Source organism: Eschrichtius robustus, chromosome 2, assembly GCF_028021215.1.
Source record: "Eschrichtius robustus isolate mEscRob2 chromosome 2, mEscRob2.pri, whole genome shotgun sequence".
Classification (NCBI taxonomy): domain Eukaryota; kingdom Metazoa; phylum Chordata; class Mammalia; order Artiodactyla; family Eschrichtiidae; genus Eschrichtius; species Eschrichtius robustus.
In genome coordinates, this window is record NC_090825.1 from 37,174,983 (window position 1) to 37,247,071 (window position 72,089).

A 72,089-nucleotide genomic window follows, 5' to 3' on the forward strand; every position below is an offset into this window, starting at 1 on the left:
AAAGAGAGAACTTTAAAGATAAAAGTTATCTGAGGACATGGGCACTTTTATGCACTATGGTTTGGTTGTTTTGTTTGTTTTTAATATTACTCTTTGGAGTTTGGATGCTTATTAGCAACCAAAAGTACTCCTTGATTTTTCTTGCAATTTGATGGATTTTGGAAGTTAATTTTCTTTAACCTAATCAGGAAAGGGCTTTTGCAAGAGGTAGGTTTTAGGAGAGAAAAAACAATTCTTATAAATTGGAGGGTAGATTTATTCTTGCATAAAACACCACTGGCTTTCAAGAAGACGCGAAAATTATTGATACCCCTTCTCTAGTCCTTAGGGACATTGTCATGAAAATAAAGATGATAATGATGATAAGGAGGTAAAGGAAGAGGTGGAAGAGGGGGAGAAGGGGGAGGAGGGGGAGGATGGTGTCTGTGAAGCATCAAAACACATCTCCAGAGGAGTATGAAATGATCACATTTTATTTCTTGGAAGCATATTAACAGCAACAAACAAATAAACACAAAACAAGAGACAGCTGTTTTTGTTGGACATTTTGGTTGCTATCTTACCTGAAAATTAATATGAATATCATATGTAAGTACTTTGTAAACTTCAAAGTAATTTACAAGGGTAAGATGTTCTTATTTTCATCACTGTTATTGGTATCATTATGATTATACTTATTTGAGCAATGAATATTCATATCACCATTTGTCGTTATATTCCATGTTTATGCACGTGAGCTGAATATTACGATGAGAAACACCTTGCCCAAGGCCAAGATGGGGGTGAGTGATAACAGAATAAAGCTAGAACTTAGTTTGTGACTCAAATGTCTGGGCTTCAAGTTCATGACAAGTGGCTACCTTGTCACATGGCTCAGAAATGACTTTGATGTTGCCATTTTCCCGTTGGAAACACTCATAGTATAAAAGCTAATCTGAAATTGGAATCATTTTGGCAAACTAGGGTTCTGATTGCATAAGACTCGTGTTTCTATTGTGTATATGCCTTTGTGGGTATTTCACTCAGTTGAAAGAGAAAGATAAAACAAGAACTATTTTGCCTTAAAAGCTGCTTGGTAATCTGCAACATTTCTTGATGATTCACTTTCTATTTTCCAGTCTTCAACAGGTGAATTTCAGAACACTATGGAATGAACTTTCCCAGTGAGTATCCACCAGGATAGTAAATCTCACCCAGAGAATTCACTGAAGGGCATTGCCCCACAGCCTGGGCACCTGTGTTCTCATAAAGACTTCTTTTTTTTTTTAATTAATTAATTAATTAATTTAACATCTTTATTGAAGTATAATTGTTTTGCAATGGTGTGTTAGTCTCTGCTTTATAACAAAGTGAATCAGTTATACATATACATATGTTCCCATATCTCTTCCCTCTTGCATCTCCCTCCCTCCCATCCTCCCTATGCCACCCCTCTAGGTGGTCACAAAACACCAAGCTGATCTCCCTGTGCTATGCAGCTGCTTCCCACTAGCTATCGGTTTTACATTTAGTAGTGTATGTATGTCCATGCCAGTCTCTCACTTTGTCCCAGCTTACCCTTCCCCCTCCCCGTGTCCTCAAGTCCATTCTCTATCATAAAGACTTCTGAGTGCAGCACATTCACAGCTGGCGTGCGTTTACACAGACCATATACAAGTAATGATTTTCTGATAAATTATATTGTGTAGCGTCCTGCACTGCCTAATAGGTCACTTATGGTTATGTAAATTAAATTTAAATTTTATAAAATAAAATTTCAATTTCCCAGTCACAGTAGTCACATTTCAAGGGCTCGATAGTCATTTACAGATATAGAACACTTCCATCATCATAGAAGGTACCAATGGATGAGGCTGGTATAAACACTTGCTATGCAAGATATGGTCCAAGAACGTGAGGAGCCGCATGAACAGTGGCAGCAACATGTGGGAGCACCTTAGAAAGGCAGAATCTCAGTTTCCCTGTGCCTACTGAGGAAGAATCGACATTTCGATAAGACTGTTAGGTGAACCAAGCATATTAAATTTGAGGAGAACTGTAGGTGGTCAAATAAGATAATCTAGTGGGTTTCAGAAGAGAAATATCCATTTTAGTCTAAAATAAATCAATTAACTTTATAATTTTGGTAGTTCTGTGGCATATGTAAAAAAAAAATTTTTTTAATTTTCCTTATATACCGAAATTTTGTCTATTTTTTCCCCACTCAAAATTTTGTTATTCAGAAAGGAATCACCCTAATACCCATGAAAGAGAGTTGATATAAAAACATAATTAAACTAAAATAATATCTATTTAAACATGCATTTAGTCCAGCTAGTTGACAATTAATTCAATTTTTATCATTTATGGCCTGCATTCCATATAAGGTGATAATAGAAAGACATAAAATTCCAGTAATTTTGCAACTTTATTGGGGGTTTTTTTGCATATGTGTGAGGTCTTCATTGTTAAAATTGCTATTTTCCCTTTTCTTATTTTATTTTGGCTTCATCTTTTATTCTTCAAGATTGTAATAAGTCTTGTTTGCAGAGTATTTATAACTCACTTTCTCATGAAAAGATTTCCCTGACTACAAACAGGTTTATCATAATACAAAAAGAAATATCATGAGCATCTCTGCTCCTGCTAAACATTGGTCAATTTATTTTTTTATTTAGGTTCCAAAGCTCCCTTCTTTAACCTCATATTGGTAATTATTTATTTGCTCACATGTACAGTGACACATTTACCCAAAACACACACACACACACACACACACACACACATCTAAATTCAACTACTTTTGCAATGTTTTAATGTGGCTCATTGGATATTCAATAATACTTAGGCCATAAAAAAAAATATGCCTCAACTTTATAGTTCAAGCTGGACAGTGCAAATAGAATCCAACAAAACTCCGTATTTTGTTCATATGACAGGTGAAAAATAAACAACCAGGAAAGTGTTCACTGTTTTTCTTTCTCCATCTCCTACACACATACAAATAGTTATTTGCAACTGAATTTCTCTCCTTTCCCACATTCTGAGGAAGGAGAGTTGATCTGCGTGAGTCTCTGGTGTTTAGGAAGACAGTTGGCTAAAGAGGTAGAAGGCATTGGACTGAAGCTGGGAGTGCAACTGTCCAGAGCTTCTGAATTGAAATTGCATATTAAGAGCCTGAAATGTGGAAAGGAACTTTTGCTGTTTCAATTGCAAGAGGTTTCTGACCAACTGCTGCTGGGTATGAAGAATTAGGCAGTGAATAAAGGGACTCTTGAAAGTATTAGTGTGGGGTTTCAGTTGGGTGTGGAGGACTCTATAGGATAAATTTTTTTCAACTTATTTATGGTACTGAACGGTGCTTCTTACATTTGACTCCATAAGGAGACTGATTCATATGAGACTCTTGAATAGTAGCATTATATACATGTATCTAAAATGTGAAATGATTGCATGATCTGCTATATCTTACCTTGGTATTAATTAGGCTATGCTTAATTAAAATCCAAGATTTTAAGTTGATTTTATGAAAATTAACTATTAAGTTTTCAACGTCCTTGATGTAACAAAATTAATCACATCACCTAACCAGTCAAGACTAACTGTAGTTGCCTTTAATCTGTAAGGATCATGAATAACTTTTTTCATTCTATTTTCTGTAGCTTCAAAGTTATTTTATATTAAAGTATATATTATATTTGTAATAGGACAATACATTATCTCTAGGGAATTGGATTTCTATTTTCCTCTTAATGGTGTTCTCTAATTCCCAGATTTATTTTACAATTAATATATATTTCTTTATAATCCAAAAAAGTAATTAAAATGGCATACCAATTTACCATTGATACTATTTCTAGTATTTTACTGTTTTATCATTTCTATGCTCAAATGCCATGTTCTGGAAATTTCCCATGGAAATGGTTACCTTGGATCGATCCTTAGGGAAGTTTCCTTTTCAATTAGAGGATATGTCAGTTAGAGGAGATTCAAAGATTCAGTTAGCGGAGATGTCTCCATGTCTCCTTTAATATTTATGCGGGGCCGTGTATTCTAGCTCTCACTTCCCTGCCTAGGGCTTGTTTAGACCCATTGAACAAAGCAACTGAGCATGTGAAGCAAAAAAAACCCTTCTGATTGTTAAATTGACTGAGACTTCTGGAACTTATGAGGGTCACACTTTTCATTTAAGTCAGTCTGTATTTTACTGGGTGCCTTTCCCATTTATAGTAGCATTACTCAGCAATAGAAGACAAAGCTGTTTGATAAATCAGACCACCTGAGTGTGCTTAAGAACTGTTTTCCAAGAAATACAAAACTGCATATAATTGGGGCCCCAGTTGGTCATACTCAGTGTGAGTCATCATCTTCTTCCCCCTCCTTCTCATACACAACACACAGAGACCAATCAAAAACCTACTCAGTTACCCTGCCCCTACATGGGACAAAATCTTGGATGGCTGTGTTTGGGAGCCATTAAGAACAGAGGGGCTTGTGGGCTAAAAGCAAAGGCAGAATGAAGCCCTCGTGATGCTTTGGCTCTCTCCAGAAACTTGAAATATTCTTGATGCTCAAGGCATTTAGTTACTACCATAATGCCTAGTTTATTCTATACAACAATAGCCTTATTATTAGATGCCTTTGAATTAATTAAGATTCCACACCACGTAAATGAGAAGGAGTAAACAAAAGCAGGCAAACTCTTCAACACACCATGTTTTTCTTAAATACCAAGCCTCAACAGAAGAAAATGCGTAGGCTTACAAAGGGACTCACTAAGTGATTTTATACAAAGATATTCACTCCTCCCCAAATTGCAAAACACTGCTGGGAAGTCCTCTCTGAACTGCTTTTTTAACCCCACAGAAGCATTCACTTTTAAGACTGTTTGCTTTAAGTGTGATTGTACAGATTTCTGGGGGAAAAATTCACACACAATTTTCCCTGCAAATGATGTGGGGCAGAACACACTGATCTTTATAAATAACTTTGTGTTTATAGTTATGCTTCTTAATTGTGTTGCATGTCATAAAAAAGAACTGAATGAAAAACTGATTCATGTTCAAGCTGGAGGTACAATGACTTAAATGAATCTAAGCTTTTCAAGGCTGTTTGGTTCTAAAAGCTGTTGTGAAAGTGGCCAGAAGCATGTCATTTTGGTTCAACCAAAAATAACAGATGGAGTTTGTGTTTTTAGCATTCTTGTTGAGTATAGAAATAATCAGAAGTGTTTTACTCTCTAAGTTTAAACAGTTGCTAAGTTCTGTAAAATCTAATAATAACAGTTATAAATAATAAGTCTGACTTGGCAACATCTGTCACAGAATTCTCTTCTTCATTTCTAGTGCTGCTACCAAATCCAGGCCCTTACAAATTATGTAATCTAAGAAAGTTGGTGAGCCTCCCTAAGATTCAGTTTCTTCATCTGAAATGGGGAAATGTACTACTATATGCCAGGTAGAGCTCTATGCACTTTGCAAATACAAATCCAGGAATCCTCATAATAACCCCGCGCAGTAGATACTATTAGTACACCAGCATTTTGCAGAAGAGAAAACTGAGTCACAGAAAGTTAAGTTACTTGCCCAATGCCACACAGTTCATGATATGGTGAAACCAGAATTAAAATCTGATTAGTCTATCTCTGGAGTCTGCTTTAACCACTGCAACGTTTGCTGGGAACTTAAATGAGACATTATGTAAAACATTCAGCAGTATGCACTCAGTATTTAATATCTATCTTTACTATTGTTTACAGCTATTGCCAGCCAATGAAAGAACATTTCTTCTGCTCTTGTCCTGCCCAATCAAGGTAAATGGAATTCAACACTTAGTTTGGGGATCCTTACCGTCTTGTTATTGGTACCTTCTGAAGAGGGAGTAAATCTTTGGTGCTAAAGACTCTTAAAAAATGCCATAGAAACATTTGAGATTTGAGGTACTGTTTAGATACAGGGTATGGCTAGAATTCTGAATTCCTGAAAACCGAAGGGTAATTCTATGGATTTTCATGTACTAATGATAATACAGTTGTTCAATAATAATATTAGCCAAAGAAATTTGAGGGGAGGAAATGATCTCATTGAAGTTACTTCTTAGCCCATCCACATGGTTTTCAGAATCAGTCACCTTAAGAATGTGCCTGTGCATGTGTGTGTGTGTGTGTGTGTGTGTGTGTGTGTGTGAAGACACACCCATTTATATTTTATGGGTATAACAGATCAGACTTGTGGTTACCAGAGTCAGAGGGTGGGAGGACAGGGATTTGGAGGAAGGTGGTCAAAAGGTACAAACTTTCAGCTGTAAGATAAATAAGTACCAGGGGTGTAATGTACCACATGGTGACTATAGCTACCACTGCTGTATGATATATAGGAATGTTTTGAAGAAAGTAAATCTTAAGAGTTCTCATCAAAAGGAGAAAATTTTTCTCTTTTTTTATTTCTCTTATTTTTATTGTATCTATACGTTGATGTTGATCTCTATATGTTGAGGTTGATGTTAGCTGAGACTATTGTGGTAATTGTCTCACAATATCTATAAATCAAACTATCTTTCGGTATGCCTTAAACTTATACGGTGGTGTAAGTCAGTTATCTCTCAATAAAACTTGGGGAAAAAAATAACATATTTTTAAAAAATAAAAGCAAATAATGTCAAATGCCTGTCCACCCTCCTCACCCTTAGCATTCTCCCATCCATGGTCCCCAAGTAGAAAAGTCTAAGAAACTCCCTTGGGATGCATGTAGATGATGAAGAGTGTCATTTTAATAATCCACTTTGGGGCCATGACTCACTTTCACTGGCCCCCATTTGGTGCTTTTCACACAGGAAAGTCATTAGGATTGAACTCCATCTCAAAGCACTAAGTAAATAGGGAAGTTATACACAGTATCTGTCCCAAACCATGGTACGGTATTCATTGTCTTTTAGTGTTTCTTCCATCTTGTTTCAATACCTAAGAGTGGAAGAAGCACCCTATTGACCCCTGTCCATTCAAACTGTTACATGGGAAGTATGAATATACCTCTCATAGGCTCCTTTTCTCTGAAGACATTGAGATAAATGGAAGTAATTAATATTAGCTCAATTGCTTTATTTTACAGGGGAACAAAAATTTAATAGTTAAGGATTAAAATTATGTTGCAGCCAGATCTCACAACACAAGTTTATTTCTTGGCTGTAGTGCACTTTGAGTGAAAAGTCACTTCCCACACAAATCTGCATAGTATGACTTGCCCTTTTCTCATCAGGGTAACATGATCATAACAATACTTTATCACACGCAAAAATGAAGCCTGAATAGCTGGACAAGTAGCTTTGTCACTGTGGAGAATTCCACTGGAATCCATAGTGACTACAAAGTTTAATCACATGCTGCACATTTAAGCCTTCCTGTTTTCCATGAACAATTAAAACGTGGCAAGACAGAATAATACAACTAAAAAATAACTTGCCAAGGAATATCATGATTTCTATAGTTTACATGTTTCAGTTATATGATTCAGTTTGTGATGTAAAATCTCAGTCTTCCTGAAGAACAATTACAGACAGATGAAAGATATTTTTTATTTGGCATTTCATAATCTCAAACAGGATAATTAGAGGGACTGACTGAAGACAGACAAATGTAATCACAGGCAAGAGAAGGGAAAGAAGGAAAAAAGAAAGCAAAAATATGATAATAAATATAGAAGTAGTTCAGAGCAAAGGTGCTGCAGGAGGTTAGAAAAAGTAACAGGACATCCAGCAACTTTCTAACAGTAGAGAAGGATACAACTGAAGATGGATGGGCTCTGAGGTCTGTACAGAGGGGGTGGAAAGCAGCAAATAATTTAGTCATTAGTAATCCTAAAAGGTTAATGGCATTATTCTGTGTAGTTTTTAAGTCTTGTGTTCTGAATTTAACTTTACTGGGTTGGATCTGCCTCTACCACTTACTACCAGGCCATCTTTGTGTAAATCAAGCCATTATGTGCCCCTTTCCTCGTAATCTCAAATGAAGATAGTGATAGTACTGACTTCATTCCCTTATTGGAAGAAGTACCACCCTTAGACCTGGCAAAGAACCCCCTGCTCTGTGTCCTGCATGATAGAGGGTCCTAAATCTAACAAATGAGAATAAAGTGAATGTATTAGAGTACGCATAAGCATATGGGCACTGGCTCAGTGCCCTTCAGCGCTCCTGTGACAGCTTTCAGGCCACAGGGAAACACTTCTCAAAATTTCTTGCTCTGTGTCCTCCTAAGAAAAGAGGACCATGTCCAACTCCAGGATTTGAGGGTTTTCCATTGCCCATTTCCCAGCTGAACACAGCTTCAAAGTATTGGGAAGATTGTGTTGGAAGCTGTCGTCAACAGGAGAGCAAAGGTTTCTCACACGAAAAGGATCACTTTCCAATAATGCTGAGCTTCCATCTTGTTTCTTTTCCTGGATCATTTCCCGTTTCCAGAAATATTCACAAATTTGTGAATTAGCAAGGTATTTGCAACAGTTGCATTTGGCGGTTGAGGGAAATTGTGAAATATTAAACAACTCAACATTTTTGAAAGAGTGGGTATGTAGACCTTTAGTTTGGCAACTGGATGGACACAACACTAGAATTGCTAATAACTACTTCAATTAAATTGAGTAATGATTTCAGTTTTATTTAAATAATTCTAACTTGAAATTTTGATATTTAATATTATATTTTTCACTCTGTCTTTATTCTTATTAGATGTGTTTGAATATTGATTCTCCATCCTTTATTGCATATATTTTGATGCATATATATTTACATTTTGTACACTTTTAAAATAACTGTATTTTTTAATTCTTTGAGTTAGGATTTGTAGAGCACAAATTATGAAAAAATTTGATTATAACAACTTAAAGATTTTGCTGAATTGAAAGCAAGAAAACATATTTTATGAAATATATATAATAATTGATAGACTATGTATTTCTTTATTTCTCACCCAAATATTCTTAGTCCCTCAGTAGAACATCTTCCATCATATTTGACAGTTTTGTCATTTTATAGGCATATTTGTTAAGGTAGGAAGTTAAAACATGTTTTGTAATAGTTTTATTACTTAATGTATAACTTAGTTTAGAAGATCAAATTAGATGGTATATAAGCTTAAAATAATTTAATTAATTTTAGCCATGGCATTTTTCTAGTTACTGAGAAAGAATAGTAAACAAAACAGACAAAACTCCTGCTCTCAGAGGGCAGAGGTCCATAAACATTTTCTGTAAAAGGCCAGACAGTAAATGTTTTAGGCTTTGTGGGCTACATATGATCACTGTCATATATTCTTTTTTGTTTATTTTTTCAAACCTTTAAAAATTATTCCTCATTGCAGGTCATGCAAAAGCAGGCCATCTCAAAACAGGCCTTGGGCCAGACTTGGCCCTTAGACCTTAGTTTGCAGACCCCTGTTCTAGTGCCTTTAGCCGCAGTGCATCTGGAGGGCATCTCGTGAAAGGTCAAATCAAGTCCTATACACTTCAGTATCTTCTATGTTCACCACTGAATTCAAACTGGCTTCTTCTAAAAGTCAGTGTGTGTCTGCAAGTGAAGCAACTTGGGGATATGGAGGGGACGTGATGCGATCGGGGTGAAGCATTGTCAAGGCCAAGGAAAGTGGACACTGTCAAGTACCACAGGAACATATTAACTGTTCCATACAATTCACTGTCAGGGACTCAGCTGAGCTGGAGAGAAAGCTGAGCTGTCAGGTATCGAAGTAGCCAACTTCACATACTGAAATAAAGTAACAAGCCAAAGGAAGGGACAGTGAAGCCTTTAATCAACTGCTGCAATAGCATAAGCAAGAGGCTAAATCAGGGAAAGCACTGACTCCTTCCTGTACCAACAAAAGGTTCCTGTAGTGTTACGGACCTGGCTCCAGAGTGAGGAAAAGTGACTTCAAGTTTCCCAATAAGGTGACTTCCAAATAGAGACACCTGGGCTAGGAATGGGGCTATGCACGAGAGCATGGCTGGCCAGGGGGCCTGAGTCCTTGACTGCAGCTCCCTTCAGAGACCACCATGCACTGGCTGTTGTACATCAGGTCCTGCAGAGGGCGGTTTCACCCCATGAGGCCACCAGGTAGAATCTTTTTGTCACTGCCTATGATTGGGCCTGAAAAATCACACAAAAGTTTTTGGCCAGAAGCCAGATTCCTCAGTCATTCTGCAATAGGTCATCCTTTACTCTGATGAAATGAACTTACTATTTATTTGACAAATAGTTATTGAGCAGCTGCTCTGTGCCAGATTCTGGGCTCAGCAACTGTGCACCTCTCTGGCTCAAAGAAAAATCTGAAAGGTAGATTCTGTGTATACAGGTAGTTGAATCATTTTTGAAGTATCCAAGTTAAATCTGGCTTCAGATGGCTCAAAATAATCATATTATTGCTAAACATTTACTGCTTTAAAAAATGATTTATTTTAAAATACTTTGTGGATATAGCCTCTCATGGTTTTTAAATGCTAGTAAATATTTTAGCAAATCTTGAAGTTTCCTGAAAATCATATTATCCTTAGTTTAAGAAATTAGTTCTTAAACATACTGATGGTTTAGATTCTCCCACAGTAGACTGGTTTGTTATTAAAATAATATTAATCTAGAACATTTGTGTGTAAAGACTAAGGAGAACTGCACCAAGAAAACTTCTTACTGGTTTTGATCTATTTGTACTTCTGTTAAAATTATTTTGTTTTTAAACAAAAACTTAATTGAGTATAATAATATTGTGCATATGATTCTAACAGTCTTTAAAAGTGTCAATAAATACATAGACACGTGTATATGCACACTTGTGTGTGCATCTGTGTGTAATGATCATTTTATCCTCCAATAATGATTCCTCATTGTTTTAAACCCATAAAACACAGTGCCTTTTGGCATAAAATTTCACAAGGAAGTTGTTCTACTCAATCCAAGACATATAGGGTTTCATTCTTCTCATCTTAACAAAGATACACCTTATAATATGGTTTAAACTTTGAATTATGTTCTATATCAAATATCAAAAGGAACTTGAAGTCAACTGTCACTTGATTTCTGTATGCTCAGGTATCATTCTTTTCTTCTGATGATGAATATGTTTTAGTTTAAAGAAATCACAAAGGAGATGAAAACTTCAACCAACACATCAAAAATATATTTTGCAGAAAGCCAAGTTGCAAAACTTTAGAGAGGGCACAAGCTGTGTTTCCAGTATTTCAGCTTATGAAAAGGGGGAAATAATTAAAAAGTGAAAGTAACTGGTGTGACATTTTGCAATCCTACAGAAAGTTATTCCATAGAGCTTGGAATCTATTAATTCTTTCCCATAATGTCTATGTCTATAACTCATGATTAAAATCATTTTAATATCATTAATTGAATTTACAGAGAACTAAATGGTTAAAAGTGGTGTTTTGCTCTCTCTCAAAAAAAAAAAAAGAGAGAGAGAGGGAGGGAGAGAAAAAGAAGCATTTATTCCTTAAAGGGATACATTTCAATTATGAGAAAGTCTTTTATCTGGAATACTTCATTAAGCAACACTGCTAAAAATAAAGATATTTTCTAATGATTAGTTATTCTTAGTATTGCCTAATAAACTGTCAGTCACAAGGCATTTATTAGTCACATGCATACATGTCAATATATATGTATAAACACACACATACATGTGTATGTACTACATGTATATATACCTCCAAAGTGCTTTGAAGAGGAAAATATTAAGTACGAGGTGGGTCTTGGATTCAAATAGACACGGGTTCAAAGGCTACTTATGTCACTTTTTAGCTGTGTCATTTTGGGCATGTAACTTTACATAACTAAACCTAAATTTTCACAACTATAAAATAAGACTGAAAAAAAAAAAAAAGACTGATAATAATACCTTTTTAAGATAATTCTTCTAAAGATGAAATGAGATAACGTATGTTAACGCTTATCTTAGTTTCTGGTACAAGCGCACACATACAGTAAACCTGATTATTATGCTGTTTATAGTTATTAATATGTAAACAGAAGCATTAACATTTATTTTCCAGCAACCATCAGTTATGACCATTGATTGCGATACAATTGGCTTTAAATAACAGAGACAGGATGGGAGAACTGATGCTGTGAAAGGTACCTAAGTATCACAGTCTATGTTGAGAAGGCTGTGTGCTCTAGCAATGTACAGAAATTTGGATATCAAACAACAGGGAATATAAAACCCACTACAGCTTGAAAACTTTACACATGGGAAGGCTTCTTTAGGTGTTACCCAGGTTGCCTGGTGGGCCCTAAATAAGAGCCTCAGAAAATTTGTTGCATCTCATCAGAACTGTGTATCTTAAGAAGGACTTGTATTCACTCTTCCTCCCAATTTGAAGATCTCAACAGAAATGCCATGCCATCCCATAAACTTTACTATATTTATAACTTTCCTGACAGTACAACCAATTTGAAATTTAGTGCAAAGGTCGAGTTACTAAATCTTGGAAATTACCATGGGTTTTGTTTAGTTTCTGCAAGTGAAATTCAAAGTAATTAAAAATAGACTAAAAGAATAAGCAGCAGAAACAGTTACTAGATGTTTGGTGATTTTAAACTTGGGTGAATGGAATTCAAAGCAGTCCTTTAACCTAAAATTCCAAAGTTAGATGGTGTCAGGAACTGTGAAGGACCCAGGATCTGGGTAAGTTAAGAAGTTAGCCTGTTACTGTTTCATAGATGCTGCTGGAGGACTCACGGCTTTTGGGTCAGAAACAAAGGGCTTTATTACTTTTGGCATAGCAAGCAGCATGAGCACCGGGTACCATATTAATGTCAGTTCTTCGAGCGGCCAAGTCCCCCAGGGGCTACACAATAAGCCTGGATGGATGCTGTACTTACACACAATGGGTCTGTGTCATAGTTGAGGAACACTGATCTTGGGAATTCCACTGCTTTTTATTGACAGCCATAAGCAAGTCTGCATGTTTTCCAGGAGGTGGAAGGGTCACAACATCTCAAGGGTACCAGTGGCATAAGTCATCTTGAGAAATGGCACAGAAAAAAGAACAGTCAGGGCTTTGTAGCCTCGGCACACCCAGGAAGTCATGTAGGAGCACAGGAAGAGCGAGAAGATGATATCTTTATGGAGTGTGGATATATATATGTATGTATCTTATATAAATAATACCTATCTATATTTGGTTGTCATGGCCTGAATAGCAATTATGTATTACTATATTTAACATACTGTGACATTTCAATTAAATTAGGTAAAAACTGCATGTAGTGGAAATACTGTAAGGTAGTCTCCGTGATTCTCACTTCTTGGTGTTCATGTCTCTGTATTATCCACTCCTACTGAGTGTGGATGGGACCTGTGACTTGCTTCTAACCAATAGAATGTGGCAAAGGTAATGGGATGGGTCAGTTAAATAAGATTGTCTTATTGTCAGCAGATTCACTCTAGAGACTCTTTGTTGGCTTGATGAAGTAAGCAGATGTGTTGGGAAGCCCAGGTAGCCAGAGATTTGGGGCAACCTCTAGGACCTGATGGTAGGCTCTGCCCAATAGCCAGCTGGAAGCCAGATTTTCAGTCCTATAACTGTAAAGAAATGAATTCATCTGACGACCTAAGTGAACTTCGAAGTGAACTCATCCCCAGTCCCCAAATGAGAATGTAGAGCAGCTAAAACCTTTATTGAAGTCTCTGAGACCCTAGGCTGAGGACAGAGGTAAGCCACACTCAGACTCTTAATCCACAGAAACTGTGAGATGGTAAGAGCATGTTGTTTTAGCCACTAAATGTTTATTCTTTTGTTACACAGCAAAGATAATGAAAAAACTCCAGTGATTCAACACGTATCAGTGATATCTTTTAAGAACAGCAATTCCAATTACTATTTTAATCAATGCAAAATCATCAAAATAACACTTCTGAAGTCAAATACATCCTAGAATTTCATTTTTGTATGTACTTTTCTTTTAAAATTTAGCATATTTACAGAGTTCTGCAACCATCACTACAATCAATTTTAGGACATTTGCATCACTCCATAAGGAAATGCAGTACCCATTGGCAGTCGCTCTCCATTTCCCCCCAACTTGCCCCATCCCAACCCTAGGCAACCACTAATCTACCCTCTCTCTTGATCCGCCTATTCTGGACATGTCATATCAGTGAAATCACACAGCATGTGGTCTTTGGGGACTGGCTTTTTCACTTAGCATATGTTTTCAAGGTTCATTCATGCTGTAGCCTGTATCAGTACTTCATTTCATTTTGTTAACAAATAATATCTCACAGTATGGATATGTCACATTTTATTTATCCATTCATTCATCAGTTGATGGACATTTGGGTTGTTTCCACTTTTGAGCTGTTGCGAACATACGTGTACATGTTTTTGTGTGTACATATATTTTCATTTCTCTAGGAGTGTGATTGATGGGTTATATGGTAACTCGGTGTTTAATCTTTCAAGGAAATGCCAGACTATTTTCTAAAATGGCTGCACCATTTTCCATCCCCACCAGCAGGTGTACAAATGTTCCAATTTCTCCACAACCGCATTAACACTTGTTACTCTCTGTCTTAATTATAGGCATCTGAGTGTGTGTGAAGCGGTATCACGCTGTGGGTTTGATTCTTATATCCCACGTGGCTCGTGATGTTGAGAATCTTGCCATGTGATTTTCTTTACATTCTGACCATTTGCTCTTATTCAGAAATAGCTACATATTTTTGAGGAGTAGAGACTCAATACAGCTGATATATATTGTATGATGTCATTTGAGCGTATGTTTGTGTCTGTGTGATAGTATAAGGTCCTAATAATCCATGCAAGATTATCTCCACTGATGTAGGGATTTGTATTTTGGAAAGAAAGAGGCACAGAAGAGTTAAGGGACAATAAAACAAAAGAGGCCAATTCAAAATCATAGAGAAAACTGAGGGTTAAGTTGGTTAAGTTCAGGAAAGCAAGAATCCAAAAGTTAGAGAGCACATGGTAAAAATCCGAGGTGAAGCAAGATGAGTGCTCTTTGTGAAATGAGATGAAATATCTTTTGCAACCCCTTATGGACCATTAGAGTCTTAGAACATTGGAGGTTTGGGCCAGTTTATGGGTACAGTGTCAATGAGAACTGTTAAGTGTTTAACGTCTCCATTCTTACCTTGCATTAGGTACTTTAGGGCTACAGAACATCTCTCCACCCCTAAAAAATAAAGAAAACAGAAGAAAAATAGAACCACAAGGAGGCTTACTGATTATATTGTCTGGACCTGGTACTATCGATGTGAGCTGACAATAGACAGAAACATAAGCTGATATGAAACAATAAGTCAGAAACATAAAGCTGAAAACCCACATGTAAACTGGAGGATGGAAAAGATGTGGGAATGGCGATGGCTAATAATAGGGCCTAGACTGTTGTCAGTATAAAGTTTGGGAGAAGAGATATCATTACTTTCCTGGGTTAAGAGAAAAATCCAAATTTAAGTGGTATCAGTGTGAAGTCCAGGCATGAAACAAAAGAAAACAAATAAAATGAGTAACAAGATGTAGAAGGCAGCAAGTCCAAATTATTTATAACATTTAAAAGTTAAAGATCCTGGGACTTCCCTGGTGGTGCAGTGGTTAAGAATCCTCCTGCCAATGCAGGGGACACGGGTTCAAGCCCTGGTCCAGGAAGATCCCACATGCCACAGAGCAACTAAGCCTGTGTGCCGTAACTACTGAGCCTGAGCTCTAGAGCCCGTGAGCCATAACTACTGAGCCCGCATGCCACAACTACTGAAGCCCATGCACCTAGAGCCCGTGCTCCGCAACAAGAGAAGCCACCGCAAAGAGAAGCCACCACAATGAGAAGCCCATGCACCGCCATGAAAAGTAGCCCCCGCTCGCCGCAACTAGAGAAAGCCCACACGCAGCAACGAAGACCCAGCACAGCCAGAAATAAATAAATAAATAAATAAATAAATAAATAAATAAATAAATAAAAAGTTAAAGATTCTGATCACACATAAATTTTTGTCTCTTTAAAGAGCCGTCTCCCTAGGCATAGTCACACACAAAAATGCAGTTTAACCCCTCATTTCCTGGATAGGGAACTAAGGATCAAAGAAATAAGGAGATTTATCCAATTAAGCTAATACTGGCTATATTAATAGACACAAAAACTAGAATTGAGATCTAATCCCAAATACAGTGATTTCTCTTTTTCAGTATTAATTCAACTACCTTTTCAAGCCAGTTGCAAGCTAGGTCTGGTTCTTTATGATATAAAATGGTGGGAATATTTATTAAGAATATGATTAATTCAGTTTCTCTTTCTCTACTTCCCAGTTTACTCTATGACTATCACCTCAGGAAATTCCATTCTGAGACCTACATGCTTACCTGTTCTCTACCATTATCCAGGCATAATATAAGGTCTAGATTCCACTTATTTAACAGTGAATAAAACACTGTATGAATACTGTACAAACAATGTACAGACATTATACTTGTACAAGAGGAGTTAATGTCTCTAACAATGATTGGTACTCTAACAAAGATTGTTCTGAGTTTATTATTAAAGCACAAAATTACATGTAAACTTGACTGATCTAACCCACCTAAGTGGTTTTCTTTCACTGCAGAATAAAATAACATGAAGCAACATCAACCAAAACCAAATAAACAATATAAATGGTCTTGAACAGTTGAATATAAACAACGTAAAGGTACTGCCTAAAGCTTATTATTTAAATGAAAACTTTAGGCAACTTGCTGTCTTTTACATTTTTTTTTCATTTTTTAAAAAATGTGCATCACACAATGTATATGCCAGAAACAGTTGTGGCCTACTTAGAGTGCTAAATGTTAAATTTCTGAATCAATAATAACCTTTCTGTTTCCAAGATATTTATAAATTTTTCCTCCTCTTTAGGGTCTTCAAGGACTGTATACCACCAAGAAACTAAAGAATCTTGTACAAAGCATTTGCACACCGTAGATGAGCTTAGTGAATATTTGTTGATAATGAGGTTGATGATAAATTATCACTGATTTTTTATATCTCAGAGTGGTTTCTCTGCACTGGAACGTTTCTTGTTAAAAATGATGTTTTCCTCCTAAACTTTGGTTTTTAACACCCCTTGATGACTGCCTTCACAGAAATTGATGTAAGAAAGTTGCCATACTGTTCTCTGCATCCCAATGGCAATTACAAAGAGTTTATAGAGCTTGAATGAATTCCTTTTAAGCCCCTGTCTAGATAAATTTTCAGCATTTATCCAATTACAGCAGATATTTGCACATACCAAAACTTTGCAAAAGTAGTTATAAAAAGACTTAAAAGCTATTTTCACAAAACCAGACTTTTACAAATGCAGTTTTAAAATGACGTATCCAGTATTTCTAATGAGGAAATAATTGCCTTTGTGTGGGAACACACCTTGAATGACCATTTTGTGCAAAGAGTTAGGTCCCAGAGGCAGGTCAATCAGAGAGTGTACAATGGAAGACGGGCTAGATTCCTCTGTGCAGGTAGATGCTCTAAATATGTCAAATATTCACATTTAAGTTTTATGCATAACTGCAAGGACTCTTATCTTCCAGTACAATCTGCCATAAACACATTTCTGGTATGAGTGTTTCTTGTAAAAAAAGAAATTGGCAGAGTACTACCATTTGAAAGGTGAGGTACACATACAGGGTGATGAGACAATACACAACCTTAACCAGTTCAGTAGAAGCATGAATTCGGAACCAGAATTAACCAAAAAAGCTGCCTCTTCCCCCTTTAAGCACTGCCTCTTCATCACCATCTGCTGAATCTCTGGCGATCTTGGGAGGAACAATGAATGCTTGCCTGAATCTCTGGCTATCTTGGGAGGAACAATTCTTGCCAGCATCTACGAAATGGGGCTGAAGCATATTCATTGACTGCTACTTCTGCTGACTTTAGATCAGACGATTGCTATTTTATATCTCAAAACCACATTGCTTTAGCATCCTTTAGTTTTAGAAAACAATTTATGTTAAACCTATCATAAATTAAGAATCATACTTTGACCTCATCATCTTAATAATTTGCTCCATACCTTTTATTTAGCATTTAGCAATTCTTCAGCATTGTGATAGTTGCTTAGATGGAATTTAAAGGGAGAAAAAGGAGATAAATCCCTAAAGAAATGTACTTTCTAGTAGACAGCAATATGAACACATAAGTTACTAATTTTAGTGATTCATCTGTAAATCTGGCTATTTGATTATGGGCAGGATCAGGTTTTATTTATTTTTGTATCTTCATTGTCTAGAATGGTTCCTGGGACATAGTTGGTATTCATTAAATATTTGTTGACTGAGTGTGAAATAGTTAGGGAAATATATGTAAATATGTAATTGACCTTTGTTTTGTTGAAGCAGGATTAAGTATGTACAGAAACAGGCATGGAGGCCTGGAGGAATAATGAATAGCACCCAGAAAAGAGGATCTTTAAAAGAAGAGTAGAATGTGTACTGTTAAGGGTGAAGAAGCATTCAGAGCTCTAGTGTAGGAGAAAATATAAACCCAGGACATAGAATGAGAAAGGAGTATGGTCTCTTGACTGAATCTCAGTCTTGAAAAATTGCTGGAGCTATACAGGGCCAGGTAAAGCAGGGCCAGATTATTAATAGCCCTGGAAGTCTGGGATTTAAATTTGATTGCACAAGCTGTGAGTTACCTCTATTAGTCTTTCTTCAGAAGAAATGTGATCAATGTTTTGTTTCAGGGAAATGTCTGGTAGAAGTTAGAGGATGACATAGAGTAAGATAGTTACGTGGATAGTCATATATAGTCACATAGTTCAGTTAAGAAAAGTGTTTGAAATAATGGTCTCCCAGGCATCGGGTAGGGATGCAGGGTTGAAATGAAGGTTGTGAGAAAGTAGAGAGTGTACTGAATCCAAGAACTGAGAGAAAAAGAGAATGACCCACATTCTAAGATAGGGAATATAAAAAATACATCCAGGGACTATCACAGAGAACAGTTTCATGGGTTTGTGTTGGGTTTTGGAGGCTGAGAGGCAGGGGCAAATGAGAAATCTTTGTTAGTTTCATTATTTTGAGAATCAAACTGAAGAGAGTTTAGTAAAAGAGAGGATCCAATCAAAAAAGAAGGATGCTGTAGGGAAAGATAGAAGTGTCGGGGTAAGGTTTTATCATCAGCAAAAACCTATGTAACCTGTGTTTCACAGACTGCGCATAACAGACATGAAGAGGGTTTATAGGAATATCAAACGGCAGTGTTTGTCTGGCTTTAGCTCCACTAACACCCTTAATGATTCTAAATTTTTGGAGACATTTCTTGTCAACGTGGGAACTCTCTTCTTGATATCCATTTTGTCCACTTGTGCTATACATCAGTCCAGTGATATCTCCTGTATGATGGCGAGGCCACATATACCCACCCAAGCTGCTAGCTCACTATTGCCTTTCCCGCTCCTCTGGTCCAGATATGGGCTGGGACAACTTGGCACCCTAGGCAACTGTGTCAATTCTCTCCTCTAACATGCTCCCATAAATGAGGACAGTGAACTTCCCTCCAAATTGTGCCACCTGTTACACATGCTATGAAACTGAGACTTTACTGAATAAAGTTTCAACTTCAGCCCTCCCTGCCCCCCAGAACTGAAACTGAACTCATAGGTCCAAGACTGGGAGAAATCAGGCTTATTTCAATACTGACCAAAATTTTTAAAGTACTTTTAACATTATAGGGAGTATAGAAGATATCACTGACTCTAGGTTTAATCTCCAATTTTATTTTCAAAGTAAGGTTTTCATACATGCAGTCTACCTGGAGAGAAATACCTCCTAAATAATCAGACCTGGGGGTCAATACCTCATGGCCAACACTGGTCATCATCATGTCTATTATAATCCTTGCTGATTTCAGGTTTCTGAATTCCCATCCTCTTGCATACCGGGTCTGGTTTCAAGTTTTATGCCTCAAACTTTATATTTTTTCTTTTTTTGTTTTTAATTAATTAATTTATTTAATTTTGGCTGTGCTGGGTCTTCGTTTCTGTGCGAGGGCTTTCTCTAGTTGTGGCGAGCGGGGGCCACTCTTCACCGCGGTGCACGGGCCTCTCACTATCGCGGCCTCTCGTTGCGGAACACAGGCTCCAGACGCGCAGGCTCAGTAGTTGTGGCTCACGGGCCTAGTTGCTCCGCGGCATGCGGGATCTTCCCAGACCAGGACTCGAACCCGTGTCCCCTGCATTGGCAGGCAGATTCTCAACCACTGCGGCACCAGGGAAGCCCCAAACTTTCTATGTTTAACCTCCAATCCTGATCCTTCGTTTAAGCAACTAAACATTATGATGTTTTAGAAATCAAATTAAAAGTAAAATGTTTATTGTATAAAAACACCACAGATAAAACATGTGCTACTTTTGTGATGCAAGGGAAGTGTTTGGGAGGCGAAGTGCACAGGAAGGGATTAGAACATCAGTGTTTCTAAACAAACTGCAGAAAATTGAAATGGTTTGCGTGAGTCAGTTTGTGCATGTGTGTGTGTGTGTGGTGTGTGTGTGTGTGTGTGTGTGTGTGTGTTTGATGAAAGCAGAAGAAAAGAAAATGAAAAAATTATTTTTAACCTGCAGGCTGCAAAGGGTTGCCAAAGAATCACACACGCCATCTCCTTTGCTGAACAGGCTGGGGCTAGCTGCAAGGGCCACAGTTAACAAGTTTGGTGTATTGAGTTCTAAAAGCCATATCTGATTCTCTTCACCGTGACATGACAATAGCACTGATAACTCTCAGGTTCTGTGAAAAAACAAGCACACGTACACACACACACACCACACACTATAATCACTCTTTGTGCATCAAAAATTTTACTTTTAGAGCTATAAAAAATAGAAGGAAAAAGACACCAAATAAAAAATGTTATTCTCTGGAGTTTGCTTCTTCGTGCATGTGAAAAAAAAAGAGCACAGAAATTAAAAGACAAAGTGACAACAAGTTCTCAGGTGGTTTTGTATATTCCTTGGTACATCACTGTATTCCCTGGCTTTGCAAAGGTTTCTATTTGAGAAATGTGCTATACTGAATGTTTTCCCTTCACCTTGATGTTGGCTAGGACTCTTTGGACCATTTTTTCTTTCATTTTTTTATTCCTTTATCAATTCATTCACCACAACATCTCACTGAGCCCACATGTCCCAGGTGCTGTATTAGGCTCTGGAGGTAGATGGATAAAATCCAGTTCTGTCTTCAAGGAACCCAAACTCTAGTGAGAAAAATGCATAGCTACCTGTGCATTTCAGATAGTAAATGCAATAATATGTATATACAAAGTATATTATGAAATCATAAAGAAAAGTCATTTATTGAAAAGGTAAGAAAATTTTCCAGGAAGAGGTGATAACAGGATTGAGCTTTCAAGTGTTAATAGAAATTAGGTGGGTAACGAAGTGAGCCCTGCCTAGTAAGCAACATGGAAAATGGAATTAAGGCAATAAACATCACAATGACAAGAGGAAATTACAGAGGATGTGCTAGAGCACAGAGAAAGGAAGAACCAGGTGCTATGGACTGAATTGTGTCCCCCATATTCATATGCTGAAACCCTAACCCTAAATATGGTGAGTTTTGGAGATGGGCCTTTGGGAGGTAATCAGGTTTAGATGAGGTCATAAAGGTGGGGCCCTCATGATGGGATTAGTGCCTTATAAGATGAAAACTTGCTTGCTCTTTCTACCTTGTGAGGACACAGCAAGATGATAGTCTTCTGTAAGCCGGGAGGAGAGCTCTCACCAGAACTGAACCCTGCTGGACCCTGATTTTGGACTTTCCAGCCTCCAGAATTGTGAAAAATAAATTTATGTTGTTTTAAGCCACCAATCAGAGGTATTTTGTTATGGCAGCCTAAGCTAAGACATCTTGGAATGTGAGGAAGTGAGTAGGGGCCACTGAGCTTAGATTGAGAGAGCCTAGTTGCCCTGTAAAGAGACAGACTTGATACTCTTGCCAAAGGAGATTGCTGATGCATTTTCCTTCTCTCTACATAGGCTGAGTTTTTTTCCCATGTATTTCATCAATTCTTAATGTAAATCACTCCTGGTTCATCAATCATTCACCCAAATATGCTTTAGTCCTAAACTGAAAATAACTTATATCCTCAGGTTGAAATAGATAGCTTCCTTTCAACAATAAAATCTGAAAAAAGTGAGTTGAGGGATTATTGAATGCACCAGAAATTTCACTTTCTAAAACAAAAGTAAAATAAAAAGCAGAATAAATTCACAATGGCACATTAAACTGACACAATCCCACTGTTATTGGGGTGTTCCCTTTTAGGAACAAACAATTTTCTTTGATTTTTGTAGGCAATGGAAGTGAAAAGCAGCTTCAGGGGATCATTGAAATATTATTATGTTCTTACAAACCTTATATCTATAGCTGATTACTTCTAAATGTTCGGAAAAACTAATTTTGACTTTTTTTTCCAATGGTTACACAAATGGGAAGACTAAAGATGATAAAATGAGCAAGTGCTATGCTTTTTAAAATAATATTGTTTTCTTTCTAATTTTACAAGCAATGCATGTTCATTGCAGACAACTAGAAATACATAAAGCATAAAGTAAAAATTAAAAGTCACCCATAATCCCTACCCTGCAGAGATAAACATCATTAGTATTTTGATGCATTTCTTCCCAGTGTCTATATATATATATATATATATATATATATTTTTTTTTTTTTTTAATTTATGTATAATTAACCTACAGCCTACAGTGTCTATATATATATATATTTTTTAATTTATGTATAATTAACCTACAATACTCTGTTAGTTCCAGGTGCACATTTGATATTTCTATATATTATAAAATGATCACCATGATGTCTAGTTACCACCTGTCACCAAAGATATTACAATATAATTGACTATATTCCCCATGCTGTATTTCATCCCTGTGATTCATTTATTTTTGGAAATGGAATCTCCTATACACATTCACTCACCCCCTTCCCCTCTGACAACCATGTATTTGTTCTCTATATCTATGAGTCTCTATCTCTGTTTTGTTATGTTTGTTCATTTGTTTTGTTTAGATTCCACATATAAGTGAAATCATATGGCGTTTGTCTTTCTCTGTCTGACTTATTTCACTTAGCATAATACCCACTATGTTTATCCATGTTGTTGTAAATGACAAGATTTCATTCTTTTTTATGGCTGAGTAATATTCCATTGTATAGCTATACCACAGCATATTTATCCATTATTTATTTATCCACCCTATATTTATTGCAGCATTATTTACATTACCCACTGATAGATATAGGGGGTGCATATCTCTTTTTGATTTAGTGCTTTTGTCTTCTTTGGGTATATACCCAGAAGTAGAGTTACTGGATCATATAGTAGTTTTATTTTTAATTTTTTGAGGAACTTCCATACTGTTTCCCATAGTGGCTGTATCAGTTTACATTCCCACCAACAGCGTACTAGGGTTTCCTTTTTTCCACATCCTTGTCAACACTTGTTATTTGTCGTCTTTTTGATAATAGCCATTATGACAGGTATGAGGTGATACCTCATTGTGGTTTTAATTTGTATTTCCCTGTTGAGCATCTTTTCATGTGCCTGTTGGTTATTTGTATGTCTCCTTTGATAAAAATGTCTATTCAGGTCCTCTGCCTATTTTTTAATTGGGTTTTTTTTTTTTTTTTTGATGTTGAATCATATGAGTTCTTCGTATATTTTGGATATTAACCCTGTATTAGATGTATCTTTTGCAAATATCTTCTCCCATTCAGTTGGTGGCCTTTTCATTTTGTTGATAGCTTCCTTCACCGTGCAAAAGCTTTTTAGTTTAATTAGTCCTATTTGTTTATTTTTGCTTTTGTTTCCCTTGACTGAGGAGACAGATCCAAAAAAAATATTGCTAAGACAGATGTTAAAGAGTATACTGCATATGTTTCCTCCTTGGAGTTTTATGGCTTCAGATCTTACATTAAATCTTTAATCCATTTTGAGTTTATTTTTGTATATGTTGTGAAAAAGTAGCCCAGTATGATTCTTTTGCATGTGTCTGTACAGTTTTCCCAACACCATTTACTGAAGAGGCTGTCTTGTCCCCATTGTATGTTCTTGTTTCCTTTGTCATAGTTTAATTGACCATATAAGCATGGGTTTATTTCTGGGATCTCTATTCTGTTCCGTAGACCTGTGTGTCTGTTCTTGTGCCAGTACCATGTTGTTTTGATTACTATAGCTTTGTGGTATAGTTTGAAATCAGTGATTGTGATACCTCCAGCTTTGTTCTTCTTTCTCAAGATTGTTTTGGCTATTTGGGTTGTTTTTTGTTTCTATACACATTTTAAAATTTTCTGTTCTAGTCCTGTGAAAAATGCCATTGGTATTTTGATAGGAATTGCACTAAATCTGTAGATTGCCTTGGGTAGTATGGCCATTTTAACAATATTAAGTCTTCCCATCCATGAGCACAGTATACTTTCCATTTATTTGTATCATCTTCAATTTCTTTCATCAACGTCTTATAGTTTTCCAAGCTGAGTACAAGTTTTTTTTACCTACTTGCTTAGATTTATTCCTAGGTATTTTATTCTTTTTGATGTAATTTAATGTGGGATTGTTTTCTTAATTTATTTTCTGATACTTTTTTGTTAGTGTATAGAAAAGCAACATATTTTTGGGTATTAATTTTATATCCTGAACCTCTACTAAATTCATTGGTGAGTTCTCATAGTTTTTGGGTGGTATCTTTAGGATTTTCTATAATCATGTCATTTGAAAACAGTAACAGTTTTACTTCTTCCTTTCCAACTTGGATTCTTTTTATTTATTTTCCTTGTTTGACTGCTGTATGACTAGGACTTCCAATATTATGTTGAATAAAAGTAGGGAGAGTGGGCATCCTTGTCTTGTTCCTGATCTTGGAGGAAATGCTTTCAGCTTTTCACAGTTGAGTATGATGTCAGCTGTGGGCTTGTCATATATATACCTTTATTATGTTGAGGTATGTTCCCTCTATATTCACTTTGTTGAGTTTTTTTTTTTTTTATCATAAATCGATGCTGAATTTTGTCAAAGGCTTTTTCAGCATCTATTGAGACAATCATATGCTTTTTATTCTTCAGTTTGTTAATGTGGTATATCACACTGACTGATTTGCAGATACAGTATTTGACCATCCTTGCATCCCTGGGATAAATCCTATTTGATCATGGTGTATAATCCTCGAACATGTTAGTAAATTTAGTTTGCTAATATTTTGTTGAAGATTTTTTCATCTATGTTCATCAGTAATATTGGACAGTAATTTTCTATCAGGATGATGCTGACCTCATAGAATGAGTTTGGAAGCATTCTTTCCCCTGAAAATTTTTGGAATAGTTTGAGAAAGAAAAGTGTTAACTCTTCTTTAAATGTGACACCATCTGGTGCTGGAATTTTGTCTGTCTGAGTCTGCTATACCACATTTATTCCCAATTAATAAGTGGGGGTTAAGTGGGGGAGAGGAGAATCAGAGGTAAGGATTTGAGGTGTTTGATATTTGCTTCTTTTTTTCATAATTCTCTATTTTCATTTCCTAGTTTTGAAATTTCAGCTGATTTGACATATGGGAGTAGCCTAGGAATAATGTAACAGGGGCTGTCTTCAATTACTGAAGATCGTCCACAAGCCATTTGGTAACAGGATAGGGAAAAAAAATATTTTCTTGATTTATTTCAAACAGAGCTATTTAAATGAGGAGGCTAATACCTTGCTATCCTGGTCACATAATTGAGTTATTACAAATCAAGTGACTTGAGTTTTCGCCTTTTTTTTGGTGCTTATTGCAGCTTCTGTTGGCCGTGATTTAAATTTTAAGAAGCACATTTTAGTTCTTTCAGTGATATTCATTTACAAAAGTCCTAAAGGGATTTGATTCCCTAATGAGAGGTATAAAACTTGTGACTGAAATCCCACATAAAATTTAAATTGTATTTTCACTCACCAATGGCTTAATAGTGCAAAAACTCTTACTCAGACAAATAATTAGCTTTCCAATAGGAAGGTAAACAAAACTATAAATTATGATTAGATATGTGTTCTTCCCTGCAGAGACAAATTAGTCAACACTATTCTTCAGCTGTGATACATAGATGTTATAATACTGAGAGAGCTTTGTGAATAAATTTGGTAAAAATAAAGAGTCTGAAAACTGTACTCTTTTTTTTGTTCATGATATGGATGTATGTTGTAATTTAATGCCTTGATTTGTATATTACTCGGTCATTTTCCCTTTCTTTGTTACAGATAAAGGAAATCAAGAGGAGAATTTAAATGTTTTTAATTGCAAGGGGGAAATAAATACACTCAAGGAAGCCTTGTGTTTGATAACATTTTCCAATTGGAAGTTCCTATGAGAATGCCAGATTTTCCTCAACCATTTATTTACATAAAAATCTTGCTACTTAAAGGTATACATTTAAAGCAATCAAATGTCTAATATTAAAAAGCAGGGTTTTTTTTTTTTTTTCTTTCTTCAGTCTTCCAAAAATGAGTGTTTTTTTAAGAATGGAATTTTGTATTAGCCAGCTCAGGCTGCCATAACAAAATACCACAGACTGGGTGACTTAGGTTATTCTTCTCATAAATGGTGAGGAAAAAAGAGACAAACAATGGGCCTAAAATATATTACTGTCTCCCTGGTGCCAGTATCATGTAAGATGAATCTAGAAAGATGATTTCATTTGTCTTTATAACCCTGTAGTACTTATGATCTGTATTTATAAGTTAACTAATTATGGTTCAGGATAAGTATTCACTTATCAACAACCATACAATTAGTAAATAGTAGAGCAGGTATTTAGCCCAGGTTTATGTAACCCCCAAACTTTTATTTTTTCAATAAAATACTACTCTTGATTTCTTGCTATAGTCTTTCAATAATGGGAACAATCTTCATGTGATATGTCTATTTCACAAGTTTTCAAATTATATAAAGTGATTGAGGAATATTAGATCTAATGGAAACCATAATCATCCAATTCAAACTTTTCATTTTGCTTGAAAGGAAATAAACTCAAAGTGATAAAATGCCATATCAGGGCTTTACAACTTGTTATTGAGAAAGGTAATACAAAATCTCATATTATGAACTAGATTCCAATTTTACTTTACCCAACTGTTTTTGAAAGTATGGTATCAGTACCTTACATATCTATGTGTTACTTATATACGCATTATCAATCTCACTTATTGGGGAATAAGGATATCCATATGATTGTCAACTGAAAAAAACAATGCACAACCTAAAAGTTGAGAATTATGTTTTATTCGGCGGACACTCTGAGGACTTCAAGTCTGGGAAGCAGCCCCTCAGATGGCTCTGAGGGGCTGCTTTGAGGAGGTAGGGGAGGAGCCAGGTTATATAGGAGTTCTTGCAACAAAGACCCGGTAGCCGGAACATCAAAAGATTACTGTTAATTAAAGAAAACCAGACATCTGGAGTTAATGAATTTAGCACTTTTCTATGTATGGGAAGATGCCTTAGCTATCTAGGGCAAGTATCCTGTTCTTTCCCATCCAGAGTCCCCTCAGGGTGCACCGTTGGGAGTGGCTGCAATGGCTGAGGGTGTGGCAGTGGGCAACCCATTTGTCCCCATCCCAGGTTCCCTCAGGTCCACCTTGGGGGTGACGATAGTGACTTGATGGCTGCAACATCCTTTGTTTACTGATATGGCAGGCAATAGTTTTCATTCACATGATCCTTAGCTTACATAGCGTACCCTATTGGGAAATGTAGGGGCACACAAGCTTGGTAGAGGAGTTCTAGTGGGCTGAGTTTTGTTATTTGGAATTCCTATCAGGCAGGTGGTCATTGTCCTGGAGGTTGTTCCTTGGCTTGGAGGTCTTTAGTCCCTGTCCTAGGGCTGAGGGACAAGCCTTATATTTTTGAAAAGAATTGCTGTTTTAGTTAAAATTGTTAATTAGCACTTGTAGGGAAGATCCAGAGTGATGCTTAATCTTACGGATGCGACCAACACGGGGACAGTGAAGGGGAGAAATGCATAATGCTTTGGAGTCAGTAGATTCTGGGCTTGATTATGAGCTCCAGAGTCTCAGAACAATACTGGGGGCAAGGGCAGCAAATATTGTTGCTGATTCAGGATATTCCATGTTAGGGACTGCCAGATTACATCAGAGTAGGAGCCTAAATGTTCCATGTCTCAACGCAGAAGTTTATGTAAAGATGGGAGAATTTTTTAAAAAGTGAGGAACTTAAGAAAGAAGGAAAGAAGAAGCATGAAAATAATTAAGATTATTGACAAAGCCTCTCTTCTTAGATTGACTTGACACTTTCAAACCATAAAATATCATAAAGCCTTGAGAGATGATTCACTCTTTGACCTGTGACCATTTTTGTTTTTCATGAATTTGTTGTTGTTGTTATATGAAAAAGATTTGGAAAGTCATTTTTAAATGAAAGTAGTATTTCCTGAGAGTGTAGAAGTTGACAGGGCTAAGAGACATTATGGAAGAACTGTCAGGCATGAAGAAATTATCTAAAAAAGGTAAGAGTCTAGGCACAGAGTTTAAAAAATAACAACAATATATAAATACAGCTTGGTAGGGTTAGATTATTTTCATGGAGCATAAATTAAGCAATTAAATTACTTAGCAGAGTAAGTGATGTGATCAGATCAACAAGAAAATGTAATTTGGAAAATCTGCAACCCTAGTGTAAATTAATAATGTTTAAATGTAGTTACCCAGAGTAGCAACAGAATAATGCAGTTGACTGAAAGAAGAAACACTCTTAGTCAAGAAATTTGTGTACATATTCAAAGACAGTTAGGGATGAGATGTTTAGCTTAAAGTTATAGCCCTAACTAATTTATTCTCAATGTTATCTAGGCATTATTAAGATAAATACCTTAGATATTTACTTCACCTCTTACGTGTAAACAGGGAGGGAAAAAATACATTTAATGTACAGTTGAAAAGCTGTCCTGTGGACATACGAAAGAATGATTACACTTTAAAATATTGGGATTTTGTGAGACTATCAATGAAGGAGAGAAGAAAGACAAAGAAAGTAACATAGAAAAAAACTTCAAAGATTGAGGCAATTGAGTTTCCACAGTAAAAGGAAAAAATGATGAGGAAGAAGTTGGTGGTGGAGAAAAAGGCCTTTTTCTATGCTGAGGTAGAATTTGTAATCAGGCTTTTACGAGGGGATAGTATATAGAAGAGTAAATTGAATATTTAGGATATTTTAAGCTTTTTCTGATAATAGTAATATGTTTCATTTATATAATTGAGAAAGGGAAAAAAGGAAAAAATTTAACTATGAAATAAATCAATAATTCTAAGCCTCAGAGGTAGCTATTAGAACATTTTGAAATAGTTCCTTTTGGTTTTCTATGCATGTTTACATGGATGGCATAATAAAGTTTACAATTTTATATCCTTTAAAAGTTATACCTGTTTTTTAGCTATATCTTGATTGCTCAAATCAGGTAGACGATGTAGTTGTCATGTAAAAACGTACAAAAAAGCAGAAGCAAACTGGACAAAGAATATAGGAATGAAGCAACAGATAAATAAGTATGTGATAAATAGTAATGTAAGAAACACCAGAACATTCAGCTTCTGTTCTGATATCTCTCAATTTTGCTGTTATTCAAAATGATGCTATTTATTAAACTTTATCCTGTTGATAGATGATTTCAAAAGTTATGACCGCTTAAAAGACTAATTACATTTTGGTCTTTGATCACAAATAATCCTTTTATGTAAGATATATATTTTGGCACATGGCAAGCAGCCTGCAGCAATGAATATTACCTAAAATAGGGCAGCATCTGCAGAAAATCCCTAGGCTGGCTGTACAAACATACCTATTTCCGCTTCCATTTAGGATGAAAAATCTACAAAGACTGTTGCTTACAGTCAAAAAACTCACCAAAAGCATCAATTTTCTTGAAAGCTAAGGTTGTGAAGCGACCAAGTGAACACCACTTTGGAATAGTTGGGGCCCAAAACACAAAAGTGACTCACCTTCTCTCCTAAGCTCTTTACCGCCCTCTGCCAGGTGCTCCTGGGAAAGACTGGGGGCAGGACAGGAGATAAGACAGAATCCCCCTTGCTGGAGCAGGTGCCGGGGAGATGACCAGTGGCTGCTGGAGAATAGGGGAGAAAATCTGCCCACGTTCATGGAATGGTCTCTCCTGCGAAGGTAAGCCTTAAGTTACCAGTCAGAAGATAAAACACTCTCTTGCTCCCATTGCACAAAGATCTATTGCTTCTTGAAAAAGAAGGTGTAAAAATCTCTTGGGCAGGAAATTCTCACCCAGGACCAACCACAGATTACAGGCAGGATATAGCTGTCACAGGAAACAGGGGCAGTACCACTGAGAAAGCCCTGCCCTTTGCACAGAGCCTGAGGTTGAGGCTGGACCAGACAAAAAGAGAACCCCACCAGATAAATGAGGAGTATGGGATTAACAGATACACACCACTATATATAAAATACATAACAAGGATTTATAACCTACAGTGGAAAAGAATCTGAATATATATATATGGATAGATATCTAGACAGATAGATATATATCTCTAGGTATATATCTGAATGACTTTGTTGTACATCTGAAACTAACACAATATTGTAAATCAACTATAGAAAACAAAAGAGAACCCCATTGATCTCCATTACAAACCTAGTACCTGTTAAAGTAATTAAACAAGGAAGTTATTAGACTGAAGCGTCCCTAATGCCTTGGTAACCTAGGTAAGCAAACTGAAACCTAAGCCAGAGTCAATTCACTGGAATCTGAGAAAAGGAAACTGAAAAACAGCTAATCACAACAGAGAAGCAGCCTTCCCCAAATAAGGCAACCATCTAAGCTGTAGCCAATCATATAATTGCTTTGCTTTGCTTCCATCGTCCTCTCTATAAAAGCTTTGCTCTGAGCTCTACCTACTGCTTTTGGTTTGGCGCTGCCGGATTCGAATTGGTGTTTGCTCACATAAACTCTTGAAATTGTTAACCTGCCGCAGTTTATCTTTTAACATATCTATGACAAATAACTACAGTCTACCACTGGGGGAGGTACAAGAACATGGAGAAAGAGCTCCTCTGTAGCACGGGTGTTCAGGAATTGCTGGAGGGGAAGTAGGCAAACTAATAAGAGAAACTAAACCTTCTAGCACCCTAGCTGCCCCTCTAAGCACAAGGTAAGATGTCAATCAACCATTGGCAGAAATTGAAGCCTGTAGTGTCCTGAGGGTAACAACAGTATCAATAAAAGGCAAACACAATGAAATCTTAATACATGATGCCCAGTGAGAAAAGCCAGAAGCAAAAGACTATATATTTTATTCCATTTTTGTGACAGTCTGGGAAAGATAAAACTACTACTACCAGTCAAAACTCAGACCCATGTTTGCCAGTGGCTAGGGTTAATTGGAGAGGATTGACTGGGGTAAAAGAGGTGCAAGTAAATTTTGGGGGTGTAATGGAAATCTTCTATATCTTCACTGCAATGGTGGTTGCATGACTATATATATGAACTTAAATGTAAGTAAATTATACCTCAATACAATTGACTTTTTAAAAGTCTGCACAAAGGAAGAGCGATGTCATGTTTGTTAAAAGGAGAAAGCAACTGGGATTTAAGAAACCTGGTTATCTTTCCAAATCTGCAATTGCTGATTGACCACATATTTGAAAGATGCCTAATTCATTTATTTATTCAATCGTTTATTCATCCATTTCCCGATACTATTCAAAATAATTTGTCTACAGTGTTAAAGAAAATAATGTTTCTAGTCTTATGGTATTTATAATGGAAGAGATAGCAAACAAACAAAACAGCACAAAATAAAATTTCAGACACTTGGTAAGTCCCATGAAGAAAGTAACACAGGTTGAAAAGACAAAGAAAAGACAAAGCATCACTGCAGAAGGCAACATTATAGCAGATGGGATGAAGAGAACATTTGGCCAGCACTTTCAAAGATGGGCTTGAGATTCTCAGGCAAAATCTGGAGGATGGTGCTATGCAGAAGGAAGAGAGGTACTAAAGCCAGGCTTTTGATTGGAGCTGTTTAAAGGAGAAATATGTAACAATCTATATCCGAAGAGTTTCAGAAAATCTTCAAGTTGTATCTGAGACATTGAGACATATCATTGCTTTAAAAATAGCCTAATAATGCCATTTTCTTAAACTCATTCCTTAAGTTATTGTTCTTTGTGAATGTTTTGACTATACTCAGGAAATAATATCATTTTCCATCTTTTTTTGCAGGATGGACTGTGTCAGGCGTGTAGGAGCTATTAAGTCAAAACATTCATGTACTACTCTAATCTTGAATTATCAATCTTATGTAAGTTAGTTTTTTCACTTTTCTTTCAATAAATATCAAATGCAATTTTTGAAAATTGGCCTACAATTAATTCATTCCTTTGGGGAAAAAAGCCTTTGGAATCTTTCAATATATATATTTTCCTTGTCATTACATTTCCAAGAAACAGTTCATATTTTATCCATATAATAAAGACCGTTATGACGTACTGGTTTTGAGGTTTCTTGGATTGTTCCATCCAAATAACTGTAGTAGTAGAAACTGCTTTTACCTGAAATTGACTCTCAGCAGAAAAATTCTGTATTCTACATATTTTGTGTATCCTATGAGTAACCTGAAGAAATATTTGTCATTTGATGCATAAAGTTAAAGGAAGAGAAAAATCTTTTGGTGTGCTGCATCTAGAACATTGACACCAAAATGCATATGGGATTCCAGCTTCTTATAATAAAGAGCAGTTTTTATCAGACAAACCCTCTCACCATAAACAGCTATAAAATATGGACATAAAATAAACATCATTTAAAGATGTGAGAGAACAACCAAGGCTGCCAAGATCTTAAAGGTTCAAGATTCCATAGAGAAGGGAAATTGAACACCTATATGGAAACATGAGTTTTCATCTCTACATCAAGCTATACACACTGTAGGTCTTAAATATGTAGATCTAAGCATAAAGAGAAGATAATACAGATTATATAAGAAAACATATGATCTGTGTCAGGCAAAAATTTCTTAAACACTATAAAATAATACTAACTATAAAGGACAAGATTAATAAACTTGAGTTCATTAAAAACCAATTACGTTATAAAAAAGACACCTTGAGAGGGTGGAAAGGTAAACCACAGAGTGGTGAGAGATGTTTGCTGTAGATATCTCTCAAGTGATTCATATCCCCAATGTATAAACAATCCTTAAAAATTACCAATAAAGAAACAGGCAGCCTGATTTTTACAAATGGACAAAAGACTTGATCAGCCACTTCAAAGTGAAAGAAAAGACTAACTGTCCAAAAAAATTATTAGTCATATGCAAAGTGCAAAAAAACACAAGATATCATTATACAGCCACCAGAATGGTTATAATTTTTAAAACTTATGCACAAACATAAGCCCACCAAAAAATCTGATAATACCAAGTTTTGGTGACGATATCGAGAAACTGAAACTTAGCACATTGCTGATTAGACTGTTAGTTGGTACAATTATTTTGAAAATAGACAATCTCTACTAAAGCTGGATGTAGGCTTTCTCAGTAACCTAGCCTTCCAATCCCATGCAGACCAAGTAGCAGGGGCTGAAGGTGGTTTGAAAACACGTATGGAAGTTTCCCCACAGAAAGATGAGCTGCTTTTACACTTGGCCTATTTCAGTTAAGATAAAGGTTTGCTTTACAGAACTTGTTTATCTATTCTAGCATGTGATCAATGCAGAGAGGTGAATTTTTGGCAATGAGAAAAATGATGTGAATGTTGCAAGATCAGATAGAGGATTCAGACACTAAGCAAAAGTTAGTAACGTTTGCAAAGTTAGATAATTCAGATGCTTATTTCTCTTGCTTTATAATCATTTGCTTTTATTGAGGGTTAAAAAGTTGTGTGTGTGTGTGTGTGTGTGTGTGTGTGTGCGCTTTAATGAAGGGAATGCTACTTCTGTCTTGTCAGCTCACCTTAAAAGTGGCATGCTTGAAGTTGAGAGAAATTAGGTGAATGTGTTTCTTTTGAGTATAAATTCTTTCATAGTCAAAAGTATTTAGAGAATGCTTTCTTTTTCTATTTTTGTCATTAAAATGAGAAAGAAAACATAATGCAAAAAACCTTTTTAATGAATTTGTAGTAAATGTGAGAAAGTGTTATCCTAATTTATATTTTTGCCCATCCAACCTCACTTCCATTTACACCCCACAAAGTCCTCCCCAACACGAAAGCTGATGTGACTGCATGAAGCAAAGACCAGAAACAAAGAGGATGAAAATAAACTATGTTGCCTTTGAACCTAAGTGGGATAGAGAAAAGCTGGGATTTACCAAGGCTTTGTTATATACAAAGCTTTCAGGTATTTTTCCTGTCAGTAGCCTTGGAAGACATCAGAGAATATTTCTCCCAAGCAGAGGACCTGCCTCTGAACTGATATAAAACCCAGAAAGCATTAGAATATTAATGGATTATCAGTTCAGACTTTATAGTAATCTTCAAAATGCCCAGAAAGCTAATGGAAATATTAGATGATTCCAGATTATCATTTTATGTGTTGGTGTAAATTTTAATGAAACATATTTCTGTGCTCAAGTGCTTAATCTACACTATTATAGGCATTTTAATCAAGTCTTATTGTTTACTTGACTGGGAACGGTAAAATAATGTAGGTGTATGGTGGAAAGGTCAGTGGACAAGGAATGAAGACACTTGTTTCCAGTTTGGGGAGATTATGAATAAAGCTGCTATAAACACTTGTATATGAGTTTCTGGGTAAAAATTTCACTTGGTTAAACACCTAGAAGATTACTACTTTTATTGCTTTATAAGAAATTGCCAAGCTATTCTCGAGCGGTTTACCAAGTTGTGTTCCCACCAGCAATGAAGGAGAGTTCTTGTTTTTCCACACCATTACCAGCATTTGATATTGTTAGTTTGATTTTTGCAATTCTCATAGATTTACAGTGGTATCTCATTGTGGTTTTAATTTGCATTTCTCTAATGACAAATGATGTGGAGTATTTTTTTTTACATCCTTACTTGCCATCCATATATCTTTTTGGTGAAGTGTCTATTCAAATCTTTTGCCCATTTTCTATGGAATCTTTTGTTTTATTGTTTTTAGTTTTGTTTTTATTGTTGTTGAATTTTAAGTCTTTATATATTCTGTATATAAGTCTATAGCAGATATGTAGTTTGCAAATATTTCCCCTAAGTCTGTTGCTTATCTTTTCAATCTTTTAATAGCAACTTTCAGAGGACAAAACTTTTAAATTCTGATAAAGTCTAATTTATCAATTTTTTCTCTTATGGATTATACTTTTAGTGTTTTATCACAACTCATGTCAACCCAAAAGCCATGTAATCTTCTTACGTAGGAATCAGATTCATGTGTCTTCATAACTGTGCAAATTTTCTGCTAGCATGCCTCTATTTGAGTTGTCCTGGGAACCAAGTTATTATGTGTCTATGCCACTCAGATCAGAATTATAAACTATTCTAGAATTTTTAATGGAAAAAAAGAATTTTCCAACAGCACTTATTTTACAGATTGCTAGACCTGACATTCCAATTGTTGATTTTAACACATTTTTCACTTTTCCACTGCTTTTAGAGATTATTTACAACAACTTAAATGAAAGTGTTAATACTTTAGGGGATAATTGGTGCAGAATTTGACAGATTTATTTTTTAGAATGTTACTACTACTTCTTATTTCCATTACTTAGTGAATTTAGTAGAAGCACCAAAGTATTGCTTAGTAGTGTTGACATGGTAGACTCTATATTTATTACCTTCTTCAAATTATTATTATCCTCAGGGAGACTTTGTTTTTATGCCAGTGTAATGTTTAGGGGCAGTTCCCTTTATATAATCCTCTGTTGATCCTTGAATATATACTTGAAATGCTTTGTGGGATGCAATTCCATAGACACAGGTTTTTGATATGAGAGCCATTTGGGGATTGATGTGGAAGTTCAAGAGAATCTGCAACTGTATTTAATTATAATCATATATCTACCTCCTCCAGTTAAGGTCTCTAGGTTATATCTAGTCTTGTTAACATATTACTAGAACATTTCACATAGTATGAACTTTACAAACCTGTTACAATTTAATTTGAACTTCACTGAAGGTAGCCTCAGGTATGTGATATATGCTCTCAGGATTATGTTATAGACAGCTCTGATGTGGATTAGAAGCACTCAATGGAGAAAACAAGCAGTAGAAACACCATTTTTCTATTCTTTTAGCCTTTTGAATCAAATATGGCTAAAAGAAGATAATTCTTATTAATCAGAGCTTGATTAGGGAATTATGTTTAAATGTTTGGGATCTAAAAATTTTATAAAGTCTCCTTTTTATAATGACACCAGTCATATTGGATTAGGTCCCATCCTAATGACCTCATTTTATCTTGATGACCTCTGTAAGGACCCCATCTCCAAGTATGGTAACATTCTGGAGTCCTAGAGGTTAGGATACAACATATCTTTTGGGGGTAGACACTATTTAACCCATAATAGTCTGCTTCCTGGCCCCTCAAAAATCATGTTCTTCCCATTTGCAAAATATATTCACCCTATCCCAACATCCTTAAAAGTCTTAAACATTCCAGCAACAACTCTCAGTCCAAAATTTCATCTAAACATCATTAAGTCAATGTCCCAAATCTCATCATCTAAATCTTTGAAGTCAATTAGGGTACAATTTATCCTGGGGCAAATTTCTCTCCATCTGTGAACTTATAATACCAGACACGTTATCTGTTTTCAAAGTGCCATGATGGGACAGGAATAACATATACATTCCCACTCCAAAATGGAAAAATTGAAAGGAAAAAGAGGTCATGGTTCCCAAGCAAGTCTGAGACTTGGATAAATTTCATTAGATTTTAAGGTTTGAGAATAATCCTCTTTGGCTTGATGCTCTGTCTTCCAGGTCCACCTGGATGGCAGCCTCACCCTCTGGAACTGATGAAGTGGTGTTGGGGTGATTCTTTCCTTTACTTAAAGGAAAACACACTCATGTCAGATAGCTCTACTAGCACATTTCCTGCCTGTGGCATCCCAGTAGTCTGGCAGCCTTCCTTTATTTCATCTGGTTTCTTTCCCTTTCAGTCTAAGCTGGCAGCATTTCTGTTAAAATGGTTGACTGGATCCACAACTCACACACCTAATCTCTTTAGCAGAGGGTTGTCTAGCCATACCCTTGGTGTTCTCTCCAGAGCACACTTTCTCATTATTTGCAACACGGGTAGGCTGAGGATTTTCCAAATCTCCAAGTTCTGGTCTCTTTTTGCTCAACAATTTCTTTCTCAATTATCTCCCTCCTCTCACATTTTGCTATATGCAAAAAGGAGAAACCAGACCACACCTTCAGCACTTTGCTTAGAAATCTCTTCTAAATATCAAAGTTCATCACTTACAATTTTGCTTTCCACAGGACAGTAAAACACAATTCAGCCAAGTTCTCTGCCACTTTACGACAAAGGATCACCTTTCTTTCAGTGTCCAATAACATGTTGCCCATTTCCATCTGAAACCTCACCAGAAGCATCTTTAACATTCACATTTCTCAAACCAGTCTGGGCTTCCCTGGTGGTGCAGTGGTTAAGAATCCGCCTGCCAGTGCAGGGTACACGGGTTCAATGCCTGGTCCTGGAAGATCCCACATGCCGTGGAGCAACTAAGCCCGTGCGCCACAACTACTGAGTCTGCGATCTAGAGCCCGCGAGAGCCACAACTACTGAGCCTGTGTGCCACAACTACTGAAGCCTGCGCGTCTACAGCCTGTGCTCCACAGCAAGAGAAGCCACTGCAATGAGGAGCCTGTGCACCTCAACGAAGAGTAGCCCCTGCTCGCCGCAACTAGAGAAAGCCCGCGCGCAGAAACGAAGACCCAACGCAGCCAATAAATAAATAAATAAATTTATATTAAAAAATATAAAAAAATAAAAACAGTCTCTTTAAGAAAAGCTAAACTTTCCTGGGTACCAAAATCAATATTAGGATTCTCCAGAGAAAGAGAACCAATAAGAAATGCACACACACACAACACACACACACACACACATAAATACACATGTGCATATCAGAGAGAGAGAGAGCAGAGACAGAGACAGAGACAGAGAGATTGAGAGATTGGTTTATTTTAAGGAATTAGTTCACATGATTGCGGGGGGTTGGCAAGTCCAAATCCAGAATGTAAGCTGACAGGCAGGAAATTCAGGTAAGAGTTGATTCTGTAGTCTTGAAACTGAAATCCACAGGATAGGACAGGCAGGCTGGAAACTCAGGCAGGGTTTCTATGTTCTGTCTTAAGGCCAAATTCCTTCTTTGGGAATCCTCTTAAGGGCTTCAACTGATTGAATGTGGCTCACTCACATTATGGAGAGTAGTCTGCTTTACTTAAAAGCTACTAATTTAAATTTTTAAATTTTTATAATATATATTAATAGCAACATCTAGACTCATGTTTGACTAAACAATTGGGCACCATAGCCTAGCCAAATGGACACATAATATTAACCATCAAGCACTCTGATAATATCATGGAATTGAACTGACTTTGTAATCAACAAAGCCTGAATCCTGCTATAAAATGAGTGTGGGATTAGAACAGAGACCGCTCATGGGGAATAGTTACATCTAAATTACTCACAGATAGATAAAATCCTCTTTCTCCTTTAATGGAGTAGATTAGAGCATAATGTAGTAGAAATTGCATGAGCTGGGGTTCAGACAAACCTATGCACTAATTATAATTCTACCATTTACAATTGTGTGACTTCAGAAAAATTATAGGTAATTATGATGATTTGCTGTTTAGTAATTGAATGGACAAACCATTGGTTTCACATATGGGGAGGCCCAGCTGATTAGATAATGGTGTAGCTCAGAATCATCGTTCATCAGGAGGCATTTGAAATGAAGGCTGTGGAGGCAGAATTTTGTAAATCAAATCTAAAAGTACTGTCAAATATTGTACTCAGAGCTTGGTATATGTCCAAAATCTTAGAAATTTCTTATCATTGGCTTCCCAGGAATGACTTTATACGATAGAGTTCTCTCAAATATAGTATTGTTTCTGTGTTAAAACTTGAATTTCTTTTCAGATAGATATTCTAGTTAAAATGTCCAGAGGCTACTATAAAGTAGAATGCTTGTAAATAAGAGATCTTGAGATCTTTATAAATTAGGAGAACATATCTATAGAAAAACTAGTGGGAATTTAATCAAAGCATTGACATGCTGCCAAATAAATCTGTGAAAAATAGTCATCACGTGCTGAAAATTCAAAAATAATCACTATCAATCAAACCAGCAATGCTAAACAAAGATAAACAATTGTAGAAGAGCAGAACAAGAATTTCTGAAAACAGTACTTCCAAGACCTGCAAACCAGAAATAGCATTTTCATGAACAATCTTTAGAATTTATCTGAAGTTCCTGAATAGTACCCTTGCAATGATCATTTCAGAAACTATTTTCTGTAAGATTATATTTACACTAGGTGAAAATTTTGCCTAAAGAATGGACTGAGAGCTACAGATTAATCTCAGGGGTTCACAATCTTGGTAATTGTTTCTGCTGTTTCTTACACTCAGTTTCTGAAGCCAGAAACCTAGGAGTCATCTTAGTTCCTCTTTTTTCTTTCCGTCATACCCTGTATCCCATTCATCAGCGAATCCTGTCACTCTCGCCTTTATAATCTATTTCGAATTAAATTCTTTCTCACCTCTTCCACTCTGTCACTCTATTCCGAGCAACCAGGCCACAATCATCTGTCACATGATTTATAGCAATCGCCTCCCAACTGGTCTCTCAGATTCTATTCTTACCCTTCACCGTCTATTCTCCACACAGCAATGAAAAATCCTTTACAAGTTCAATCATATCTGTCTCGGGCACAATATCTTTTGATGGTTTCTGTTCTTTCTTTTTTTTTTTTAACAGATCTTTATTGGAGTATAATTGCTTCACAATATTGTGTTAGTTTCTGTTGTACAACAAAGTGAATCAGCCATATGAATACATATATCCCCATATCCCCTCCCTCTTGCGTCTCCCTCCCATCTCCCTATCCCACCCCTCTAGGTGGTCACAAAGCACAGAGCTGATCTCCCTGTGCTATGCAGCTGCTTCCCACTAGCTAACTATTTTACATTTGGTAGTGTATATATGTCGATGCTACTCACACTTTGCCCCAGCTTCCCCCTCCCCCCTCTCTTGTGTCCTCAAGTCCATTCTCTATGTCTACGTCTTTTTTCCTACCCTGCCACTAGGTTCATCAGTACCTTTTTTTTTTTAAGATTCCATATATATGTGTTAGCATATGGTATTTGATTTTCTCTTTCTGACTTACTTCACTCTGTATGACAGACTCTAGGTCCATCCACCTCACTACAGATAACTCAATTTCATTCCTTTTTATGGCTGAGTAATATTCCATTGTATATATGTGCCACATCTTCTTTATCCATTTGTCTGTCGATGGACATTTAGATTGCTTCCATGTCCTGGCTATTGTAAATAGAGCTGCAATGAACATTGTGGTACATGACTCTTTTTGAATTATGGTTTTCTCAGGGTATATGCCCAGTAGTGGGATTGCTGGGTTGTATGGTAGTTCTATGTTTAATTTTATAAGGAAACTCCATACTGTTCTCCATAGTGGCAGTATCAATTTATATTCCCACCAACAGTGTAAGAGGGTTCCCTTTTCCCCACACCCTCTCCAGCATTTATTGTTTGTAGATTTCTTGATGATGGCCATTCTGACTGGTGTGAAGTGATACCTCATTGTCATTTTGATTTGCATTTCTCTAATGATTAGTGATGTTCATCTTCCTTTCATGTGTTTGTTGACAATCTGTATATCTTCTTTGGAGAACTGTCTATTTAGGTCTTCTGCCCATTTCTGGATTGGGTTGTTTGTGTTTTCAATATTGAGCTGCATGAGCTGCTTGTATATTTGGAAATTATTCCTTTGTCAGTTGCTTCGTTTGCAAATATTTTCTCCCATTCTGAGGGTTGTCTTTTCGTCTTGTTTATGGTTTCCTTTGCTGTGCAAAAGCTTTGAAGTTTCATTAGGTCCCATTTGTTTATTTTTGTTTTTATTTCCATTTCTCTAGGAGGTGGGTCAAAAAGGATGTTGCTGTGATTTATGTCATGGAGTGTTCTGCATATGTTTTCCTCTAAGAGTTTTATAGTGTCTGGCCTTACATTTAGGTCTTTAATCCATTTTGAGTTTATTTTTGTATATGGCGTTAGGAAGTGTTCTAATTTCATCCTTTTACATGTAGCTGTCCAGTTTTCCCAGCACCACTTATTGAAGAGGCTGTCTTTTCTCCATTGTATATTCTTGCCTCCTTTGTCAAAAATAAGGTGACCATATGTGCGTGGGTTTACCTCTGGGCTTTCTATCCTATTCCATTGATCTATATTTCTGTTTTTGTGTCAGTACCATACTGTCTTGATTACTATAGCTTTGTAGTATAGTCTGAAGTCCGGGAGCCTGATTCCTCCAGCTCCATTTTTCGTTCTCAGGATTGCTTTGGCTATTCAGGGTCTTTTGTGTTTCCATACAAATTGTGAAATGTTTTGTTCTAGTTCTGTGAAAAATGCCATTGGTAGTTTGATAGGGATTGCATTGAATCTGTAGATTGCTTTGGGTAGTATAGTCATTTTTACAATGTTGACTCTTCCAATCCAAGAACATAATATATCTCTCCATCTGTTTGTATCATCTTTAATTTCTTTCATCAGTGTCTTCTAGTTTTCTGCATGCAGGTCTTTTGTCCCCTTAGGTAGGTTTATTCTTAGGTATTTTGTTTTTTTTTTTTTTTTTGGAGTGGTAAATGGGAGTGTTTCCTTAATTTCTCTTTCAGATATTTCATCATTAGTGTATAGGAATGCAAGAGATTTCTGTGCATTAATTTTGTATCCTGCTACTTTACCAAATTCATTGATTAGCTCCAGTAGTTTTCTGGTAGCATCTTTAGGATTCTCCATGTATAGTATCATGTCATCTGCCAACAGTGACAGCTTTACTTCTTTTCCGATTTGGATTCCTTTTATTTCTTTGTCTTCTCTGATTGCTGTGGCTAAAACTTCCAAAACTATGTTGAAAAATAGTGGTGAGAGTGGGCAACCTTGTCTTGTTCCTGATCTTAGTGGAAATGTTTTCAGTTTTCACCACTGAGAACGATGTTGGCTGTGGGTTTCTCATATATGGCCTTTATTATGCTGAGGTAAGTTCCCTCTATGCCTACTTTCTGGAGAGTTTTTATCATAAATGGGTGGTGAATTCTTTCAAAAGCTTTTTCTGCATCTATTGAGATGATCATATGGTTTTTATCCTTCAGTTTGTTAATATGGTGTGTCACATTGATTGATTTGCATATATTGAAGAATCCTTGCATTCCTTGGATATACCCCACTTGATCATGGTGTATGGTCCTTTTAATGTGCTGTTGGATTCTGTTTGCTAGTATTTTTTTGAGGATTTTTTCATCTACGTTCATCAGTGATATTGGCCTGTAGTTTTCTTTCTTTGTGACATCTTTGTCTGGTTTTGGTATCAGGGTGATGGTGGCCTTGTAGAATGAGTTTGGGGGTGTTCCTCTGTCTGCTATATTTTGGGAGAGTTTGAGAAGGGTAGGTGTTAGCTCTTCTCTAAATGTTTGATAGAATTCGCCTGTGAAGCCATCTGGTCCTGGGCGTTTGTTTGTTGGGAGATTTTTAATCACAGTTTCAATTTCAGTGCTTGTGATTGGTCTGTTTATATTTTCTGTTTCTTCCTGGTTCAGTCTCAGAAGGTTGTGCTTTTCTAAGAATTTGTCCATTTCTTCCAGGTTGTCCATTTTATTGTCATATAGTTGCTTGTAGTAATCTCTCATGATCCTTTGTATTTCTGCAGTGTCAGTTGTTACTTCTCCTTTTTCATTTCTAATTCTATTGATTTGAGTCTCCTCCCTTTTTTTCTTGATGAGTCTGGCTAATGGTTTATCAATTTTGTTTATCTTCTCAAAGAACCAGATTTTAGTTTTATTGATCTTTGCTATTGTTTCCTTCATTTCTTTTTCATTTATTTCTGATCTTATTTTTATGATTTCTTTCCTTAGGCTAACTTTGGGGGTTTTTATTTCTTCTTTCTCTAAGTGCTTTAGGTGTAAGTTTAGCTTGTTTATTTGAGATGTTTCCTGTTTCTTGAGGTAGGATTGTATTGCTATAAACTTCCCTCGTAGAACTGCTTTTGCTGCATCCCATAAGTTTTGGATCGGCGTGTTTACATTGTCATTTGTTTCTAGGTATTTTTTGATTTCCTCTTTGATTTCTTCAGTGATCTCTTGGTTATTAAGTAGTGTATTGTTTAGCCTCCATGTGTTTGTATTTTTTACAGATTCTTTCCTGTAATTGATATCTAGTCTCATAGCTTTGTGGTTGGAAAAGATACCTGATACAATTTCAATTTTCTTAAATATACCAAGGCTTGAATGTGGCTCAAGATATGATCTATCTTGCAGAATGTTCCATGAGCATTTGAGAAGGAAGTGTATTCTGTTATTTTTGGATGGAATGTCCTATAAATATCAATTAAGTCCATTTAGTTTAATGTATCATTTAAAGCTTGTGTTTCCTTATTTATTTTCATTTTGGATGATCTGTCCATTGGTGAAAGTGGGGTGTTAAAGTCCCCTACTATGATTGTGTTGCTGTCGATTTCCCCTTTTATGGCTGTTAGCATTTGCCTTGTGTATTGAGGTGTTCCTATGTTGGGTGCATAAATATTTACAATTGTTATATCTTCTTCTTGGATTGTTCCCTTGATCATTATGCAGTGTCCTTATTTGTCTCTTGTAATAGTCTTTATTTTAAAGTCTATTTTGACTGATAATGAGAATTGCTACTCCAGCTTTCTTTTGATTTCCATTTGCATGGAATATCTTTTTCCTTCCCCTCACTTTCAGTCTGTATGTGTCCCTAGGTCTGAAGTGGGTCTCTTGTAGACAGCATATATATGGGTCTTGTTTTTGTATCCATTCAGCCAGTCTATGTCTTTTGGTTGAAGCATTTTATCCATTTACATTTAAGGTAAATATTATATGTATATTCCTTTTACCATTTTCTTAATTGTTTTGGGTTTGTTATTGTAGGTCTTTTCCTTCTCTTGTGTTTCCTGCCTAGAGAAGTTCCTTTAGCATTTGCTGTAAAGCTGGTTTGGTGGTGCTGAATTCTCTTAGCTTTTGTTTGTCTGTAAAGGTTTTAATTTCTCTGTTGAATCTGAATGAGATACCTTGCTGGGTAGAGTAATCTTGGTTGTAGGTTTTTCCCTTGCATCACTTTAAATATGTCCCGCCACTCCTTTCTGGCTTGCAGAGTTTCTGCTGAAAGATCAGCTGTTAACCTTGTGGGGATTCCTTTGTATGTTATTTTGCTGTTTTTCCCTTGCTGCTTTTAATATTTTTTCTTTGTATTTAAGTTTTGATAGTTTGATTAATATGTGTCTTGGCGTATTTCTCCTTGGATTTATCCTGTATGGGACTCTCTGTTCTTCCTGGACTTGATTAACTATTTCCTTTCCCATATTAGGGAAGTTTTCAATTATAATCTCTTCAAATATTTTCTCATTCCCTTTCTTTTTCTCTTCTTCTTCTGGGACCCCTGTAATTCAAATGTTGTTGTCTTTAATGTTGTTCCAGAGGTCTCTGAGACTGTCCTCAATTCTTTTCATTCTTTTATCTTTATTCTGCTCTGCAGTAGTTATTTCCACTATTTTATCTTCCAGGTCAGTTATCCGTTCTTCTGCCTCAGTCATTCTGCTATTGATTCCTATGAGAGAATTTTTAATTTCACTTATTGTGTTGTTCATCATTGTTTGTTTGCTCTTTAGTTCTTCTAGGTCCTTGTTAAACATTTCTTGTATTTTCTCCTTTCTATTTCCAAGATTTTGGATCATCTTTACTATCATTACTCTGAATTCTTTTTCAGGTAGACTGCCTATTTCCTCTTCATTTGTTTGGTCTGGTGGGTTTTTACCTTGCTCCTTCATCTGCTGTGTGTTTCTCTGTCTTCTCATTTTGCTTAACTTACTGTGTTTGGGGTCTCCTTTTCGCAGGCTGCAGGTGGTTTGTAGTTCCTGTTGTTTTTGGTGCCTTCCCCCAGTGGCTAAGTTTGGTTCAGTGGGTTGTGTAGGCTTCCTGGTGGAAGGGACTAGGGCCTGTGTTCTGGTGGATGAGGCTGGATCTTGTCTTTCTGGTGGGCAGGACTTCATCTGGTGGTATTTTTTGGGGTGTCTGTGACCTTATGATTTTAGGCAGCCTCTCTGCTAGTGGGTGGGGTTGTGTTCCTGTCTTGCTAGTTGTTTGACATAGGGTGTCCTGCACTGTAGCTTGCTGGTCATTGAGTGGAGCTGGGTCTTGGTGTTGAGATGGAGACCTCTGGGCGAACTTTCGCCGTTTGATATTACATGGAGCCGGCAGGTCTCTGCTGGACCAGTGTCCTGATCTTGGCTCTCCCACTTCAGAGGCTCAGGCCTGACACCCGGCCAGAGCACCAAGACCCTGTCAGCCACACGGCTCAGAAGAAAAGGGAGAAAAAAGGAAAGAATTAAAGAAAAAAATAAAATAAAATAAAGTTATTAAAATAAAAAATAATTATTAAAATTTAAAACAATTAAAAAGTAATAAAGAAAGGGGGAAAAAAATGAAACAAAGAAGTGAGCAACCAAACCATAAAAGAAATCCACCAATGATAACAAGTGCTAAAAAGTATACTAAAAAAAAAAAAAGAAAGAAAAAAAGACAGACAGAACTTTAGGATAAATGGTAAAAGCAAAGCTATACAGATAAAAGCACACAAAGAAGCATACACATACACACAAAAAGAGAAAAAGGAAAAATATATATATATCGTTGCTCCCAAAACCCACCGCTTCAATTTGGGGATGATTTGTTGTCTATTCAGGTATTCCACAGATGCAGGGTACATCAAGTTGATTTTGGAGACTTAATCCGCTGCTCCTGAGGCTGCTGGGGGAAATTTCCCTTTGTCTTCTTTGTTCGCACAGCTCCTGGGGTTCAGGTTCGGATTTGGCCCTGCCTTTGCGTGTAGGTTGCCTGAGGGTGTCTGTTCCTGCTCAGACAGGATGGGGTTAAAGGAGCAGCTGATTAGGGGGCTCTGGCTCACTCAGGCTGGGGGGAAGGAGGGGTATGGAATGCGGGGCGAGCTTGCAGTGGCAGAGGCCGGCGTGATGTTGCACCAGCCTGAGGCATGCCGTGTGTTCTCCCGGGGAAGTTGTCCCTGGATCACGGGACACTGGCAGTGGCGGGCTGCGTAGGCTCCCGGGAGGGGAGGTGTAGATAGTGACCGGTGCTCGCACACAGGCTTCTTGGTGGCTGCAGCAGCCTTAGCGTCTCATGCCCATCTCTGGGGTCCGTGCTGATAACCGCGGCTCTCACCCTTCTCTGGAGCTCGTTTAGGTGGTGCTATGAATCCCCTCTCCTTGTGCACCCCGAAACAATGGTCTCTTGCCTCTTAGGCAGTTCCAGACTTTTCCCCGGACTCCCTCCCAGCTAGCTGTGGTACACTATCTCCCTTCAGGCTGTGTTCACGCAGCCAACCCCAGTCCTCTCCCTGGGATCTGGCCGAAGCCCGAGCCTCAGCTCCCAGCCCCCGCCCACCCCGGCGGGGGAGCAGACAAGCCTCTCGGGCTGGTGAGTGCTGCTCGGCACCGATCCTCTCTGCGGGAATCTCTCCGCTTAGCCCTCCGCACCCCTGTTGCTGCGCTCTCCTCCGTGGCTCTGAAGCTTCCCCCCTCCGCCACCCGCAGTCTCCGCCCGTGAAGGGGCTTCCTAGTGTGTGGAAACCTTTCCTCCTTCACAACTCCCTCCCACTGGTGCAGGTTCCGTCCCTATTCTTTTGTCTCTGTTTTTTCTTTTTTTCTTTTGCCCTACCCAGGTACGTGGGGAGTTTCTTGCCTCTTGGGAAGTCTGAGGTCTTCTGCCAGCGTTCAGTAGGTGTTCTGTAGGAGTTGTTCCACATGTAGATGTATTTCTGATGTATTTGTGGGGAAGAAGGTGATCTCCACGTCTTACTCCTCAGCCATCTTGAAGGTCTCTCCCCTGCCTATTTTTTAATTGAATTGTTTGTTTTTTTGATATTGAGCTCCATGAACTGTTTGTATATTTTGGAGCTTAATCCTTTGTCTGTTGTTTCATTTGCAAATATTTTCTCCCATTCTGAGGGTTGTCTTTTCATCTTTTTTATGGTTTCCTTTGCTGTGCAATTAAGTTTAATTAGGTCCCGTTTCTTTATTTCTGTTTTTATTTTCATTACTCTAGGAGGTAGGTTAAAAAAGATCTTGCTGTGGTTTATATCAAAGAGTGTTTTTCCTATGTTTTCCTCTAGGAGTTTTATAGTGTCTGGTCTTACATTTAGTTCTTTAATCCATTTGTAGTTTATTTTTGTGTATGGTGTTATGTAGTGTTCTAATTTCATTCTTTTCCATGTAGCTGTCCAATTTTCCCAGCACCACTTATTGAAGAGGCTGTCTTTTCTCCATTGTATGTTCTTGTTTTGATGGTTTCTTACTACACTTATAATAACATCTAGCATTTTTACTGTGACTTTAAAATGTCTGCTTGATTTGCCCCTCTTTTCATTCACTTCATGCTGTCTCAACCCAGTTCACTCTCTTTCAGACTCTTAGGCATCTGTCCTATCCCTTAAAGAAGCCAAAATTATCCTTTTAAACTTTAAACTCCTAGTCTTCCTTCTAGCTGGGTGCTCTCCCTTTAGATTTTCATGTAGATTTCTCCTGTCATCTCCCCTTGCCCTCACTGTCTGATGTTCTACCTTTTAACCTGCTTGATTTCATTCATAGCACTCATCACTCTATGAAATTGTACTGTTTATGTACTGTTTACTTGATTAGTGTGTATCTCTACAAATAGAAATAATCTCTCCCTAAAGTGTTAGAACTTTTAGGCTTTTTTTTGTAGTTGTTCATCACTGTATCCCAGCTCTAAAGTACTTGTTAATATCTATTGAATGAATGAATAAAGAATGAATAAATTTCTGTGGAAAACCTAGCTAGAAGAAAAGTATCATTGGTCTAGAGAATAATTCTAATGAAGTGAATCCAAGAATCAATGTATTCAAGAACACAGTGTTGAGAAAAAAATTAGAAATAATCTTAATTGTGCTACCAGCACATGCTAAGACTTTCTTTCCCAAAGAGTCTATTTATGCTGATAGGAATTAAATAAGAGTAGCTTTGATCACTTCATTTCTTTTCTTGCAACCAATTGTGAGATTTTTCCTTAGTATTTATGTTTCACTATAGTAGAAAGTGTGTGTGTGTGTGTGTGTGTTTAATTTGGTCAGAAATTATCAGCTACAAATGTGATGTGACCTCAACAAACGATCGAGGACTAACCCATTCGGACTTTTCTTCTCTGGAACTTTGATGTGAGTGCAGAGAAATTGAAGCTCTCACCGTCATCTTACGGTCTTCCCAACTTGGGTGATGGAAACCTTGAGCTGTCTTTGGCCAAGTTCTCCTCTGCTTGGAGAAAATTTAATTGTACCAAGAGAAATAGAAGTCAACTTACAAGGAAGTCAAGCTGAGACAGGGTTGGAGAGGGAGGCAGGTAGGGAAGCCAGATGCTGTTGTCCAAGTCCTAGAGTCTAGATCTGCTTGAGGCCATCTCTACCTCTGTGCTTCCTGAGTCAGTGAGCCACTTAAATCTATTTTTTAAAACTAATTTGGATTGGTTTTCTATCACTTGCAACAAAGAGTCCTGAGTAATTCATTTAGAGAAGAATAATGTTCTTGATTAGATGTTTCAAACACTCTCCTGATTATTAGACAATATATGCCGATGGATATTACATTAAAATCATAGGCATGTTATCTTACATAGTAGGGCTCTCTAGAGTATATCTGGTTCAGGGTAGTTAATGCTTTGTGTATATCTAATCTTATCTGAAGCCCTGTATGTAAAGCAAATAAAAATGGAGATGTGTTTTGTGGGGTTGTTTCCATATTTCTCCATACAGAGGGCTTTGAAAGAGCTGTATGGAACAACAAACCCCTTTGAGGACAGGTTTTGAGAATCAACAAATTATAAATATCAAAGTAGAAGAACTTTCCCCAGGCATATAATTAGCTAATTAACTCACTGGTCACGAGAAAGAAATCGATAAAGATAATAAACTCTAATTTATGTTCATAACCCATAATTCAGAAAAATCTCATATCATTGTACTTCTTTTTTTTTAAATTTTATTTATTTTTGGCTGTGTTGGGTCTTCATTGCTGTGCATGGGCTTTCTCTAGTTGTGGCGAGTGGGGGCTACTCTTTGTTCCGGTGCACGGGCTTCTCATTGCAGTGGCTTCTCTTGTTGCAGAGCACAGGCACTGGAGCGCACAGGCTTCAGTAGTTGTGGCTCATGGGCTCCGTAGTTGTGGCACACAGGCTTAGTTGCTCCACAGCATGTGGGATCTTAGTTCCCTGACCAGGGATTGAACCCGTGTCCCCTGCATTGGCAGGTGGATTCTTAACCACTGTTCCACCAGGGAAGTCCAGGACTTCTTAAAGTCACTATACTTCTTAGAATCTCTTTAATTTTCAAAATAAAGCTCAAAGTCTTTAACCTAGTGAACAGTTCTTTTGATGATCTAACTCTGCTTCTTTCTCCAACCTAATTCCACCACATGTCTTTGTCAACTTGTTAAAGATCCCCAAAACATGGTTCTTTGGGTTTCCTTGTATTACACATGCATTTGCCTCTGTCCACAATGCTGTATTAAACTTTGTATATTCTGTGTGTCTAACAGTGCCTGAGATGTGGTAGATATTCAGTAGAAGTCTGCATAAATTAATGAATACATTTCTTGTTTTTTGAAGGCACTTACTATCTAGAGAAACCAGAGACATCAGAAAGGATATTGAGAATTAGCTTATTAAACACATAAATTGTTGCTCACTTAGAAAAAAAATGGTTAAAGGAAGTTGTATAATTTTTAGATTGGATAAAGGTGAAAACATTGGGGATTCTGGAACAATATTTACTTGCACTTAATACATATTCTTATTTTTCCTACCACAGAATTCCTGAGCCCCCCAAAGGCTTAATTGTTGTTATCCATAAAAAAAGAAGTAACCTCACTTTTCAGCCTTTTATTTTTACTATCACACATCTTTATTTGTGCTCTGTGACCCTGTGGGGAAGATTGCACCAGGCCAAATTGCCAACTTATAATTTTCTTTACTTTAAATGTACTTGTTATTTAAGAAAGTTTAGACTCAAACAAATTACTGTTTTTAGCTTGAGCAAATTTATTTTGTTAGTATAATTTAATTGGATAAAAAGTCATTATTTTTAAATCAATTTTTGATGAAATAAATATGTTACAGAAAGGCCATGTGTTTTCTTGTGAGTCAAGTATTTGTCTGAAATGTTAAGAAGAAAATAGCTAAAATTATTTTTATGCTAGTTTGAATGAATATTTTTTATATTCTTAGTAGTCTTATTCCTCTTTCTACGTGTGAGTTTTCTTTACTAAGAACATTATATTTTCTGACTGGAACATGGTGGTTCTTCAACTTTGGTGTATGTGTTTGAGTCGCTCTAGGACTTTATATGAAGTATATTCTTGGGTCCAATCACTATATGGGACCTAGAAATATTGTTTTTCCAAGTCTAACAAGTGAATCATATCAGGCTGATTTAAGGACTCCGTTTTGCAGAGGAAAAAAGCTAGACTATTCCCTGATAATATGCAGGAAAACAGTGAAATGAGAGAGGAAATGTCCTTTTCTCTTTAGAAAGAAAAGTCAGAAGTCTAAGGAGTTCAAAATTAGTAAAAAGAGTGGTAGAATTACAAGCAAAATGGAAAACATTCTACTCAGTTAATTACTGGTCATATATTGTGAAAAGAGCCTGATTGCGCATTTAAGTCAGAAAACCTTGGGTTTAAATTTTAGTTCTAACACTCAATACCTATGCCCCTGTTAAATCTCTCTGAGGCAGAATTTTTTCATGTGCAAAATTTAAATAATGATACTTAATCATAAAGTTGATTTAATTCAAGTGGTTTTACCCATCTCCAGACATTTTGAATGGCTTGATTCATTTATTTATTCAGTAAACATTAATTGGAACATTAATTGGGTATTTTCTACATGTCAGGCATTGAAGACAGTGCCCTAAAGCCTAGAAAAGATTTAATTTTTGTAACAATGAAGCAAAGGTATACTTTATTGCCTTTTAAAAAATCTTTAATTACCAAAGCCATGGATGAATACATGCTCTTTGTGAACTTATCATTTATTTCCCATCCTCCAGCACCTCTTCCCTCTCTATAGTTAACCATTGTTTTGATCTTTCCAGATCTTTTTTCTATTAATATCATTTTATAATTAGTCTACCAAATCCAAGTACTAGAACTTTTTTTTCAATAGGGATAATTTTGGCTTCAGCAACAAACAGGGGCCTAGAAATATCTGTTTATTATCTCATAAAACAGGTCCAAAGACTAGGCAGGAACTTCAAAGTAAACTCAACAGCTAAATGGTATCAACAAGGACATGGGTTCCCTCCATCCTACCATGCTCCCATCCTCCACTTAACAAAACCCCCTCACCTTGCCTATGGTTACAAAATGGTTACAGCTCTTTTAGATAACAGCCCCTCAGCAATATCCAAAGGCATTTGCTGATGCTGTTCCAAAGGCTGAAACTGATGTTTTCCTAATGTATCTCCTTACAAAGCATTTTCCCAGTAGCCCCCAGAAGACTTTCCCTGATGTCTCATTGGCTGGGGTTATAATTCGTGATATGCATAAACAAATTACTTGCAAGAAGAATAGAATTACTATAATTGGGTTAGAAAATTGACACTCACTCTCATATTTCCTGCAAATAGGGGATGGTAAACTGAATAAATCAGTCTCTGCAGCAAGAAAGAAGATGAGTCAAGGATGGATGCTGGTAAACTTCAGGGTCTGCCAGAAACAAAATTATATGGAAACTGAGTTCCTTCATGACAATTAATTTCTTGCTAGAAAAAAGTAAAAATAAATGTACCTAGCCATCCTACAAATCTCAGCTTACATTTTACTTCTAACAGCAAGCTTTTCCTTGACTTCCCAAACTAGATCAAGTGTCTATTTCACATCATCAGAGGACCATCGGCAATTTCAGAGAGAGCTAGCACGATGCTGCTATGGGATTTTTTGATGCATGTATGTTTTACTGACTAGACGCTAAAATCTATGCGAGAAGAAGCTAGGGTTATTTTGCCCATCTTTTGTAGCCTTTGTGCTTAGTACAGTGCCTAGTACCTAACAAGTGCATAAAATTTTATGCAGAATAAATGAATGAATGATTGAGAGGAAGGGTAGTTTTTACTGTAACTGAAATAATCCAATACAGTGAAGGGATGGAAATCAAGCAAGTTTTAAAAGTTGACATATACAGAACCTGTCTAGACATTAAGAATTTAAACATACTATCTCTGGGCTAGGAGATAGTGTTTTGAATTTCTTCACCCTGTTAAAAGATTCATGAAGCAGACACTGATTCTCTGACATGAATATTTCAACAGTTAAAAGCCCCCCATTGCCCTTAATCTACCACTTCTCCATGTATGTGTATGTGTGTGTGTGTGTAAGTGGGACCTCTTTTCCCTCATATAGAATTCTGTTTTAAATTGGGAAAAATATTGGGGAAGTTGAAAGATAAATTAACAGAACAAATTTATAGAAAAATAGTACTCTTTTTAGTAGAGCCTAGAAATAGACAATCAGAAAGCAGGGCCTTGAGATTGGAAAAGAGAGAGAGAATGAGAAAAAGAGAGAGAGAGAGGCAGAAAGATTTTTGTGCTATTTTATTTAAAGATTCTGAAGAGGGGAGGGAATTCTTCCAAAGAATAGGCATACTCCATCTGTTTGGTCTTAGAAGGAGTCTCAACTATGTCACACTGTCACTAAGCCTGCACTTAGCGGTCTTGGTTGTGTGAGATTGATGGCAGAGAAACAGAGTAGGAAATCAAGAACAGAGCAGCTCTATCAATCTCTCTGCATAGGCCCTTCTGAAACACAGCAACCTTGAAAGGCTATGATGTATGAATTTATCTTCTTGGAATCTTCCTGTTACAAGAAAAATCCATGAGATTTTCTAGCTAAAGAATGATAAAATCTTAATACCTCAGTGTTCTGAAACTTTGTTATAGCCCATAAAATTGATTTCAGGTTTTTGTACTTTTTGTGGTCTGTATATCCGTGTAGCTGAGTGTGTCTATTTGTCTTCTCTTATAGATGGTAAAATATCAGTGTTTTCCCCTAGGTGGTCCTTAGAGAGATCATGCTATGTGTTCAACAGATATATGTATATATTATATTATTTAAAGACACTGTAACATGGTGAAATGAATAGTGCAAACAGCATTAGTAACAAAGCAAGCATTATTTCAACTATACATAACCTCTTCTTGTCCAAAGTCACCAGTATACTTTTAAATAAGTTGGCTGTAGGTGCCAAAATAATTTCCAGTGACTATTGACATGTCTTGACTATTTAGCCTAGGACAATTCATCAGATACAGTTAGAATTATTTCCAAGGAAGAATAAAAATGAGACCCTTTTTAAAAAATAATCAATATTCTTCCTCAGCCTTCACCAAGTCTTGAGCTCATTTTAGTTCTTCAGTAAGTTCAGAATTTGCTGGCTACTCAATTTTATATATAAAAATAGAGCCCTTTTGGACTGAGGGCAGCACTTTTGACTCTCATCTAGTTGGTAAAGTGTGTCAAAGTCAGAGGGAACTGGGGCTCTCAAACCTGAGAGGAGAAGTATGTTCAAATGTTGATGGACATATATCTTGAAATTGCTGAGTTTCTTATGGATTGTGTGCAGTTACAAGACTTCATGAAAAATACTTTTGATTCCTTAAGAAACTTCTTTTTGACTTTACAAACTGGGAACTGTTGTTCTCCAGGAATCAGGATATGAACAGACTCTCTCATTACTTTTACTTATAGAAGATTTTCCCAGCTCCTAATCACTTTTTTTCCATTAGGCGTATGTGAACAAAAGTGGAAACCACTGATAATAAAACCCAGAACATTCTGGGTATGAAGCAACAAAAACCCAAACCTGCAAACATGGCTGAGACTATTGCAATGCTGATTACAATCAATGGCCTACAGCACAATCTTTCTTATTTCTTCGTTTTTTTGGTTGGCAGAAAACATGAGATCAAATAGTATTACATAGCAAGGGAGAACACTTAAAATTATATCAGATCCTTGGTCTTAAAATTGAGTTTAGTTTAAAATATGTATGAGGTGGTTTATTCTTTCTACATTTGTTTGATATAGGACATAAAATGTGATTAAAAATTAAACATTCCATAAAATGTAAACAGTAGAGGTTATGTAAATGGTGGAACTGATGTGAATATTTATTTTATCTCTGTCTTGATCAAATTGACACGCCAAGCAAAAGTTCATCCAAATTAGATTTCAATCCTTTAAAGTCATTCAATTGAAACTAATTTTCTCATCCCTTGCCTCCTCTGCGTGCTGTCTGATTAATTTATAGTCAAAGCCAAGGGGTGGAAATACATTTCTATAACATTTTTTTTCTCCTAGAGATTACTTATTTCCTTTTTGGAGGTTTTATTTCAATTGCATTGTCAATGTAAAGAAATTATGTGAAATCACTGAAGTTGGGCCTAAATCAAGCTTCCGTTAAAAAGAGAACTTATAAACAGAGGCTGATGAATAACAATTTAGGAAGATGTTTCAAAAATTTAACAGACAATAATACAATGTTAAAAGCACCAACATTATCAGAAAAAGCTGCAAAGAAATTTCTTTGATCAAGACAGTTAAATGTGTGACTTTTCTGTGTCCTGGGTAAGTAATTATTTTCTGTCTGAATTGAATTTTGTCTCTTCCATTTCTGTAATATACTGCCCTGTGAGTTCTACTCAAGTACTTAATTATTTTTTTAAGTAAGTAAAGAAATAGAGATCATAGAAGCAAATAAAAAAACAAGGCAAGCCCAAACTGATATCCAAAATGGCCAAACAATGTAGGTAAACAGAAAAATATTTTTTCTTGATGAAATCTTGAAAAACCTATCCAAAATTTATACAGCAAGCAAAGAAGACTAAAGTACATTTGAGTATAGAATAATATAAAAAATAAGTAATATTTTTAGCATGCTGAAAGAAGGTGCAGTGTTATCCTGATATTATTCGGCATCTTCAAATGTCTATTTAATAATTAACAGTGTATGTTAGCGATTGTCAAGCTATAGCTATATTTGGTTACCTGTTTTTATAAATAGTGTTTAATTGGAACACGACCATACCCATATGTTTATGTGCTGTCAAGGCTATTTTTGTGATACAAGAGCAGAGTTGATTAGTTTTGATAAGAGACTCACAGATTGTAAATATACATTATATGGCTCTTTATAGAAAAAAAGTTTTCTAAACCTTGGTCTACACAAATGAAAATAATTAAATTTATGGTATTTTAAGATGACACAATTGAGGCAATTTTTACTAATGAAAAGATGAAAATGAGTTAAAGCAGTCTGAGATAAGCAATAGTGTGTTATGAGTTTTATCTTTCTAAAATTGTACATTTCCTAGGAGAAGCAATTTTATTCCAAGAATACAATAACTATGCAACATTACCTTTTTGGATTTAAAAGGGAAAAGAAAGCATTCTAAAAATATATCTATTTGTTAGGGTAGGCTAACTGCATTACACAAGTCTAAAATTTAAGTGACATCACACTATTATTATTATTATTATTTATTTTTCACTCATACAACAGTCTGAAAAGACTGTTCCTCTTTGGAAGGCTCTTGAGGCATTGCCCTCTGCTTAGGACTGCTTGGCTCCTTATATCTTTGTGGTGGATTTTTTTCTGGGTCCTTGGAGCTTTATTTCATTTTCTGATGAGGAAAAAGAGTGAAGGATTGTGAATGGAAGGATTTTACAAACCACATTTGAAAGTGTGGTTCATCGTTTCCACCCAGATTCCATTGTTCAGAGCTTAGTCACATGGCTTTCACACAATTGCAAGGGTGGCTGGGATATATAGTCTTGCTGTGTGCTCCAGCGGAATAGGGAATTCCTTTGATGATCCAGCTAGTTATCGTATTAAGTGCATGTGCCCACATACGCTCACGCATGCGCGCGCACGCGCGCGCACACACACACACTGTAATACGGAAGAAGCAGTTTGTAATCTCATTCACAACAGCAGTCAACTTTTATTGCTAGTAAGGTAACCTATTTTAAGAGTCTGTGGTAATTGTTCAAGTTCATACATTCAAATTACATCAAATTTATTTACGGAATTGATTTTTAAATTAACATTAAAGTACATATCATTTACGACAAATAGCTTATATTTATGTGATAAGAATACAGTTTAGTACTTGGATGTCACATATAAAAATTAAAAGTGAATATCCTTTAAGAATTCTAACAAATTATTAAGAAAATATGAATGTTTCAGTGTAAAGCTGAACAAAATGTCTGAAGTTATTATCAACATCTATAGTCTAGAGAGTAGCACTGTCCAAAAGAACTGTGATGCAAGCTATATAGGTAATTTTAAATATTCTTGTAGCCATATTAAAATTGTAGAAACAAAGCAGGTGAAATTCATTTCAATAATACATTTGATTTAATCCAGTGTATCCATAATATTATAATTTCAGCATGTAATCAATATAAAATTATTAAGATAGTATTTTTTAAGAGTCTTCAAAATCTGGAGTATATTTTATGCTTCAAGCATGTCAATAGCCCTATTTCAAGGACTTAATAGCCACATTTGGCTATGGCTACCATACTGGACAGTGCTTTCCTACATCATTGACTCTCAAATTTAGGGAGTCTGACAATCACCTGTGGAATCTGTTAAAAGTACAGATTCCAGGTTCTCACTTAGAGAGTCTGATTCAGTAGGTTGGCATGGGCCCACGAATCTATATTTTAAGAGATATACTCATGATTTTCAAGTAGAAGATCAGGGGTCCACAACTGATAAAAGGCTGCTATAGAAATCTCTAAGGTCCCTTCTACCACCAATTTTATAATTTCTAGGATTTTTCAGAACCTGTTGTTCTAATGATTTCAGCTTGTAGTGTTTATTACAGCATACAATTTTGTGGAAAATTTGTTTAACAGAGCATATTGAATTTCAAATCTTTGGATATTTTTAACAAAGCAACAGGGCAAGTTAGAGTTGACCAGGGCCATTTTGTTCTAACTCACACTCCTCCACTGAGTAAAGGGACAGATGGATGGGAGCCATGTTTACAGTGTCACCGAGAAAAATACTCAATTGCCAGATATGAAGAAACTTATCCATTTTGATTATCACAGTAAGCTTCAATTTCAGAAAACAAATTCAATCCATATGTAGTAGATCTCAGCTTTAAAAAATGCTTCCCACATTCTAAATCATTAACAACATATGGTTTATTTTTACTGTTTTATTATCCTTCTCTATTGTGAATTTTCCTCAGATCCTCAAGTTCATATGCTTTCCTATAGACTCTACCAGATGTCTCATTTTATTGAATCCTGTACTTGTCTGAAATACAAATTACTGCTATTTAGAAAGTTTAATATCTCTGTATATGCAAATGATTTGTATATATATGAAAAAGTTTTCTAAAATATTTTAAAATACCAAGACTCTCAAAATGTTACATGTATATTAGCAGCAGCTTCTGCTTTAGAAATAAGTGACAGTTTTTCATTATTTTCCAATTTAAAAGGGTTGATTCCACTCACTCATATCTGTGAATCATTCTCCTCTAAAATGAAGAAGACCAAGGGCGTAAAAGTTTACATCTTTCCTTAAGAGAACTAAAGAACAGAGAAAAACACATTTTTCTCCAAGGAGGCTTTCATTTGTTGGCATGAATCCAATTCAATCCTCTCCATGATCAACTGTGGTCCAACATATATCTCCAAGCTATTTTCTTTCCAAAGACATACGGTTAAGTGAGGTATGAAATTTCCTTAATCTTTATCATAATAGAAGTTGGAAAATATATACTGTTGAGTTAATCTGCTACTTGAAACTTTCTGTGAAATTTCTTAACAGCTTTGATAGAAAAAATGGTCTATTTTTCATTTATCTGCTCAAATTACTTACAGAGTGAAGCCTTTTTTTCAAATGTTAATCAAAATAATGTATTAGATCTCATTTTTCATATGTAAATTGGGCATATTCTAAATGCAAGGGAGTGCCACACATATTACTAAGAATACAATGGACCTTAAGACAAGAGTCCTACTTCCAAGAAGAGTCAAGGTGTGCTGGTATGTATGCCCTTTCATTTATTTCTTAGATAAAATCTTATAAAGTAAGTATTATTATTATTCCAACTTTGCTGATTGAGCATCTTGAACCCAATGTAACACAGCTCCTGAATGTTAAAATTGGAGTATACACCCCATATTTTAAACTCTTTCCTCTACATCTGGTGAGTATATTGGGAGAGGACAGAGCCAAAAAACAGAATGTACCCAGTTTCAATGGACATTATTTATGATACTTAATTCCTCCCATTATGAAGCAAATATAATGTCCCAGATGGTTTTCATAAAATCAGAGAAATCTTGTGTTTGAACAGTGATGTGGAGAGAATGAGACTGCCTAAGATTATAAGGAATAGAACCAAACTAATCTTTATTTTTCTTTTAAAAATACAAGATAAATTACTTACTCTTAGATCCCCACACAGTCATTTTCTTATAACTGAAAGATATTTAATGTTATATTGTTAGGCCATCACATCCTGAACAGTGAAAATTGGTGTAAGTTAATTCATGTAGAAAGCTATTGAGACTCTTAGGGTAAGAAATTTTACAAAGTGACAATGGCAATCCTTCCTGGAGTATTAAAAATATCAGTTGTTTTATAGTCTGACAAATCAGAGTTAAATGATAGTTAATAACATGCATTTAATAGAGAAAAAACACAAAGTACTGTATGATCTTTTGTATCTTTTCATGTTAGCGGGGAACAATTTTCCAGCTCCTTTCAGTCCCCAGCCACCCCCCTCAAAAAAATAAGATTAAAAATGAGATCTCAAAATCAATGTTTATTAAGCTACAATTTGGATTATAGAGAATACCATTACAGAGACAGATTTTTATGTTGCAAATATTTTCAGACATTAGTGTTGTTCAAGGTAACCAAGCTTTTTAGATATGTATATGCCGCCATCTTACACAACTAGCCTTTCTTTAGTCTCTTTACATCAAATAATTACCCTAAGACTAAAGATGAATACGTTAATAAAGATTGCTGTTTAAAGAATAATGACTGCAGAGTTGACAGTGGGAGGTAAGGTCAAGATTAAATTTTCTCTGTTTTTTGTTTGTTTTTCTCATATTCTCCAATTTTATTACAGACCTTGCTCTCTGTAGTCTGGACGCAAGGTCTTTGAACTTACTTTTTTCTCTGCTAGGAAATGTCTCCTTATCCCTTTGCTTTGTCCTACAGACAGCTGATTCAGCACTTTCCCTCCAAGAGAACTTTCCTACCTTCTGATTGATCAATTCTCTTGGATATGTCTTTTGTAGGACCATATGCTCTCCTTAGGAGTATTAAATAAGGGTTTAATTTTTTTTAAACTGCAATTACTTAATTTGCCTCTATTTTCTCTGCTAAACATACACCATTGTGAGAGCAGGGTTGCTGTCTGTTTGGCTAACCAATGTTTCTCCAGTATCCATTGAAATGCCTGAAAAAATCTAAATTAAGGTGGTAACTCCTTATCGCCTCATCTTGCCCCTAGCACTTGCCTTCAGTTGACAATTTATTGTTTAGTTTTGTCACAGTCAAGAGCAGCCTTTGCATTGGACCCATACTTCTAGCACCATTTTTGATTATAAAAAATTTTATTAAAAGGATATAATTTTGATTCTGCTGTTTGATTAAGGAAACTACTAAGATTAAAGACACAGATTCAAACCTTGTCATGCTTAATGAATGAATTAAAATTCCAGTAGAATATTTCCTAGTATTGTTTTATAATGAAACATTATTAAATACTTAGCTTATAGAAAGATATTGAACAAAATGAAACAACCTTTTAAAAACCCAACACCCAGGGCTTCCCTGGTGGCGCAGCGGTTGAGAATCTGCCTGCCAAAGCAGGGGACACGGGTTCGAGCCCTGGTCTGGGAAGATCCCACATGCCGCGGAGCAGCTGGGCCCGTGAGCCGCAATTGCTGAGCCTGCGCGTCTGGAGCCTGTGCTCCGCAACGGGAGAGGCCGCGATGGCGAGAGGCCCGCGCACCGCGATGAAGAGTGGCCCCCGCTTGCCACAACTGGAGAGAGCCCTCGCACAGAAACGAAGACCCAACACAGCCATAAATAAATAAAAGTAAATTAAAAAAAAAACAAAACCCAACACCCAGATTAAAATACAAAAAATACAACTCTGTCAAAACAGCTGACACCTCTATGAAATTTCCAAGATCACCGTTCCCAACAAGTCTCAGGTTGTAACTATCCTAAATTTGTTGTTTATCATACTACATATTTTTCATGTATTTGTGTATGTATGTGTATATATATCGTATGATATAGTTCTGTATCTTTTTAAACTGTATATATTTATATATTGTTTATATTTTATATACATTCTTCACCACCTGATTTTTATGCTCAGTATTTTAATTGTAGGTCCATCCATATTTTTCTATAACTTTAGTTCACTGATTTTTTTTTTCCTCTGCTGAAGAGAGAAATTTAGGATATTTAGGATATTTCCAAATTTTAGTATTTTTTTTTCTTTTTTTTAAAGGAATTCCTTTTTTATTTTTTTAATTAATTAATTAATTAATTATTTATTTATTTTTGGCTGTGTTGGGTCTTCGTTTCTGTGCGAGGGCTTTCTCCAGTTGCGGCGAGCGGGGGCCACTCTTCATCGCGGTGTGCGGGCCTCTCACTATCGCGGCCTCTCTTGTTGCAGAGCACGGGCTCTAGACGCGCAGGCTCAGTAGTTGTGGCTCATGGGCCTAGTTGCTCCGCGGCATGTGGGATCTTCCCAGACCAGGGCTCGAACCCGTGTGCCCTGCATTGGCAGGCAGACTCTCAACCACTGCGCCACCAGGGAAGCCCCAACTTTTAGTATTTAATAAAATGTTTTCTGTTAATATTCTTGTGAATGGGTTTTAATGTATGCCAGAATTTCTCTAGACTATAAATCTAGTTGTTGAATGCCAGGTCACAAGTTTGTTAAACATTTGATTATACTGGTTATGTCCAATTGTTTTCCAAAGTGATTTTACCAATCTACATTCTAATAAACAGTTTAGTAGATTTATTGTTGCTTCACATCCTGAGCCATTATTTTCATGTTTTAAAATTTTGTTAGACTAGAGCAATAAACACAGTGTGGATAAATCTTAGTAACAGTTGAATGATAAAGGCATCTTTCATAAAACTATATACAGTATCATACAAATACTCTTTTTTGGAAGCAGGGGAATGATAGATTCAAAGACCAGGAAAGTGGTTCTCTCTGTGGAAAGCAGGATATAGGTGGATAGGATGGGAAAGAAAAATAGCTAGCAGAAAATTTTAGTAATGCTACAACTTGGATATGGATTTGGATTTATCGTTGTTACATGTATTAAAGTAAGTAAATAAATATATACAATAAATAAATCAAAGAGCAAGTCACATATGTATCAACATACCAATTATGTTAGTGTGTCATGAATTGTGGAATTTAATTAATCCAATTATACGCACCCAGTGACTGAAAATAAGTAGACAGGCAGACCAAAAGAAAGATAAGTATGTAGATGGAGGTGTATGATGCGGAATTGTGTTACACTGTGATTTTAATTAGCATTTTCTTCATTTTCCAATAAAATCAACCATCTTTGAAAATGTATTGGCAATTTGTGATTTCTGATGTGTACTGATATTTTTCCCCCATTTTTCTATTGTATTAATTGTATTTTTCTTTTTGATTTATAAATTTAAAAATATATTTTGGCTATTAATCCTTTGCTGTTTATATGTTTTTGCAGATTTCTCTTCTCTTTATTTCAATAATTCAACAAATATATACTGAGGTCCAATTATGAGCCAGGAAAACACAAGTCTCTAGGTGCTTGGGATACAGGGATAAACAAAGCAGACACATTCTAAGCTTTATGTAGCATATATTTTATTTTGAAAGAAAAGATTAAAAACATATAAGTGTTTAAGAGAATGAAAAGAGAAGCCACAGACTGGGAGAAAATATTTTCAAAATGCATATCTGATAAAGGATTGGTATCCAAGATATACAAAGAACACTTAAAAGTTAACAAAAAGAAAGCAAGTAACCAAATTTCAAATTGGGTGAAAGATGTGAATAGACAGCTCACCAAAGAAGATATACAGGATGGACCTAGAGTCTGTCATACAGAGTGAAGTAAGTCAGAAAGGGAAAAACAAATACCGTATGCTAACACATATATATGGAATCTAAGAAAAAAAAAACAAAAGGTCATGAAGAACCTAGGGGGTAAGACGGGAATAAAGACACAGACCTACTAGAGAATGGACTTGAGGATATGGGGAGGGGGAAGGGTAAGCTGTGACAAAGTGAGAGAGTGGCATGGACATATATACACTACCAAACGTAAAATAGATAGCTAGTGGGAAGCAGCCGCATAGCACAGGGAGATCAGCTCAGTGGTTTGTGACCACCTAGAGGAGTGGGATATGGAGGGTGGGAGGGAGGGAGACGGAAGAGGGAAAAGATATGGGAACATATGTATATGTATAACTGATTCACTTTGTTATACAGCAGAAACTAACACACCATTGTAAAGCAATTATACTCCAATAAAGATGTTAAAAAAAAAAAGAAGATATACAGACAGCAAGTAAACATATAAAAAGATGATCAACCTCATACATCATTAGGGAATTGCAAATTAAAGCAACAATGAGCTACTATTACGCACCTATAAGAATGGCTAAAATCATAAACTCTGAGAATACCAAATACTCATGAGAATGTGGAGCAACAGGAACTTTTTCGCTGCTGGTGAGAATGCAAAATGGTATCACCATGTTGGAAGTCAGTGTGGCAGGTTTTTACAAAATTAAACATACTTTTACCATAAGCTCTGGCAATCACATGCCTTGTTATTTATCCAAATGAATTGAAAACTTACGTCCACATAAAACTTGGACTGGAATGTTTATAACAGTTTTATTCATAATTGCCAAAACTTGAAAGCAACAAAGATGCCCTTCAGTAAGTGAATGTATAGATAAACCATGATATGTCCTTACAGTGGAATATTATCCAGCACTAAAAAGAAATAAGCTAGCAAGCAACAAAAAGACGTGGAGGAAGCTTAAATGCATTTTGCTAAGTGAGAGAAGCCAATCTGAAAAGTCTACATATTGTATGATTCCAACGGCATGACACTCTGGAAAAAAACAAGACTGTGGAGACCATAAAAAGATGGGCAGTCGCCAGGGTTTGGAGGGAGGGATGACTAGATGGAGCACGGGGGATTTTTAGGTGAGTGAAACTATTCCGAACGATCCGCAATGATGGATAAATATATTATACATTTGTCAAAATCCATAGACTGTGTAACACCAAGAGCAAGCCCTAATATAAACTATGGACTTAATTAATGTATCAATATTGGCTCATCAGTTATCACAAGTGTACTATATTAATGTAAGGTGTTAACAATAGAGAAAACTGTGAGGGAGAGGTGAGGCAGTATGTGGGAACTCTGTACTTTCCACTCAATTTTTCTGTCAACCTAAAACTGCTCAAAAAATATAGTCTATTAAAATTAAAAACACAAAAGTGTTTGATATGTCAGGCAGTGATAGGTATTTGTGAGAAAAATGAGACAAGGCAAGGATACAGCAGTTGGTGGGGATGAAAATGCTATGCTGCTATATTTTAATAGAACGAACAAGGAAGACCTCCCTGAAAAGAAAACATTAGAGCAGAGATTTGAAGAAATGTGAGGTTAGGCAAAGATATGTAGAGAAGAGTGACTTTGTCAAGAACAGGGAGGGCAATAACCTTGAAGTTAGGAAGAGTAAGGAAGTCAGTCCAGGAAGCAGAATGAGCAAATGAGAGAGTAATTATTTTGGTCAGAACCACAGAGGGAAGTCACGCTATGGAGGAATATATACAGCAGGGTAAGACTTTGGCTTTCAGTCTGAAGTAGGAAGCCATTTGAGGGTTTTGAGCAGAGACCTGGCCTTACTTATGATTTTACAGAATCATTCGGCTGCTATGTTGAAAATAAACTGTTGGTGGCAAAGACAGAAAGAGATAGGCTCCCATTCGGTGACTTGGTTTTTATTTTCATTATGATGTGTTTTGATAAAAATATGTTTTTAATTATTTTTTTATTTTTATTTTACTAATTTATTTTTTATAATTATGTTTTTAATTATGCTTTTAATTATTATCATTTTCTACCCTACCCGCTAGCACAAATGTATTTCTTTATAACAGATTTTTTATATCTTGTAGAATATTATATTTACTATACCTTATTCTTCTCCAATATTGTATTGACCCTTATTAACCCTTTCTTTGCTCCTTCATATAAGTAAGCTTGTCAAGTACTCTGAAAATCCATGCTCAGACTTTTACCAAATTCGCATTGAACTTGTTGATTAATTTGAGAATAATTTCTATTTCTGAATACTGAGTCTTTCTATCCATGGACAGGGGTCTATAGCCCTAAGTTTTCTTTAATAGTTTTAGATTTTTGATGAAAGAAGGTGATGACCTGGAAACACATACTAGACTTTTGATATCACTTTTATTGGGAAAAACTCATGAAATTGGAATGTTACCAGGGTTTTAGGTCCTCCATTGCCCTCTGCTCTGCAGCAGAGCACAGGATCTAATTGTGCCGGATATCAGACTCTAAGTGGGCACGTGGCCTTTGACTGAGTTCTCAGGTTTAAGTTGCGTGACTAGGGAAGACCAAGCCCCTCTCCTCATGTAACTGGGGTTGGTCTCCAACAGTAATACGACATGCTCAAAACCTGACACCTAGCCTGTTCTGCCATATCAGTAGATTAATGGGTGGGTGGAGCATGTCTCCCCTGGTGAGATCAGGGAGATGGGGTCCATGCTTTTAAGTTTCCCCTGTGTGGTGGGTGGAAGCCTGATTTGTAAACTCAGCACTCTACCAAAGTGATTGCTTGAAGAACTTGGTGTAGCTGGTTTTCTATATAGCCTTATAGGAGGCATTACGCAGCATCAGTTTTTGACAAATTAATTCTTTCTTAGTTTTCTACATAATGGCCATGTAAATATTTTGTTAGATTGACTTCTAGGTACTTTATATTTTTATGATGAAAGACATTTTAAAAAATATCCAGCAGATTTGCTAAACTTTTATTAATGCTAATAATTTGTCTATATACTCTTTGGGGTTTTGTTATAGGCTGAATTGTGTCCCCCCTCAAAATTCATATATTGAAGTCCTAACCTCAGTAGCTCAGAATGTGACTGTATTTAAACATCAGGTCATTAAAGATATAAATTAAAATGAGGTCATTAGGGTGAGCCCTAATCTAATATGACTGATGTCCTTATAAGAAGAGATTAGGACAGACATGCACAGAAGGAAGACCATGCAAAGACATGGGAAGAAAACGGACAAGGAGAGAGGTCTCAAAAGAAACCAACACTATCAGGACCTTGATCTCAGACTTCTAGCCTCAGAATGTGAGAAGATAAATTTCTGTTACTTAAGCCATCCAATCTGTGGTACTTTGTATGGCAACCCTAGTAAACTAATATAGATTTCAATTTGAATTGTGCTTCTTAGATTTGGTCGGTTCATAACCTGTTTGTCTGTAGGTGGTAGTCTTTAGACAATCAAAACATCTGTGAACAATGACACTATATTCCCATAATATTATTTTAGTTTTATCTCTTTTTCTTACTGAAAAATTTAGAATGTTGAAAAGAATCAGTGAGAGTGAATATTAAAGGGAATGCTTCTATGTTTTCACCACTATGAATGATGTTTGTTATGGATTTTTGATAGATAACCTCTATTAGTTTAATGACTTCCCTTCAATCCTTATTTGAAGAGCTGCTTCTTTTAAAATTATGGATGAGTATTTAATTTTATTTAACACTTCTTCCACATCAAAACAGGATATTTCTTTTTTTTAACTCTATGTTCTTTTGGAATTTTTAACAACTGGATAGATACAGGTATTACTTATATGATATAAAAAGAAGGAAAAATGGGGTGAATGTTTATAATCTTCTATTTGATTTAACAAAATCCGATGAGTGTAGACCCTGGTAATAACACTCTTGCTAGTTCTCTGCAGCCACAATTTTCATTAATTTTATTGGTGACACTTCTCAAACCATACAGTCCAAAGAACATACATAGTAAATACTCACTTGAAACTGGACATGAAATACTCACTTGACATGAAAACTGGACAGAGAGAAGCTACTCTTCTAAGATACATGATGTTGGGTATTAAATCTCTGTTAACTCTAATAAAGAGGCAAACGAATTACAGATTCTCATTTAAAATGAGCGATTATTCTTACTTGTTAGCTTCACAAACAGTTGTGGAGACAGTCTTATTTCACTCTGTTTTAAAACAAATTTCCAAATTACAGGAAGTTGTTATTTTTATGTATATGTTATTTTACTTTTCTGTGCAGGTGATCATGTGTCCTCAGTCATTTCTCAGTAGTGTTTATTTATGGGTTTATGTTGATACTTTCACAATTCTCCCTGGGTATTCCATATAAAATATAATTGTTCTAGGTCAGCGTTGGCCTTGTCCTTGACCTCAACATCTGAACCTATTCTTCACTTTCACTTTTATAGAATCAATCACTTCCTCTCTAGCTATACACAAGAAAGCTCCCATGAGATACTTATCAGACTTTTAGTGTCTAAGGAGAGCTTTAAATTTGTGCCTCTGCTAGACATTTCAGCTGGTTTTGTTTATTTTAAAAATCTGGCATCAAATCAATCAGACAATAAAAAAGGACTCTCTGAGGGGGAAAATAAAAGAATTATACTTTCTCCTTAAATCATCCAACACACAGTTTTAGTGTGCTTTGAAGAAGGCATACTATTGAGATCACTTCAGTCACAATGCCTTGTTTTACATGGATGGTAAGGAAGGAATTCTCCAAAGTTTACCCATCCTGTCATAAGCATGGGCTGAGTCATCCTCTGTGATTGAAGTTTTTCTGACTGAAAACAGACATAATGCTAAAATAAGTCTTTTCTAGTACTATCACTGCTTAATAGGCAAGCACCTATTGTATGTAAAATGTTATCACAACTAGAAATATTTTCATTTTAGCATTTTGTGATTCATCTAAAACAATTATAATTTGGAAAGTTTGAGTAAGGTAATTCCTAAGGAAAGCACAGTTGAAAATCACTATATATGTGCACATGTGTATATAAATACATATATATGTGTACATATCTATGTAGGGTAATTTTGATAAAAAATAAACTCATTTAAAATAGACAAGTTATAATAGGTGTGCTATTAGAATCTTCATACCAATGACTTAGATTTCATTAACTTCTTTTTATCAATTAGGAAGGCATTTCTTTTATACAGTACATAAATGTCTATAGCAGTAGAGTGTTCAAATTTGAAAAATAGAAAGATGTAGTAGATTCAATTATTGGCCCTCGTTCTTCAGCCCTTCCTGCAAGCTCACCATTGTCATGCCCCATTCATGTGCAAAGAGGACTTCCCTTGACTTTGAAATTTGACATGTGACTGGCATTAGCTGGTGGTATGTAGGCAGAAGTGACAGTGTGCCAGGTTTGAGCTTAAGCTTGAAAAGGTCTTCCATGTTTCCACTTGCTCTCATGAGCTTCTAACATTGCAAAAAGAACACACGCTCTGGTCAGCCCGCTGGTCCAAGGAGGATGAGAGACGCTAGGAGCACAGCTGCCCCAGTCGCTGCAGCCTGAGCCAGAGTTGGCCAACTGAGCCTAGCTTAGATCAGCTTAGCTCAATGAATCTATGAGAATCATGAGGGCTACTGAGTGCCACTGAGATTTTGTGGTTATTTGTTGTGCAGCATTATAATAATAATAGCTGACCAATCCAGGGAAATTTGTTTTTATAGAAATAAATAAATATATTATTTATAAGGTGTTCTCAGCACACCCCCCCCCCCTTTTGTTTCCTCTCTCTGTCATCACTCTTTCGGCAAAAAGGATAACCAGACTCTCTCCTAGTGATATACCTTCAAGATTCAGTGTGCCCATAAACCTGAACCACATGCCTAAGGTAACCTGCCAAAGTGTCACATTTACATGCATGAAGCAGGAGTTGAGCATAAACCTTCCCTTCCCTCCTCAGCTTCTCCTGGGGCAGAAATACCAACGAACCTAAGGTGCCAAGAGATTAGATGCCATGTCCCACTTCAGAGGCTGCCTGAGCATTCTCTTCCTTGTTCCATCAGGTTTAGTTATTGGTCTACATCTCCTGGAATCCAGGAAAATTTCTTCTAAGGTCTTCTTCCAACATGCACCAGCACATATCCCTCATGCTAGAGTGGGAGTCGCTAAGTTAATAATTTGTTTCACAGAAATTTTAATCAGGAAATATAAATTCTGCTTTTCCAAGAAATACCTGCACACAAATTATCAAGAACTCATTTATAATTAAAAACGTGCTGAGTGGAAGGCTGATTTTACAGTTTAAAAAATTATTTGGTGCTGGGAAGTTTAATTTATTTTAACTACTCGTTTCAAAAAAGGAGTTGCTGTAGAATGAAAACTAAGTGTAAACCCAAAGTCTTTATTTGGCTAAATGATTTTTTAAAAATTGGATGTCTTATGTATTTAACATGATTTTCCGTACTATTGGAATGCATTTATTCTCATTCAAAAGGAAGAGAGACCTTGAATTAGGTAGACTAGAGAATTGGGGATACAAATGATCTTTAGCAAAACTAGGTTGTACCAGCTAATGGATATCTGTTTGGGAAACAGGAAATATAGCATAACGGTTTAATCTAATTAAATCTATAAATCTGTTGCTTGCTCTTTGAAATTGTAGAAAGGGAAACCAGTTTTGAGAGTGTACGGTTACATGGTGTTTCCGCGATGTTTCTTGTTGTCACGTTTAAGTTAGACTGCCATTCTGATATCCGAGAATCCACCTGCTTATCGTGTCAGGGAGTGGTTTAGAGAATCTGCTTTTGTGTATCTGTGAAGCATTTTACAGCTTTCCTGTCTCAGGATGTGGGACATTTTTCACTCTTCTCAGGAAACTCAATACTGTGGTAAAGGGAACAGTGAGCGCAAGTCCAATAGTGACTCTTTTAAATTTGGCGGTGTATAAATAATTAAAACTTAATCCATGAACTCTCACTTTTTTCTCATCTTTTAATTTCTTTCATATCATAAAAAATATGAGTACATAATTACCATGATCAAGTAACATGCAGCTTAAGGCAGGCAGGCTTTGAACACAGATCTAATCAATTAAAAATCCAATTGCCGGAGAGAGACAAAAAAATAGCTTACGTGTCTACTAATAAATGAAAATATGTTTGGATTTGCTTGAATTCTACTCTAGAGAGCAACACCCTGACAATATTTCCTGACCTAATACCTCGAATGTATTAACTTTCAAACACAAATAAAAAAACTAGTCTATAAAAAAAAAAAAAATCCAATTGCCCAATCACTCTAAAAGATTACTTTATTTTAAATCTCCTCTATGTCCCCTCTTTTATCAATTTATTTTATTCTTTTTCTCGTTTTTTTACCTTCATAAGCCTTTATTCTATATACTAAAGGGACACCTGCTCCGTAGACACACGTTACAGCACAGAAAATGGAGAGTCTGTTCACAAAAAAGGATTTGTTTATATTTTAGTAGCCTTGGCTGGTACAATTAAGTTTGCTACCAAGTGTTTATTGTTCCAATATCCTTCTAGGTAGAGGCTTGATTCTCCTTAGTTAGGTCTAATCTTTTCCCCAGTTTGGAACAAGAAGGTAAACACTGAGAATGTCAAGGCACAAGAAAGACAATTTTACTTCACTGGGTAGAACATCTTAAATGTTGATTCATTCATATATTGATTTATATAATGATTAACAAATATTTATGAAGAGATTGCCATTTTCCAGGCACTATTCCAGGGACATAGAAAAAAATAAGAAATATCTAACTTACTCGGGTTAGTGACAGTGGGATGAAACAGACAATAAACAAACAAACCAATTAAAAAATACTTTAAAATGCCAGGTAATTAAAAGTGCTATGAAGGAAATTAAATATCCAAAGTGGATAGCAAGTGGTAAAAGCTACTTTTTTGTATATGGAGGTGACATTGCATCGGAGACCTGAATAATATACAGTAAAGGAAGAAGCCACAAGAATGTTGGTGGAAGAATGGCCCATCAGAGGGAAAATCCTGAGATGGAAGCATGCTTGGGGTGTGTTTATAGGAAACAGTAAGTAAGCCAGTGTTGCTGAAACACAGGGAGAGAGAAGAAAGAGTGGCAGGATATGGGAAGAGAGAAGTAACCAGGGATCAGATCTTGTATTTAGGTAAGCTCCTTCTACACCTATTTTGTTGAGAGTTTTTATTATGAATGGATGTTAGACTTTGTCAAATGCTTTTTCTGCATCTATTGAGTTAATTATGTGGCTTTTATCTTTCATTCTGTTAATGTGGTATATCACATTGATTGATTTACTTATGTTAAACCAACCCTACATTCCAAGGGTAAATCACACTTGGTCATTGTGTACAATCTTTTCAATGTGTTGTTAAATCAGTTTGTTAGTATTTTACTGAGAATTTTTACATCTAGTTTCATCAGAAATAATGAACTATAATTTTCCTTCCTTGTGGTATTTTTGTCTGGATTTGGTATCAGAGTGATGCTGGCCTCATAAAATGAGTTTGGAAGTGTTCCCTCTATTTTTTGGAAGACTTTAAAAAGGACTGGTATTAATTCTTCTTTAAATGTTTGTTAGAATTCAGTTGTGAAGCCATTCAGTCCTGGGCTTTTCTTCATTAGAAATTTTTAATTACTACTCCATTGTCCTTATTTGTTATTGTTCTGTTCAGACTTTGTATTTCTTCTTGATTAAGTCTTGGGAGGTGGTATGTTTCTATGTATTTAACTTTTTCTTCCAGGTTACCCAATTCATAATAGTTGCTTACAATCCTTTTACTTCTGAGGCATCCATTGTAATAGCTCCTCTTTTATTTCTGATTTTATTTATTTGAGTCTCCTTAATTTTATTTATTTGAGTCTAGATAGTAGTCTAGCTAAGGGTTTATTGATTTTTTAAATTTTTTGTCAATTGTTTCTTTGTTTTCTTTCTATTTATATATTTATTTCAACTCTGATGTTTATTATTTCCTTCCTTCTGCTAACTTTGGGTTTAGTTTGTCCTTTTGTTTTTCTAGTTCCTTGAAGTATAAAGTTAGATTGTTTATCTGAGATCTCTCTTCTTCTTTAATATAGGTGTTTATCACTATAAAATTCCCTCCTTTAAGTGTGATGGAAAGTCATCCAAAGGTTTCGAGCAGATTTAAAAGGTTTATGTGGAATATGGACTGTAAGCTGGCAAGAGTGCAGTCATGGCATCAAAGGTCGCTGTGGATCAAAGTTATCCATGACACTCACCTAACACTGAGATCTTCCTGAAACGGAAACTTTTGTGGGTATGAGCCGTCTTTGTGTTTATCCTCTGTTCTACTTCCCAGACCTCATTTTGTGTTCCACTGTTTAGATAGGTGCAGACAACAAATTTTCCCTCCAAAAGACCCCACACGGGAACCACTTTTCTAATAACTATGAGAAAGAAAGATGTGCAGGTTAATGGAATATTTCCCTTCTTGCATTACTTTGGAGTATGTTTTTTTAATCTCAGCAATATTGACGTTTGGGGTGGTTTAATTCTTTGTTTTGCGGGACTAACCTGTGCCTTTTAGGATTTAGCAG

General features: G+C 36.2%; 1 long non-coding RNA gene across 1 annotated transcript; it reads left to right on the forward strand.

Annotated features, from left to right (window-relative positions):
- Positions 1-713: 713 nt before the first annotated feature.
- Positions 714-32,323, forward strand: LOC137759277 (uncharacterized). Its single transcript, XR_011073067.1, has 5 exons — positions 714-782; positions 1,119-1,163; positions 5,738-5,791; positions 30,024-30,188; positions 32,263-32,323. It is a non-coding gene; the product is annotated as an uncharacterized lncRNA (long non-coding RNA).
- Positions 32,324-72,089: the final 39,766 nt, after the last annotated feature.